At 43.5% G+C, this 71,420-nt stretch overlaps 2 protein-coding genes and 1 pseudogene across 10 annotated transcripts; all 3 read right to left on the bottom strand.

Moving 5' to 3' along the window:
* Window positions 1-10,930: 10,930 nt before the first annotated feature.
* GINS4 (GINS complex subunit 4) lies at window positions 10,931-30,924 on the bottom strand. Of its 6 annotated transcripts, none has more exons than XM_073018044.1 (8): window positions 30,728-30,912; window positions 29,826-29,940; window positions 23,635-23,721; window positions 22,783-22,896; window positions 20,289-20,386; window positions 20,060-20,148; window positions 18,131-18,221; window positions 10,931-11,259 (listed from the first exon to the last, which is right to left on the bottom strand). In XM_073018044.1, the coding sequence occupies exons 2-8, from the start codon at window positions 29,919-29,921 to the stop codon at window positions 11,211-11,213; spliced, it is 624 nt and encodes a 207-aa protein (XP_072874145.1). In that variant the 5' UTR covers window positions 29,922-29,940; window positions 30,728-30,912; the 3' UTR covers window positions 10,931-11,210. The 6 variants fall into 6 exon arrangements, with proteins under 6 accessions (XP_072874145.1, XP_072874146.1, XP_007960475.3 ...); XM_073018045.1 differs by lacking the exon at window positions 10,931-11,259 and adding an exon at window positions 14,813-15,088 and having other exon boundaries at window positions 30,728-30,909; XM_007962284.3 differs by lacking the exon at window positions 10,931-11,259 and adding an exon at window positions 17,622-18,039 and having other exon boundaries at window positions 30,728-30,924.
* A 17,299-nt stretch (window positions 30,925-48,223) lies between these two features.
* On the bottom strand, window positions 48,224-49,675 carry LOC103215674 (keratin, type I cytoskeletal 18 pseudogene; annotated as a pseudogene).
* Window positions 49,676-49,765: 90 nt separating this feature from the next.
* On the bottom strand, window positions 49,766-69,700 carry GOLGA7 (golgin A7). 4 transcript variants are annotated; one of them, XM_037983540.2, is made up of 6 exons: window positions 69,530-69,700; window positions 69,132-69,264; window positions 62,185-62,337; window positions 54,740-54,841; window positions 53,625-53,687; window positions 49,766-51,172 (listed from the first exon to the last, which is right to left on the bottom strand). In XM_037983540.2, the coding sequence occupies exons 2-5, from the start codon at window positions 69,240-69,242 to the stop codon at window positions 53,640-53,642; spliced, it is 414 nt and encodes a 137-aa protein (XP_037839468.1). In that variant the 5' UTR covers window positions 69,243-69,264; window positions 69,530-69,700; the 3' UTR covers window positions 49,766-51,172; window positions 53,625-53,639. The 4 variants fall into 4 exon arrangements, with proteins under 4 accessions (XP_037839468.1, XP_007960470.1, XP_007960469.1 ...); XM_007962279.3 differs by having other exon boundaries at window positions 53,625-53,692; window positions 69,479-69,605; XM_007962278.3 differs by having other exon boundaries at window positions 69,479-69,604.
* Window positions 69,701-71,420: the final 1,720 nt, after the last annotated feature.

The raw sequence follows: 71,420 nt of genomic DNA, 5'->3' as shown, positions 1-71,420 counted from the left end.
GCCGAGGTTCCTACCCGATAGAGGATGGAGTGACATCTTTCTTACAGTCTCTCAGGGGTGGGATGGATGTCTGTAAATCTCTTGACTGGGCTGTCCACTGTTTTATCTTCTTCAAAGTCAAGAGGCTTGCCTCAGCCAGGTGCAGTGGCTTATGCCTGTAACCCCAGCACTTTGCGAGGCTGGGGCAGGAGGATTGCTTGGGCCCAGGAGTTCAAGAACAGGCTGGGCAACATGACAAAACCCCAACTCTACAAAAAATACAAAAATATTAGCTGGGCGTGGTGGTGCGCACCTATAGTCCCAGCTACTTGAAAGGCTGAGATGGGAAGATTGACTGAGCCTGGGACGTTGAGGCTGCAATAAGCCATGATTATGCCACTGCACTCCAACCTAGGCAACAGAATGAGACCCTGTCTCAATAAAGGAAGGAAGGAAGGAAGGAAGGAAGGAAGGAAGGAAGGAAGGAAGGAAGGAAGGAAGGAAGGAAGGAAGGAAGGAAAAGAAAAAAGGAAGGAAGGGGCTTGCTTCATGTTCAGGGAACACTTCTTTTGAGATAAGTGGTTTTACTCTTCTTTGTGCTTTTTAAAAAATGAACAACTGTTTAGCATTGTTCTAAAAATTCTTCAAATTTAAAGAACAGGCCAGGCGCAGTGGCTCACACCAGTAGTCCCAGCACTTTGGGAGGCTGCTGAGGCGGGTGGATCACCTGAGGTCAGGAGTTCGAGACCAACCCGGCCAACATGGTTGTATTAGGGTTCTCTAGGGGGATAGAACTAATAGGATATATATATATATATATATATATATGAGTTTATTAAGTATTAATTTATACAATCACAAGGTCCCACAATAGGCCATCTGCAAGCTGAGGAGCAAGGAGAGTCAGTCTGAGTCCCCGAACTGAAGAACTTGGAGTCCAATGTTCGAGGGTAGGAAGCATCCAGCATGGGAGAAAGACGTAGGGTGGGAGGTTAGGCCGGTCTCTCCTTTTCACATTTTTCTGCCTGCTTATATTCACTGGCAGCTGATTAGATTGTGCCAACCAGATTAAGGGTGGATCTGCCTTTCCCAGCCCACTGACTCAAGTGTTCATCTCTTTTGGCAACACCCTCACAAATACACCCAGGATCAATACTTTGTATCCTTCAATCCAATCAAGTTGACACCCATTAACGGTCACAGTGGTGAAACCCCATATCTCTACTAAAAATACAAAAAAATTAGCCAGGTGTGGTAGCCTCTGCCTACTCAGGCGGCTGAGGCAGGAGAATTGCTTGGACTCAGAGGGTGGAGGTTGCAGTGGGCAGAGATTGGTGCCACTGCACTCCAGCCTGGGTGACAGTGAGACTACATCTCAAAAAAAAAAAAAAAAAAAAAAAAAAATTTAAAGAACATATTTACTTTTTTTTTTTTCTGTTCTCCACTACTTAGGCTAAAGAAGCCTTTTCTGCACTAGGCCCGTTTTTTTTTTTGTTTTTTTTTTTTTTTTTTATTATACTTTAAGTTCTAGGGTACACGTGCACAACGTGCAGGTTTGTTACATATATATACATGTGCCATGTTTGCGTGCTGCACCCGTTAACTCGTCATTTACTTTAGGTATATCTCCTAATGCCATCCCTCCCCCATCCCCTGACTCCATGACAGGCCCCAGTGCGTGATGTTCCCCACCCTGTGTCCAAGTGTTTTCATTGTTCAATTCCCACCTATGAGTGAGAACATGCGGTGTTTGGTTTTCTGTCCTTGCGGTAGTTTGCTCAGAATGATGGTTTCCAGCTTCATCCATGTCCCTACAAAGGACATGAACTCATCCTTTTTTATGGCTGCATAGTATTCCATGGTGTATATGTGCCACATTTTCTTAATCCAGTCTATCATGGATGGACATTTGGGTTGGTTCCAGGTCTTTGCTATTGTGAATAGTGCCACAATAAACATACATGTGCATATGTCTTTATAGCAGCATGATTTATAATCCTTTGGGTATATGCCCAGTAATGGGATCACTGGGTCAAATGGTATTTCTAGTTCTAGATCCTTGAGGAATTGCCACACCGTCTTCCACAATGGTTGAACTAGTTTACAGTCCCACCAACAGTGTAAAAGTGTTCCTATTTCTCCACGTCCTCTCCAGCACCTGTTGTTTCCTGACTTTTTAATTAATGATTGCCATTCTAACAACTGGTGTGAGATGGTATCTCATTGTGGTTTTGATTTGCATTTCTCTGAAGGCCAGTGATGATGAGCATTTTTTCATGTGTCTGTTGGCTGTATAAATGTCTTTTGAGAAGTGTCTGTTCATATCCTTTGCCCACTTTTTGATGGGATTGTTTGATTTTTTCTTATACATTTGCTTAAGTTCTTTGTAGATTCTGGATATTAGCCCTTTGTCAGATGGGTAAACCGTAAAAATTTTCTCCCATTCTGTAGGTTGCCTTGCCTGTTCACTTTGATGGTAGTTTCTTTTGCTGTGCAGAAGTTCTATAGTTTAATTAGATCTCATTTGTCAGTTTTGGCTTTTGTTGCCATTGCTTTTGGTGTTTTAGTCATGAAATCCTCGCCCATGCCTATGGCCTGAATGGTATTGCCTAGGTTTTCTTCTAGGGTTTTTATGGTTTTAGGTCTAACATTTAAGTCTTTAATCCATCTTGAATTAATTTTCGTATAAGGTGTAAGGAAGGGATCTAGTTTCAGCTTTCTACATACGGCTAGCCAGTTTTCCCAGCATAGGCCTGTTTTCTAGACATGTTATTGTTTTGCTCAGTCATTTAACTCCACCATCAAGAAGGAAGCACAAACACTAACATTTTATTGGTGGTTATTTTAGGATGGTGAAATGTTAGGTGATTTTTGTTTTCTTCTCTCAGTTTTTCTTTCTAAACTATTGACAATGGCATATGTATTTTAGTAATTTAAATAGTTATTTAAAGTTAAAACTAAAAGCTATAGAGCCGGGCATGGTGACTGACGCACATAATTCCAGCACTTTGGGAGGCCAAGGTGGGCAGATCACAAGGCCAGGAGTTCGAAACCAGCCTGGTCAATATGGTGAAATCCTGTCTCTACTAAAAATACAAAAGTTAGTCAGGCGTGGTGGCAGGCATCTGTAGTCCCAGCTACTTGGGAGGCTGAGGCAGGAGAATTGCTTGAACCTGGGAGGCGGAGGTTGCAGTGAGCTGAGATCGTGCTACTGCCCTCCAGCGGGGCGACAGCGTGAGACTCCATCTCAAAAAAAAAAAAGAAAAACTAAACTAAACTAAAATCTATAGCAAATACAGTGGTTTTAGATGTAAAGCAAATTAACAGACTAATAGAAATGAACAGCCAAACACACACACACACACACACACACACACACACACACACACACACACGATAGCATTAAAAGTCAGGACGAAAGAATGGGCTGTTCAATAAAACATACCTGAACAGGTCAGGCATGGTGGCTCATACCTACAAACCCACACTTTGGGAGGATAAGGCAGGAGGATGGGTTGAGCCCAGGAGTTTGAGACCTAGACAGACTCTCAGTGTGTTGAGAGTCATAGTGAGAGTCTGTCTCTACAAAAAATTTAAAAATTAGCTGGACATGGTGGTGCGTGCCTGTAGTCCTAGCTATTTAGGAGGTGGAGGTGAGAGAATTGCTCAAGCCAGGAGGACGGGGTTGCACTTCTGCCTGGGCAACAGAGCGAGACCCCTGCCTTTATACACAAATGTGTATATATACACACATATATGTGCGTGTGTGTGTGCGTATATATATACATTTTATATTTTATATTATATATTTATAAAATATATAATATAAATGTATATTATATATATTTAAAATACTAAAATATATATTTTAGTAATTTAATTTACATATATACACACACACACGCACATATTTGTGTGTATATATACACATTTTATTCCCATTTGATGTGTGTGTGTGTGTATATATACACACAGCGTGAGACTCCATCTCAAAAAATGTGTGTATATAAACACACACACACACATCAAATGGGAATAAAATGGGATGATTAGCTATCATATGGAGGAAAGTTCAATTCTTACATCACACCACATCCCCGAATTAATTTTAGGTGGATTAAATACCTAAATGTAAAAAGTAAAACTAAAGTTTTGGAAGAAAATATTGGAAACTCTATTTATGTCCTTGGGATAAGACTCCTTAAGTAATATATAATAACCAAAGACCATTAAGAAAATTGACTCCATTCAGTTGACTACTTCTGTGGGATAAAAGGCACAATAAGAAGAGATAGGCTGGACGTGGTGGCTCACGCCTGTAATCCCAGCAATTTGGGAGGCCAAGGCAGGCAGATCACTTGAGCCCAGAAGTTTGAGACCAGCCTGGGCAACATGGCAAAACTCTGTCTCTACAAAAAATACAAAACATTAGCTGGGTGTGGTGGTGTGTGTGTGTGTGTAGGTAGGGTGCGTCTATAGCCACTCAGGAGGCTGAGGTGGGAGAATCACGTGCCCCTGCAACTGAGTGAGACCCTGTTTCCAAAAAGGCTGAATGACACACCACAGAAAATATCTGCAATGCATGTGACCAACAACAAAGGATCAGTATACACAATATATAAAGTATATTACAATAATCCTACTTAATCCCTAATGAAGCAGTGGTTGTAGTAGCAAAAGTTTGGAAACAATCTAATCATTTCTAGGGAATTGTTTAAGTACATTATAGTGTCCAGATAACGAGATTGCATGTAGCTTGGCTGAGCATCATGCTTGTATCCCAGCACTCTGGGAGGCCAAGGTATGTGGATCATCTGAGGTCAGGAGTTCCAGACCAGCCTGGCCAACATAGGGAAACCCCATCTGTTAAAAATACAAAAAAAAAAAAAATTAGCCAGGTATAGTGGTACATGCCTGTAGTCCCAGCTACGTGGGAGGCTGAGGCAGGAGAACTGCTTGATCTCAGGACGTGAAGACTGCAGTGAGCTGAGATTGTGCCACTGCACTCCAGCCTGGGTGACAGAGCAAGACTCTGTCTGAAAAAAAAAAAAAAAAATTGCATGTAGCTGAAAGAGGAAGCTAGGACATCACTTTACTCCTCTTCCAACTAATAACATCTTTTTTAATATACCACTGCACTGATTAATGTAATTATTATTAAACTCAGATATTCTAGACTCTTCTGTCTTTAATTTCTCACCCACCTCCAATCTAAATGGTTGTCTTCTCCTCTCAGATGTGCCTATTGCTAACATTTTTTTCAAATCTGCAATGTTACTTTATATTGCTACTAGTTCCTTGCTGAAATTCTTTAGTTCATCTTTTATCTCCACAAGCACGGTTGTTTTCCAGACTGTCTGGAGTACCTGTTTGTATTATCTGTTGCTTCTGTTGGTTCTAATTCATATTTTTTCTCCATATGTGCCTAGACACTGTATTTGAAAAAATACTAATATAAGTCATTTGAGGACAGGCATCGTGGCTCACATCTGCAATCTCAGCACTTTGGCAGGCTAAGACGGGTGGATCACCTGAGGTCAGGAGTTCGAGAGCAGCCTGGCTAACACAGGTGAAACCTCGTCTCTACTAAAAATACAAAAATTAGTGGAGGTTGATGTGAGCCAATATCACGCCATTGCTCCAGCCTGGGCTATGAAGTGAGATGCTATCTGTCCTCAGAGATGATTTTAGTTTACTTCTTAAAGGCACCAGCAATCTGGATAGCTTTAATTCAGTTTACAATTTTGAGATTTTCAGGGCCATCTACATGATTCAAAGCTGGACTAACATCTGTGTGTATGAGGGGTGGTTGACTTCTAATTCACTTTTACTCCTAGTTTGTATTATACAATGTAATACTATATATTATTTATACACTTATACAATGTAATACTATGTATTACAATACATAGTAATTCTGCAGGGTGGTTGACCAGAACTCCCACCCTTCATAGGCACTAAACTCTAGCATTGTCCCTCTAGTCCCACTGGGTTGGAGGTGCTTCATGATTTTTCTTCCACAGACCCCTTTGGTAGTCTGATGAAGCTATGACTCCTTCTCAGAACTATGTACCTATACATATACATTTTATATATGTATGTTATATACTTTTTATATGTACATATGTATGTGGGTGTCAGAGTGTGTGTGTGTGTGTTTATTTGGAGACAGGGTCTCATTCTGTCACCCAGGCATGATCACGGCTCACTGCAGCCTTGACCTCCTGGCCTCAAGTGATCCTCCCAACTTAGCCTCCTGAGTAGCTGGGATTACAGGTGCATGCCATCATGCCCAGCTAACTTTTGCATTTTTTGTAGAGATGGGGGTCTATGTTGCCCAGGCTACTCTCAAACTCCTGGGCTCAAGTGATCCTCCCACTTTGACCTCCCAAAGTGAGAACGGTATTTTTAAATGCATAAATAAAATATGTAATGTCAAACGAAACCTATTATGTTGAAATACAGTGATCAAAACATTAAAAAACAAATTTGCAGTAACAGTAGTACATGTGCTTCATGTATATGCAGCAGGTGTAATGATGGCTGAAATTTTAAAATAGGAACGTAAATGACATTTTGAGATATCTGTAACAACTGTAAATGTGGTAGGAAAATATCTGATTTCTGTTGGTGACAAAGTCACAAGTACTGATAATATTACTGTGGCTTATCAGTACTTGTGACTTTGTTACCAACTGATAATATTAGTGTGGCTTGGCTAGGCGCAGTGGCTCACGCCTGTAACTCCATCACTTTGGGAGGCTGAGACAGGCAGATCACTGAGGCCAGGAGTTCGAGACCAGCCTGGCCAATGGTTGCATTGAGCTGAGATTGCGCCACTGCACTCCAGCCTGGGTGACAGAGCGAGACTCCGTCTCAAAAAAAAAAAAAAAAAAAAAAAAAATATATATATATATATACACACACACAAAATTACATATATAATTACATATACATATAATTACATATATGTAATTACATATATAATATATATAAAACTGTGGCTTGTTGCCTAGATTCATAATAGAAGGGAAGTCTAAGCTTCATTTAGAAGTTAGTGCAAAAAAAGAAAATGTAATTTTTTTCTTAGCCAAGTTCATGAATCTTCTCAATTGCACGGTCCATGAAACCCAGATTTAAAATCACTGCTTGAGGCTGTTGGAAGCACTGCTGTCTCTCAGCTACCACTTGGCCTGGGCAAATGCTGTATTCACCTCTCTTGACTGTGGTCTTCTAGATCTTGGTGCAACAATTCCTCACTAGCTTGTTAGTTCCTTGATGGCTTTAGAAAAATGCTTTTTATGTTTCACCCAGTGTTTGTCTTCACTGAGAATGATCCATATGGCCTAGTCTACCACTACAGCAGTAGAAAAGGCCCTGTTCACTGCCAGATTACCTCTGCGTACATGTACTACAAGGCCCTCTTTCCTCCTGGCTTGGATTTGCCCACACAGCCCTGGCTCCTAACCCTCCAGTGTGACCTCCATTTTCCACAGTAACCAGAGGGATTTCTCTGTGAATTGGATTTCTAAAAATGTAAAACTGGTCTGGGCCTGGTGGCTTACACTTGTAATCCCAGCACTTTGGGAAGCCAAGGCAGGTGGATCACTTGAGGTCAGGAATTCCAGACCAGCCTGGCCAACATAGAGAAACCCCATCTCTGCTAAAAATACAAAAATTAGCTGGGTGTGGTGGCACATGCCTGTAGTTCCACCTACTCCGGAGGCTGAGACATGAGAACTGCTCAAACCGAGGAGGTGGAGGTTGCAGTGAGTCAAGATTGTGCCATTTGCACTCCAGCCTGGGTGACAGAGCAAGACTGCCTCAAAAATAAATAAACAAACAAATAAAAATAAATAAATAAATATGAAAAAAAAAAAGTAAAATGGATCCTATCGGGTGGGCGCAATGGCTCATGCCTGTAATCCCAGCACTTTGGGAGGCTGAGGCAGGCAAATCACCTGAGGTCAGGAGTTCGAGACCAGCCTGACCAAAATGGTGAAACCCCATCTCTACTGAAAATACGAAACTTAGCCAGGCGTGGTGGCACATGCCTGTAATCCCAGCTACTTGGGAGGCTGAGGCAGGAGAATCACTTGAATCTGGGAGGCGGAGGTTGCAGTGAGCCGAGATTACGCCACTGCACTCCAGCCCGGGGAACAAGAGTGAAACTCTGTCCCCCCGGCCAAAAAAAAAAGAACTGATGGCCAGTGATGATGAGCATTTTTTCATGTGTCTGTTGGCTGTATGAATGTCTTCTTTTGAGAAATGTCTGTTCATATCCTTTGCCCACTTTTTGATGGGGTTGTTTTTTTCTTGTAAATTTGTTTGAGTTCTTTGTAGGTTCTGGATATTAGCCCTTTGTCAGATGAGTAGATTGCAAAAATTTTCTCCCATTCTGTAAGTTGCCTGTTCACTCTGATGGTAGTTTATTTTGCTGTGCAGAAGCTCTTTAGTTTAATTAGATCCCATTTGTCAATTTTGGCTTTTGCTGCCGTTGCTTTCGGTGTTTTAGACATGAAGTCTTTGCCCATGCCTATGTCCTGAATTGAGAAATGCAAATCAAAACCACAATGAGATACCATCTCACACCAGTTAGAATGGCGATCATTAAAAAGTCAGGAAACAACAGGTGCTGGAGAGGATGTGGAGAAATAGGAACACTTTTACACTGTTGGTGGGACTGTAAACTAGTTCAGCCATTATGGAAAACAGTATGGCAATTCCTCAAGGATCTAGAACTAGATGTACCATATGACCCAGCCATCCCATTACTGGGTATATACCCAAAGGATTATAAATTATGCTGCTATAAAGACACATGCACACGTATGTTTATTGCAGCACTATTCACAAGAGCAAAGACTTGGAATCAACCCAAATGTCTATCAGTGACAGACTGGATTAAGAAAATGTGGCACATATACACCATGGAATACTATGCAGCCATAAAAAAGGATGAGTTCATGTCCTTTGTAGGGCCATGGATGCAGCTGGAAACCATCATTCTTAGCAAACTATCACAAGAACAGAAAACCAAACACCACATGTTCTCACTCACAGGTGGGAACTGAACAATGAGATCACTTGGACTCGGGAAGGGGAACATCACACACGGGGGCCTATCATGGGGGTGGGGGGAGGGATTGCATTGGGAGTTATACCTGATGTAAATGACGAGTTGATGGGTGCTGACGAGTTGATGGGTGCAGCACACCAACATAGCACAAGTATACATATGTAACAAACCTGCACGTTATGCACATGTACCCTAGAACTTAAAGTATAAAAAAAAAAAAAAGAACTGATTATATCAAAGAGGCTTCCAAATGTTTTCATGCAAAATTCATATATTTTTAGCATGACAAATCAGACTCCTGAAGACTTTTGTCTGAAAACCTGTCTCCCATGACACCCTTGTAAGACTCCTCCAAGACAGGAAACTGCCTCTCCTCCCACCCCTGACTCTTGTCTGATGCACCTGCCATGCCCAACTCCTGGGAGTTTCCAGAGTACTGGATCCACCCTGTGGCTTCTGTGCCTTTGCACATGACCTTTCTGCCTCCAGCAGCCATCCTCTCTTCCTGCCTCAGCTCGGCTCAGCCCTCCAGTGTTTCAAGTCTTGGCTTGGGTACCCACCTCTTCCAGGAAGATTTCAGGACTCTTCCAGCCTTTTGAATTATTATGTGTTTTTTCATAATGCCCCGTGTTCATTCCTTTTTTTTTTTTTTTTTTAAGGCATGGTCTAGCTCTATTGCCCAGGCTGGAGTGCAATGGTGCCATCTTGGCTCACTGCAATGTTCTCCTCTTGGACTCAAACCATTCTCCCACCCCAGCCTCCTGAGTAGCTGGGACTACAGGCACATGCCACCACACCTAGCTTTTGTATTTTTGGTAGAGATGAGGTTTTGCTGTGTTGCCTAGGCTGGTCTAGAACTCCTGTCCTCAAATGATCTTTCTACCCTGGCTCCCCAAAATGCTGGGATTACAGAAATGTGCCACTGTGCCCCGCCCATTCCTACCTTTATTCAAGCACAGTATGCTGTGATTTGGTTTTTGTTGGTCTCCCTCACTAGATTGTAAGCTGCTTTAAGACAGGGGCTTTCTTCTCTTAATGTGCAGCACACATCAGTGTCTGACCCCATCTGTCTTTTTTTTTTTTTTTTTGAGATGCAGTCTCACTCTGTCATCCAGGCTGGAGTGCAGTGGCATGATCTCAGCTCACCTGCAACCTCCACCTCCTGGGTTCAAGCAATTCTCCTGCCTCAGCTTCCCAAGTAGCTGGAATTACAGACACCCGTCACCATGCCCGGTTAATTTTTTTTGTATTTTTAGTAGAGATGGGGTTTCACCATGTTGGCCAGGTTGGTCTCGAACTCCTGACCTCAAGTATCTGCCTGCCTCGGCCTCTCAAAATGCAGGGATTACAGGCGTGAGGCACCGCACCCAGCCAGCCTACTTGTTTGTTGACTGAAGTGAATGGAGTTATACCTGGCACCTTACTGGGTCACTTACCTGACCTGGTCACTCTTTTTAAACAAGTGCTGGAGTGAGAGGACACTATACCTCCTGCCTTCATTACCACTTTTGTTTATGAATTTTCCTACTTAGGAATAAATACACTGTCAAATGGTTTATTAATCATCATTCCCATATATGTTTTAAAAAGTGGGAACTTCAGGCTACTAATATATGTCCAAGTTACTAATATGTACTTATATAACTTTTACGTAATTCTTCCCCAAATTTGGGGTAGCTTTTAAAATTGATTGAAACTGTAGGTATTGTAAGGAGATCAGAAACTATTTAAGGAAAGACACAAGGAAGCTGGGAGGGAGGCAGGAGGCGCACAAAGTGGCTCTGAGTTCCTGGTAGGGAGGCTGGGAAGGGGAACAGATAGGACTCATTTGTCTGATAAAAATGAACCATAAAGTTTGAAGATACAAACTTTTACTTGCACTAAATTCTGAGAAAAATTTATTACAGGGATTCTTATATAGAAACAATGGATATGTAATTGATAGTACCTTCAGTTGTAATTTTCAGAAAACATGGAAATGTTATTCACATGGCTGTCTCTTTGCTAAAAGCAAAGAACTAATACATTTATCCAGAAATACTGACTTATGGGATCCAGTTTGATACAGAAGTGAAAGTTGGACGGCTGGGTGTGGTGGCTCACCCTTTAATCCTCGCACTTTGGGAGGCTGAGGTGGGTGGATTGCCTGAGCTCAGGAGTTCGAGACCAGCATGGGCATCATGGTGAGACTCCATCCATCTCTACAAGAAATACAAAAATTAGCTGGGCGTCGTGGTATGTGCCTGTAGTCCCAGTTACTCCAGAGGCTGAGTCAGGAGAATTGCTTGAACTCTGGGAGGTAGATGTTGCCGTGAGCCAAGATCACGCCACTGCACCCTAGCCTGGGCGACAGAGCGAGACTTTGTCTCCAAAAAAAAAAAAAAGTTGGAGAACCAAGAGAAATGGACTAACGAAACAGCCCTTAGGCTCTCTCTTGTGTTAGTTGTTAAACTGTTGACAAGAGTGTGGGCAGCAGCCTACTCATGACCTCACTAAAGAGGACCCAAAGGGTACATGTTACGTTGTTGACTGGAGATCAGAAAGCTTTAGATTCCAGAATATGGCAAAGTTGATGATCTTCTACACAAACAAAGGAGGCCTGCTACAGTCTCACCCAGATTGAGGGCCAAATCACTCGTCCGGAGGTTGAGGGCAGCCACATCTGCAAACAGAACTGGGAGTGGACGGCACACGCTTTAACACATGAAGCTGGGTGTGGGAGAGGCCATTTCTCACTGTTACTTTCATTACCTATTCTGGAAGTGAGATTTCAGGCCGACCAGAAAGCTGTGTGTGCCCAAATCACTCCAGTGTTTCTCATATGAAAACTTGTACACCTTAATTCCCCCCAAAATTTGGTGGGATTTAAACAAAGATAAAATAGTAAAACTGTAGGTATTAAAAAAGAGATTATAAAATATTTAGGGAAAGAGAAAGGACAATTTGACCAGGAAGCTGGGGTACTATGGTGAGCTGGCGCTTATCTCACAGGGTCATTATGAGGATTAACCGAGATAATTCGTGGAAAGCAATTTGCCTATTGTCCAGGACACAGATAAATATTAATCTCCTTTACTGTTTCCTTTTCTGTAGGCAACAGGTAACCACTGAAGCTTTTTTTTTTCAGATGGAGTTTCGCTCTTTTAGGCCAGGCTGGAGTGCAATGGCAAGATCTTGGCTCACTGCAACCTCCAGCTCTGGGTTCAAGTGATTCTCCTGCCTCAGCCTCCCAAGTAGCTGGGATTACAGTCACCTGCCACCATGCCCAGCTGATTTTTGTAGTTTTAGTAGAGATGGGGTTTTACCATGTTGGCCAGGTTGGTCTTGAACTTCTGACCTCAGGTGATCCGCCCACCTCTGCCTCCCAAGGTGCTGGGATTACAGTCATGAGCCACTGTGCCTGGCCCACTGAAGCTTTTTAAGAGGCAATGAAATGGTCAGAATTCTGTTTAAGGAAAATTATAGGTTCAGTGATAACAGAAGCAGCAATTTGAAGTTTAAAGACATTTACATTTGAGTTGGCAACAACTTTGGGTCCCAAGTTGTTTTAAGCCACTTAAGAGGCTTAAAACATTCATATGCAAATCTCTGAACCCAAGAAAATAAATTCCTCTTAACCCTAGGCCTGGCCGTTAGGAAAATCTTTTTCTGAGCCAAAGAATCTCATACTTTTAGGTTTACACTTTAAGACATTTTCTCAGGATTAATTGGAAGTTCCTTAGAGGCAAAAATAGTCATTTACTTTTATTATTTCCATAGAAACTAATAGAACTGGACAAGAAGCAAGACTTAGGTTTAATTGTGTGCGGACTTTATTTCAAGTGGTTTTCCTTGTCTTAACAAGCTAGGCAGAATTTGTCAGCATTGTGTTATGTAGAATAGGACCTGGTTAAAACAGAAAACTATGTTGAGAAAAATGCCACCTCCTCTAAAGCAATGTGAATGGTAGTGGTTATTCCCTCAAATGAGTCTTTTTGGAATATGAGAACTCATTCCAGTGAAGCTATCGTTGCTGAAAACATTTTTGGATCTTCTTTTCTTTTGTGGAAAGAAAGATTACAGTAAGATGAAAAGGATGTACTCAGGTGCCCTGGCCTCACTGGGGTTTGATCACATCTCCTCTACTTAGGAGTGATATGGCCTTCAGCAAAGGAGTCTGGTATCTCGACTCTAAAAGGGTGATCTCAGATGCCATGGCTCATGCCTGTAATCCCAGCACTTTGGGAAGCCAAGGCAGGTGGATCACTTCAGGCCAGGAATTTGAGACCAGCCTGGCTAACACGGTGAAACCCTGTCTCCACTAAAAATATAAAAATCAGCCAGGTGTGGTGGCACATGCCTGTAGTCCCAGCTATTCAGGAGGCTGAGGCAGGAGAATCACTTGAACCTGGGCTTGAACCCGGGAGGCGGAGGTTGCAGTAAGCCGAGATCATGCCACTGCACTCCAGCCTGGGTGACAGAGTGAGACTCCGTCTCAAAAAAAAAAAAGAATCTCATCTATATACACATCTATTTGAGACAGTCTTGCTCTGTCACTTAGACTGGATTGCAGTGGTGCAATCATAGCTCACTGCAGCCTCAACCTCTTGGGCTTAAGCAATCCTCCTATCTCAGCCTCTCGAATAGCTGGGACTACAGATGCACATCAGCAAGCCAGGTTAATTGTTTTATTCTTTGTAGAGACAGTCTCTCACTATGTTGCCCAGGCTGGTCTGGAACTCCTGGGCTCAAGTGATCCTCCCACCTTGGCCTCCCAAAATATCTGGGATTACAGGTGTAAGCCACCAAGCCTGGGCCAGTACATCTCTTTGTACACCAGTAGTTGTTTCTTAGCCATGGAATGAATAAGATTTTTCGGAAATAGCCAAGCTATTTGAAACCAAATCTGTTAAATAAGTACAGAATAGTGATTTTGCTTTTTTAAAAAACAAAGGTTTTTTGGACAATATAACGAGAGGGCTTTCATAGCTAGTTGATTAGATACATGAGAAAAATCAGTTCTTACAGAATTCTAAATGGGATATTTGGTTTCCCAAGATAAATTACTTAAAGGACACTATATGAAGAATTGACATATGATGTGTTTGCTTAAAAATGCACTCTGCGGCTGGGTGTGGTGGCTCATACCTGTAATCCCACCACTTGGGGAGGCCGAGGCACACAGATCATTTGAGGTCAGGAGTTCAAAACCAGGCTGGCCAACATGGTGAAACCCCATCTCTACTAAAAATGCAAAAATTAGCTGGGTGTCGTGGCATGCACCTGTAATCCCAGCTACTTGGGAGGCTGAGGCAGGAGAATCGCTTGAACTCAGGAGGCAGAGGTTGTAGTGAGCTGAGATTGTACCACTGCACTCCAGCCAGGGCGACATCTCAAAACCCCCCCCCCCCCCCCAAAAAAAACACCAAAGCACTCTGCAAGCTTACTGGCTAACTCTTGTACATTGCAGCTGGGAAAGTTTGATGCCTCTGAGGGCGATGCCAAAGCCAGGCGGGCTGCTGCGGCGTGAGCATGGAGTAAACACATCAAACTTCATCACAGATGACGGATGATGACTGCGGTGGGAAAACCCACACAGGGACCTGCAAGCACGTCTCAGGAAGAGCTGTCTTACTAGGGGCAAACTTATGGTAAAGGATGACGCCATCATTTGATAAAATGTTCTGTCATACTTTTAGCGGCGAGTTTTTAACAAGAAAGCAAAACACCCACCATGAACCAAATGTTAACATCAATGTCAACCAAGTCACATCATTTCCTGTTCCACTTGGTTTTGAAATTCAACTTCTCCTTTATTTAAAAATGACATATCAAAACCAGTCTTCTTGAAGAGGTAACTTAGGAAATGGAGCAATTTACTGTGGCTTTAGAGGATGTAAAGGGCTTCGTGCAGTCAGACACGTGCAGGGCAGCAGCTGGAGGCACGAAGACATAGGGCCATCACTCAATGTGGTCCCCGGGCCAGCGGCAACTGCACAACGTGGAGCTCCTTAGAAAGGCAGGATCCTGGACCTCACCCGGTTTCAGAACCTACATCATTTTTTTTTTCTTAATTTGCAAAAATTTATTCATATACAAATGTGCAATGTCAATAATATGACCAATTCGGTTTGTTCTTGAAACATTTTCAATTGAACAGGAATTAAGTGCTTTTGAAAAGTGACAAAATGATCATACAGTGAAGATGTCTCTTTATATAACAGGTATAAATCAGGTACTAACTCTTGATTTTACTCGGAATTAACCATGACATACTAAACGAACTTGGGCTTCCGGCAGAACCTACATCTTAAGGCGAGCTCCAGGGGATGGGTAAGCACATTAAGGCTTAGGAAGCACTGTTCTAGGTAACAGCTCAGGTCTCTGGGCTTAGCACTACAGGGAGAATGTGACTAGGAAACGGAGACTTGGGTTCTGATCTCAGGCTTACCACTAAATACTTGCTGTTTCCCATTAGCCCTGCCTGCTTCTCAGGACTGTGGAAGACCAAATGGGATCCTTATTAACAAGGTTCTGTAAGATCTGGGCCCAGCCTGTCTCAGCCTTATCGTGGACTACTTTCTATTTTGAGTTGGGCTTTGTAGCCAGGCTGACCTCAAGCAGAGCTTGTTTCTGCCTCAGGGCCTTTGCACAGGCTGTCTTCTCTGCCTGGAACACCCTCCCTTTTGACCTCTACACTGCAGTTGCCTCCTGTTAATCAGATCTCAGCCTAAATGTTGTCTCTTCAGTGAGACCCTCCCAGACCACCCAGTCCAGTGTCCCCGGTAAGTCTAACTCTTTAACTCTCTGCAAGGCACTTCTCACTCCATCCAAGCAGGGACTGAATGTCTTACTCCTGGTTCAAGGCACTGGTGCCTTGAACTATGCCTGGCACACTGTGTGCTCAACGCACATTTGTTTAATGAGTAGCTTAAGGCGGTAAAGACACTGGAAAAAACAAGGGACTGCACGAGTATCAAATACCTTTGTCAAGAAATAAAACCTCCCCAAGCCGTGTGCGGTGACTCAATTCCAGCACTTTGGGAGGCTGAGGTGGGTGGATCACCTGGGGTCAGGAGCTCGAGACCAGCCTGGCCAACATGGTGAAACCCCATCTCGACTAAAAATACAAAAAATTAGCCGGGTGTGGTGATGTGCATTAGCTACTCAGGAGGCTGGGGCAAGAGAATCTCTTGAACCTGGGAGGTGGAGGTTGCAGTGAGCCGAGATCATGCCACTGCCACTCCAGCCTGGGCAACAAGAGGGAAACTCTGTCTCAAAAAACAAAAAAGAAAAACAAACAAACAAACACCTCCCTTGCCTTCCCCTACTGATTTCTCTTGGAAATGACAGCAGTGTTACCCTGATTACTCTCGCAGCCCATATCCTGCAAATGGAAATCTGCCAACTTCATCCAGGAAGAAAAGATGGAATGCAGGTTGTTTTTTTATCGCATTTCAAGGAACGATCATTCATTCACTGCCTATACCTCCTTCCTTCCAGCATCACTGTGAAACTCTGCAGGCATATTAGGTTAATTTCATCCATTCCTCTTGAAAAAGTGAAGGACTTAAACCAGAAAAGCGGCCACAGAGGTCACAATACAGGATGGTTAACGTCACTCCGTTAACAGTGCCTTGGCCAAGGACAGCCAGATGGCCCGGAGGCTGGCCTGGCAAAGCCGCTGGAGAGTTGGGGAGGGCTGCGGGTTAACAGCAGGGAGCACATACTTCATTAGACTACAAGCCGGGAGCTGTCCAGAGGTGCCTTCTGCCACAGAATGGAAATTTAATAATGGTTTATTGGTTTAGTTGTGATTTTCAGTTAAGCATGACAGAAATTGGTTTTAAGTCCAATAATAGAGGTTCTAAAATGTTAGTTCACACAGTCTAATGATGTATGACGGGAGAAGGCCACAGCTGTTTTCTTTAATCTATTTACAATCTTCCCAGCAGAAAGGCTAAATGAACTCTCATACCATTATCAGGTCAGGGCTAAATGCAGCCCCGATCGCAGGCAGTGATGCCTTCTTATGAACTACCTCTGCCTGACTTTCCTTAGCTCAGAAAATACTACAAAGGGAAAAGGCATGCTGAGAGCCTCTGCTGCTCTGCCAAGTATACAGAATAAACAGAGCAATGGCCCCATCTACTGACACAGGCTAAGGCGGCACACAGGACGTGCGGCAACACAAGCAATCCTGCCTCAAGCTCCTCTTCACGCCTGTGACCCACGGCACTGCTGAGGAATGTCTGATGCCTAGTGAACTACTTTATTATTGTCCTCAGGCACAAGGTAATACGAGGGGTTTCTAGTATTTTCTCTAGGGTTCCAGGTCTTCATTCCTGTGTATGCCATTTTTTATTTGTTTATTTTTTTTGAGACGGAGTCTTGCTCTGTCGCCCAGGCTAGAATGCAATGGCACGATCTTGGCTCACTGCAAGCTCTGCTTCCCGGGTTCACGCCATTCTCCTGCCTCAGCCTCCCGAGTAGCTGGGACTACAGGGCCTGCCACCATGCCTGGCTAATTTTTTGTATTTTTAGTAGAGATGGGGTTTCACTGTGTTAGCCAGGATGGTCTTAATCCCCTGACCTCATGAGTTTATACCTAGTTTTTTTTTTTTTTTCGAGACAGTCTCGCTCTGTCACCCAGGCTAGAGTGCAATGGCACGATCTCGGCTCACTGTGACCTCCTGCTCCCAGGTTTAAGCGATCCTCCTGCCCCAGCCTCTCGAGAAGCTGGGATTACAGGTGCTAATTTTTTTATATTTTTAGTACAGATGGGGTTTCATCATGTTGGTCAGGTAGGTCTCGAACTCCTGACCTCATGATCCGCCTGCCTCGGACTCCCACAGTGCTGGGATTACAGGCGTGAGCCACCATGCCTGGCTGTTTATGCCTAGTTTTAAATTAGCTGGACAGCTCCAGATGCAACCAGAGGTGCAATGGTTTTGTATCGGATCAAGTGCTGTGAGCCCTTTTCCAGGTCAATCACGTAGTCCCTGAAAAAGAGGGAAACATATTCGCCTGTAGAGCTCGGCTGGCCCTCCATTGGGAGGAATGTGCCCACTGTGAAAGACGCATGCCACTCACCTCTGCTCATCTGTGTCTGGTTCTACCAGTATGTTTTCTTGTCGTTCTCTCACTCTCAGAAACACGTAAGAATCTAGATCTGGTTTGGGAACTGCCAGGAAAATAATAATGTGATCAGGAAATGCTCGGCCAACAAAGTCAACAAAGGAAACGTTGCTGGGAGGTATGGCACACTCAGGGTTTAGATAGGAGTCCAGCCCTTTCCTATTCTTCTAAGATGCAGACAGAGTGGCTGACCAGGGAGGGAACTGGACACGGATTGGGCCTTTTGTTTTCCTCAGGCAAAATGACCAATTCAGGGTTTCACAAGTCTGATATGGGTCTGACTTGTAGCTAGTGTTATGGGTTACACTGTGTCCCTGCAAAATTCATGTTGAAGCCCTAACCCCCAATACTTCAGCATGGGATTGTATTTGGAAACAGGGCTTTTAAAGAGGTAATTAAGTGAAAGTGTGGGCCCTAATCCAATCTGACTGGTGTCTTATAAGTAGAGAATAGGCCAGGCAGTGGCTCATGCCTGTGATCCCAGCATTTTGAGAGGCTGAGGCTGGAGGATCAATTGAGGCCAGGAGTTTGAGACCAATCTAGAAAACAATAGCAATACTGTCTCCACAAAAAATTTTTAAAAATAATAGCCAAGCATGGTGGCACATGCCTGTAGTTCCAGCTACTTGGGAGGCTGAGGTGGGAGGATCACTTGAGCCCAGCAGTTCAAGGCTGCAGTGAGCTATGACAGCATCAAAGTACTCCAGCCAGGGCAACAAAGCAAGACCTTGTCTCAAAAAATAAAAAAACAAAAAAAAAAGGGCGGCAGGAGGGAGGGGACTAGGACACAGAGACTGGGATTAGTGATCTTATGGAAGTAGCCTGAGAGTCTGCTTGCCCCTTGCCCTTTGCCCCTTCCCTTCTCTGTGACAACATATGGAAGGCGCCATCGATGAGGAACAGGCCCACGGCAGATACTGAACCTGTGGGGGCCTGGATCCTGGACTTCCCGGCCTCCAGAACTGTGAGTAGCCCAAAGGGACTAAGACCTTGTTCCACCACCACAGGGGTGGCCGTGTGGCCCCCAGCCCCAGCAGAGGCTGGGCAGAGACGAATTTCCAGGGCTCGGGTGCACTGGAGCTCGTGGCCTTGGAACACTAAGCTCAGCTTGTAGACAAGGCGGGCTCCAGACCCCTGGAGGGCATTTGATTTGGTGTGGCAATTTTGCCTGAGGCAGTCTTGCTTGGATCTGGCGCACTGTGAAATACTGAGGAACATGGGCTTAATCCTGTAAGCCAGGGGCCCCCGGTGGGTTGATCCACGGTTAAGGGCTCTACCTATACCTCCCTTTCCTTGCTCAGCAGCCCTCAGGAGCCGGTGCAAAGAGGCCCGTGGAGGGGCTCCGGCCAAGCTGCCCTTCTCCGGCTTCCCTCCCTCGTCTTTCCATACCCTCCAACCTGCTCCCTCTTCCAAGGCCACAGGGACTCAGTGGAGGTCTCCCTAGCCTCCTGTTAAAGCCCTCCCCTCCAGCTAGGCGGGCCCTGCGCATTCTGGGACCTGTGAGGAAGAGACCGCCAGCCCCTCAGAGCAGGGGCAATGTTGGCGTGGGCTCTGCAGCACTGGTACTCGGGGCTGCCAGCACCTCGCAGAGGCTCAGCAGATGGCTAGCTACTGAAGGCGAACATAGCTCCATGCCCGAGTCTACAAGCACCAGTGCAGTCACGGGGCTCAGCCCACCCCAGGGAACACGGAAGCAATGCTCAAATGACTACCATTGGATCTGCTTTCTGTTATTTTTTTGGATTTTAGCCAGAACCCTTCCTCTCCTTTCTGTTTATCTACATACTTATTTTCCCATATTTGGGTAAAAACAATGAAGAGAGGATCCTACCCTGGGACACCTGAGGATGGGTGGGCCACCTGCAGGGAGAATGTCCTGTTTACCTGCCCGAAAGAGGTCCACCTTCTGTAAGTTAGGGGGCATGTGCTTCAAGGCGACATTTTTCAGATAGGTCTCTGTGTTCACCATGAACCTGAAAGACATGGATTCAAATTGCTGAGGTGTGCACAGCTGATGGACATCCAAGCTTAGCAGGCAGCAGCGCACAGCCCTCGAGGACAGGCCTCATGCTGAACCAGCCAGATGCCCCATGCCGACAGCTCACTCACTCACTCTCTGGCAAAGGCCAACTCTTCCGGGGAGAGGCTGGAAGGCTCCCCCTCGGGCCGGGTTTTCTCCTTCTCAAGGACATGAGGGAAAAACTTCTCTATCTGTGAGGATAAAGCAAAATCTTCATGAAAACGTCGGTAAAAGTCAAAGACAAAGATGTGGTTAACATAAAGAGGGTTTACACAACTCTCCCGAGGAAGGACGTGTGGTCTGGAGGTGGGACAGTGTGGGTAGAGAGGCACACCATAAGACACGGGACAACATCTCTGAGACACCCTTGCAGGCAAGCTGTGGATGTGGGGCTGGGGAACAGCTTGGATTGGGAGACTCCTAAGTGGCTGAACAAAGAATGCTGACTCAATGGGTAGATGTCAAACTGTAAGGAAGTCTTTGGTGAGAGATCCTTAACACAGTCGAATTAATATTCACATAAGGTTTTTTTTTTTTTTTTTTTTTGAGATGGAATCTCATTGTGTTGCCTAGGCTGGAGTACAGTGGTGAGATCTTGGCTCACTGCAACCTCCACCTCTCGGGTTCAAGTGATTCTCCTGCCTCAGCCTCCTGAGTAGCTGGGATTACAGGCACCCACCACCACACCCAGCTGATTTTTGCATTTTTAGAGATGGGGTTTCACCATGTTGTCCAGGCTGGTCTTGAACTCCTAACCTCAGGTGATCCACCTGCCTTGGCCTCCCAAAGTGCTGGGATTACAGGCATGAGCCACTGCCCCCTGGCTGGTCATCACCAGCTTTTGGTCATCAAAAACCTTATGTGGGCCGGGCACAGTAGCTCATGCCTGTAATCCCAGCACTTTGGGAGGCTGAGGTGGGTGTGGATCACCTGAGCTCAGGAGTTCGAGATCAGCCTGGCCAACATGGTGAAACCCTGTCTCTTCTAAAAATCAGGCGGGCATGGTGGCAGGGGCATGTAATCCCAGCTACTTGGAAGGCTTAGGCAACAGAATCACTTGAACCCAGGAGGGGAAGGTTGCAGTGAGCTGAGATCGCACCACTGCACTCCAGCCTGAGCAACAGAGCGAGACTCTGTCAAAAAACAAAACAAAACAAAACCAAAACACACACAACCCAGCAAATAAAAAAACAAGGGGGCTGATGACATAAAGTATTAAGAGACAGCTAATACATTAGGTGACAGATCAGGATCCAGAGACAAGGGAAATGGCCCAGTTTAATAAGATAAAGTTTAAGAGGAATAAGTATCAAGCCCTACACTTAAGGAGCCAAAACCTAAGCCGTGCAAGTAGAGGACAATGACTGGATGGGATAATTATCATATTAAAAGGGGTTAGCGTCCATGTGAGTGAAGAATGAGCTCAGGCAGCGTACCTGTCAATATGCTAATGTGATAAATATGCTAATGTGATGTGGTTGGCATTACTACCAGCTTAATAATCAGAATAAGAGAAATGATCAGGCTGTTTTTCACAAACTTGGTCAAACTACAACTGGGATACTGTGTTTAGTTTTAGATAGTGTAACTTAAGAAGGATAAAGACAAACAAGAACCCTTTTAGAGACCAGGAGAGTGAATGGTTTGAATGGCTAAAATGTGTGCCTGAGAGAAGACTTCGAGGAGACTGTGGGCAGTCTTCAGATAGTTGAAGCATTCTCGTGTAGAAGAGATAATTTATTTTATTTGTAATAACTAAAGAGACACATAGAACCAAATGAAAAGTCAAGGAAGTAGGAATTTCTCAGGGTTATAAAATAGGAATGTTTTGCAATCTCTTTTCCTTTCTTTTTTTTTTTGAGGCAGAGTCTCGCTCTGTCACCCAGGCTGGAGTGCAGTGGCACGATCTCAGCTTACTGCAACCTCCACCTGCTGGGTTCAAGCAATTCTCCTGTCTCAGCCTCCTGAGTAGCTGGGACTACAGGTGCCCGCCACCGCGCCCGGCTAATTTTTTTATTTTTAGTAGAGATGGGGTTTCACCTTGTTGGTCAGGCTGGTCTCAAACTCTCCTGACCTCAGGTGATCCACCCTCCTCAGCCTCCCAGTGCTGGGATTACAGGCGTGAGCCACCATACCTAGCCTGCAATTTCATTTTTGTAAGTTAGATAGCCACCAAGCTGTAGGCGAATGTAAGTCATCCTGGTTCATTTGACACTGACGCTGGCCATCTGACAGGCAAAATAATTTTGGAAACAAGTTCTCCTCTAGTCAGCATTCCCTATTCACCAACGCCAACGACTCTCCCTTCAGCACCGCCATGCTGTAATGCAAGGGGGCACCATTCACTCAGCAGGTGAACAGACTAAAAATGTGTGCGGTGTTCCCGCAGGGGGCAACACATGCCTCTCTGTGCTTCTGCGGAGCAATCTCTCGCTCTCCTTACACTTTAGCTACACTGATATTGGGCTCTCAGCAGTGTCTTCAGGTCCTGCACCCTCCTGGGCCCCAGTCCAAGTTCTCCCCAGGACATTCAGTCTGCTTTACAGACTGCACTGTCTCAATGCCTCCAGGTATCTCCACGTCAAACCTTCATGAGGCGACACCGCAAGTAGCTGCTGAGGACGTAGCGGATCCTCTCCATCTCCATTTGGTGGATGCTGACCTTCAGGTCCTCCCTTTTGGCTCTCCTGAGATTTTCTTCCTATTAAATGAGAAACTAAGGTTTATAAAAAACATGTTCAACCATCATCATTGGCAACGTTGAGGACCCAGACTATGTTTCAGTCCAAGGAAAACAAAAATATCATGTGAGTTTTCATTTTATTTTATCATTGTATAAAGTGCAAACAATAGTCATTTACTTTTAGAAAATGACCATTTGAATAGAATATGTTCAGCCAGAGGGTTCCAGAAGAACTCCAGTCCGATTGTAAGGAGATAATACAGCACACAGAAGAAACTTCCATCGGGCCTAAAAAGCAGTATTAAAACACCAGCTGAGAAACTGTGAAATATTCACATTTCACAGCTTCTCTGAAGGTGACAACGATTTAGACTTAGATAATCTAGGCCAGGGACCACAAACTCAAATGTCTGCAGGGGCCAGGTTAGGAGGCTACAAGAGAAGGGTGGGTAGTCAGGGACTGTGGGGAGCAGGGAGTATATGGATGGGCAGCTCTCATAGGACTGCTCTGGTCAACTGTTCTCATGCACAAATGCAGGATTTTAGACTTTTCATGGGAAGCCAATATCCAGATATTTACAAGAACTCTCAAGCTTGATAAACATAGATAACTAATTCAATGTTTTTTTTAAAGAACTGGACTATGGGTTGGAGCCAAACAAAACAGATTCGCTATCAGACCGCAAGCTCTCAGTGTGCTGATCAAATGCTTTTACCTTTCTGCTCCTTTGTCAGCCCAAGACAAGCGACTCTTACCATGTGCTCCAGCTGTTCCATGACACATTCTACAATCTCAGGCTTGCTCTCCAGCAGCTCAGGGGCAAACTTTTCATTCATCCAGGCCTAAAAGACAAATGCCAGAAAAACCAAGCATCATCCACCACAGAGCTAAACAACCTTGTGAGTCAGCCCAAGTCCCACAAAAACCAGGGACGGTGCAGGCGAGAAAACTGTCTGCCCACCAACTGGAAACACCGAAGCTGTTTTGAAGACAAACTACGTTTAGCAATTGCTTTCTCATGTCTTGTTTTAGTTGGGAGGATATGTTCATAACCTTCTATCCAACTGACACTCACACAAACCCTTGCTTACTTCAGTTAGTATGACGCCTGGTGCTGAGAGTGACACCACCTGGTGTTCAAACCGTGGCTTTGCCAGGCAGCCCAGGCACACTGTTATTCCACCAGCTCCTTCCTCCCAGGGAGCACCACCCCATGTCTATTTAGAGAGAAAGCAACAACCCACCAATCCACACAGCTCTTCATTCCTGAAGCTCAGAGCACTTCACAAATGTTTTTAATTCATCATCATCATATCGCAGAGAAAATGGATATAGTTATCCTCATCTGATTGAAAAAATACAGATTGAGTAATTTACTAATGGCCCCAAAGTATACAGGATCATAATAGAAACAGGCGCTCATCTATTATGGAGTTTCGGAGTCAGAGGTTAAAGCTCTAATTTATGACTCAGGCCCAGCTGTTTGGTTCATTTTAGAGACTTCTAAAGCTTAGAGAACTGAAATATCCCTAAGTGACTGACGAAAGCTACACTTATCTTTCAATTACAGGAAATGTAGTTTTAGCATAGCTCAGAATTATATGCTGACCAGGCTCAACTTATTTTTTTCTGATGTCCTTGAGTGTCTGCTTCTCTCCATGATCACCATCAAGACACATTACCAAATGCTGGGCATGGCCACTGTCATAAGTGTTTGTGCAGAGCCTGAGCATCTGCAACAGTTCTGCAGACTGAAACAAACAAACAAAACCCTGCATAATGCATGGGAAAACATCGTATTTTCTGACGGGCTTATTAGGAGCAGTATTTCTTTTTGACTGATTTTTATTAAATATTGAATAATTTTTATTTATTTATTTTTGAGGGACAGTCTCACTCTATTGCCCAGGCTGGGGAGCAGAGGCATGATCCCAGCTCACTGCAACCTTTGCCTCTCGGGTTCAAGCGATTCTCCTGCCTCAGCCTTCCGAGTAGCTGGAATTACAGGCATGTGCCACCATGCCCAGCTAATTTTTGTGTTTTTATTAGAGACAGGGTTTCACCGTGTTGGCCAGGCTGGTCTTGAACTCCTGACCTCAAGTGACCCACCTGCCTTGGCCTCTCAAAGTGCTGGGGTTACAGGTGTAAGCCACTGAGCCCAGCCAAATATTGAATAATTTTTAAAACTAGAAGAACAAGCTGGGCGTGGTGGCTCATGCCTGCAATCCCAGCGCTTTGGGAGGCCGAGGCGGGCGGATCATGAGGTCAGGAGATCAAAACATCCTGGCTAACCTGGTGAAACCCCGTTTCTACTGAAAATACAAAAAATTAGCCGGGCTTAGCACGCCTGTAGTCCCAACTACTTGTGAGGCTGAGGCAGGAGAATTGCTTGAATCTGGGAGGCGGAGGTTGCAGTGAGCAGAGATCGCACCACTGCCCTCCAGCCAGGGCAACAGAGCAAGACTCCGTCTCAAAAACAAACAAACAAACAAACAAACTACGAGAACAATGACAAGTCCCTGTGTGTCCCTACCTCCTCAGAGGTAATCATTAGCTTGAATTTCGTGTTGAATTTCCTTTATGGTCTCACTACATTTGTTCATATCTCTATAGCATACCTCTCAACTGTTCATGACAGGATATTCAAAGAAAGTGTCAGTGCTTGTCTGGTACACTGGGGTACCATTGGGGACCACTTCATTTATATTATGAAATTATGATGATAAAGTATAAAACATTAGGTGGAAGTTTATATTAGTATAAAACTTTCATATAAATCTTTGCAAAATTTTTACTGAGAAACTTGTATCAAAATCCAACCTTTTTTTTTTTTTTTTTTAAAATCAGGTTTTATACTTGAAATGGCTACATCTGGTTTCTGGTCACACAGTGGCACGATAATGGCTCACTGCATCCTTGACCTCCCAGGCTTAAGTGATCCTCCTGCCTCAGCATCCAGAGTAGCTGGGACTACAGGCACGTACCACAAAGCCTGGCTAATTTTTAAATATTTTTAATAAAGATGGGGTTTTACCATGTTGCCTATGGTGGTCTTCGAACTCCTGGCCTCAAGACATCCCCCTGTATCAGCCTCCAGAAGTGTTGGGATCATAGGCTTGAACCACCGTGCCTAGCCCCTGATCAAAATTCTAAATACCAATCAGTTCATTATTGCTACAGGCTTAAGTGTGTCCCCCCTCAAAAATCTACCTAACTTCCAGGACCTCAGACCGTGACTATATTTGGAGATGGAGGCCTTTAAAGAAGTGATTAAGTTGCCATAATCCAGTAAGACTGGTGTCCTGATAAGAGGTAATTTTAACACAGACACACATGAGAGGGAAGACCACGCAAGGGCACAGGGAGAATATGGTCACCTACAAGCCTAAGGCAGAGTCCTGGGAAGAAGCCAACTATGCTGGCACTTTGACCTGAGCCTCTAGAATTAAGAAAATAAATTTCTATTTAAGGTACCCAGTCTTTGGGACTTTGCTCTGCGGCCATAGCAAACTAAAACAATCATTAAAATGAGCAAATCTGCACTACAGGTAATAACTTTTAAATCACTTTTTACAGGTATTAAAGGGTATCCTATATATGCTCCCAAAGCTGTTCTCATCAGTGGCCCTGTCAGGCTGTCCCTTTGGCTGTGTCACACAGCATAAGAGACAGGATCTGGCTGTGGCAGCCATGCAGGTGGTGGGTCACTTCCTTGGCTGCACTCAGGGCACTGCACTGGAACATCAGGCATGAGATGTTACTCTAGCTTAACCACCGGCAAGCCACAGTCATGCTGTCAGACCCCCCGCCGCCCATCCTCTAGCTGCCTTTCAAGGACCCCAATGATGCTCACTTGAAAAAGCAACCAGCCTGGGGCTCTGGCTGTCCTGGAAGGTGCAGGGGTCCACACTGAGGCATCTGTGGCACAGCAGTGTACCACATCACCCAAGGGTGGTGGCTCTGCCTTGAACAGTAATTTTGCAAGTTTGAACTTTACATAAAGTTTCTTTGGCAGCTCATATTTTATGGTTGTTATCGTTCTACATTATGTTCCTGTTATTCAGGCTGTTTCAGGAGTTATTTTACTCATTTTCACTGCTATTTCCACTGTACATGGTATATTTTCTCAATGCTATTTATTTATGGTTATCTAGGTTATTTTCATTTTTAACTATTGCAAGCAATGTGTGACAATATGGTAGATGTCTCCTAGAGTATATGCGGAAGTTTTCACTAGGTATGTACCTGGGGGTGGAATTACTGGACCACAGGTATGTGCACCTTCATCTTTACTAGACAATAACAAATTATTTTCCAAAGTGATTATACCTATTTACATCCCATGGCAGTATATAAGTGTGCAAATTGCTCTACCTTTTTTGTTTTTTTTTTTTTTTTGAGACGGAGTCTTGCTCTGTTGCCCAGGCTGCAGTGCAGTGGTGTGATCTCAGCTCACTGCAATCTCCACCTCCTGGGTTCAAGAGATTCTCCTGCCTCAACCTCCTGAGTAGCTGGGATTACAGGCGTGACAACACGCCTGGCTAATTTTTGTATTTTTAGTAGAGATGGGGTTTCGCCATGTTGGCCAGGATAGTCTTGAACTCCTGACTTCAGGTGATCTGCTCGCCTCGGCCTCCCAAGGCGCTGGGATTACAGGTGTGAGCCACCAAACCTGGCCTGCCCTATATTCTTAATTTTTTTCTTTTTGGGATAAGATCTTGCTATGATCCTCAGGTTGGTCTCAAACTCCTGGGCTCAAACGAACCTCCCACTTTGGCCTCCTGAGTTGTTAGAACTACAGGCATGAGCCACTGCGCTCAGCTGCTCTACATTCTTGCCATACTTTACATTGCTCACGTTTTTCAGTTCTTCCAATCTGATAGATATGAAATGATATCTCATGATTTTAATTTTCATTTTCCTGATCACTAAAAAGGTTGAACATCTTTTTCATACGCTTATTGGCCATATTGTTTTCTTCTTCTTCCAGGTATCAGTCTGTATTGGGCAGTCTGAAAGAGTTGTTTATGTACTGTGGATAATCATCTTGTGTCAGCTACATATTAACATTTTGCAAGTATCTTCTCCCAGCGTGGTGGCCTGTCTTTTCACTCTAATCCAGAAGTACAAACAGGCAGGGCACAGTGATTCACACTTGTAATCCCAGCACTTTGGGAGGCGAAGGCAGGCAGATCACAAGGTCAGGAATTTGAGACCAGCCTGGCCAACATAGCGAAACCCAATATGGTGAAACCCCATCTCTACTAAAAATACAAAAATTAGCCAGGCGTGGTGGCGCACGCCTATAGTCCCATCTACTCAGGAGGCTGAGGCAGGAGAATCACTTGAACCTGGGAGGCAGAGGTTGCACTGAACCAAGATCATGCCACTGCACTCCAGGAATGTATCCCTTTTTTCCTTTATGCTTTGTGCCTTTTGATTTTTGTTTAATGAACCCTTTCCTAATGAACAAGGAACTCTTATGCTGTTCCACAAACTAGGTCTGTGGGTGGATTTCAGGGGATCTGTGATGCCCTGGAAGTCATATGCAAAATTCTGCATGGATGCATGTGTGCATTATTCCGGGATGAAAGACCAGAGTTTTTACCAGTTTCTCAAAAAGGTCTGTGATATAAAAACAGATTAAGAATCAGTGCTAAATAGTAAGGATCATCATATAAGGTATAATTCAAAAATTATTTTAGTTCAGTTTTGGCATTCATGATATCATGTATGGCAGGGAAGAATGAAGAATACTAAAGTCGCAAACATGAGAGAGCTCTGGAAAGGGGCAGTTAGAGCAAGAGGGTAAGGATAATTACTATGAACAGCTCACGTCTAGTGAGTGCTTACCACGTATCAGACAGCATGCTGAGTACACAATTATAATTCCACATTTAGTCAACCCAAAACTCTAGGAAGGAGACACTATTATCATCTCAATTTTATTTTATTATTTTTTTGAGATGGAGTTTCACTCTTGTTGCCCAGGCTGCAGTGCAATGGTGGGATCTTTGCTCACTGCAACCTCTGCCTCCCGGGTTCAGGTGATTCTCTGTCCTCAGCCTCCTGAGTAGCTGGGATTACAGGCATGCGCCACCACGCCCGGCTAATTTTTGTTTTTTAGTAGAGACGGAGTTTTATCATGTTGGTTATGCTGGTCTCGAACTCCTGGAACTCAGGTGATCCATTCACCTCAGCCTCCCAAAGTGCTGGGATTACAGGCTTGAGTCATTGTGCCCGGCCCTACTATCTCCATTTTATAGTCAAGCAATGGCTTGAGACAAACTCCCCAACTTGCTTAACATCACATAACAGAGTCGTGTCAGAGACAGATTTAAATCCAGATAGTCTGAACTGTTACCAGAGCGTCATGAGATATAAGTATAAAGAACACAGTTACTGGCACATGGGAAATATGCAATAAGTCAGAGCTATTATAACTAAAAGGAGAAATATTTCAGAAAGGATTTTAGATAAGCAGTGGACACATGGAGAGCAGATGACTCAAGAAAAAAACATGTGAGAAAAAGGAAGAATATGACCAGTTTTCCCTTACGGGCATTTCAGCATTTTCTTGCTAAACAGGCATTCTCCAGGGAAACAGCAGATGTTCAAGGGACTAAGGTAAAGAAGTTAGCAGTCCCACCACACCTCTACAGTCCCTGAAAATATCACGTGGATCTTGCTCTGTGAACTGTTCACTGAATGTGCCCAAAGCTGTCTCTTACTGACCCCACTTGGGAATGCTGTGTTTGATACGATGAGGTCTCTAACAGAGGATGTCCTTCCTGCTTCCCGTTTCCATGTAGATGGTAAGATCCAGCCCCTGTTCTCCTGAAATAAGCCCTGAATTCCATTTCCTCATTTTGTGATCCCTGATATTCACAGATGAACTAAATAAAAAGGCTGACTGGAGCAAAGGGATTCGATCTGGGATGCTTACCTGCTCCAACCTTTCAATGAGCTCTGCAGGAGTTAGGACCACTTCCTCACTACCCCCATCAGAGTCCTGTCCCAGGAAATCCAGTTCTTCGGTCATCTTCTCTGAAACCAGGAACCTAATGAGAAGGAAAGAACCAATACTCTGCAATGCATTTTCTATTTATTTGCAAGAATAGACATCTATCTGGAGAAGGGAAAGGTTTATTGCGGTTTCCTGCGGTTGTAGAGGCCCATTAGCAAGTGGTGAGAGAACGCAGGGACTCTAGTTTTCCAGTATCTGCCTCTTCCTCCAAGGCTTAGGTCAGGTATCCGTTTCTCAAACAATCCTCCCCTTTATTACTGCCCACCAGGAACTGAGCACCTATCACATCATACAATCACTATTCATTTCTTTGACTTCCCAGCAGAGGTCCTGTTCCTCAGGGACGGGGTTCATTTCAGTTCAAATACGAATCGCGCCTCTGCTCAATGCCTGGCACTAAGCACTGGGGACGCAATGACTTGGGGAGCCCCTGCGCTCAGCACAGTGCTTGACTCCTAGCAGGCACTTAATATTGTTGGGAGCTGGCCGGGCTCACGCCTGTAATCCCAACACTTTGGGAAGCCGAGGCAGGAAGATACCTTGAGCCCAGGAGTTCGAGACCAGCCTGGGCAACATAGGGAGAGTCTGTCTCTATAAAAATAAAAATTGTTAGGAGGATTAATCAATGCTAATTTCCCAGAGCCACAAAGCCCGGCGACATTAGACCAGTCGGCGACTCCAAAGGCCTAAGGAAGTGGATGGCGGGGACGAGCAAAGTCCCTGGGGTCGCAGGGAAACTGCGAACAACCCCCTCCCCTTCTACCTCTCAGTGCCACCCACACAGGCCTTCCTTCGCCACAGAGGTCCCACTCGACGCTCACTCGGGGACCTGGGAGACAGCGAGGCACTCCACAGCAGCAAGCGGTAAAGACGGGGAGTTCGTGGGGACGCAGTCGGGGAACCGGGAAGCAGGAAGACAGCGGAACAAACTGCTCAAGGCCTTCCCCGGATGAAACCGAGCCTCCAACTTCTCAGCTCCCGCGCTACTCTCGGAAACTTTCCGCCTAGGCAGGACGTCATCGCGCACGGGCGAGATTGACCAGTCAAGGCGCGGCGGGGAAGAGCGGGGCGGTCTTCTTGGGCCCGCCCACCCGAGGGGTGGGGACTGTCTTCGCGGCTGCTCGCAGTCCCAGCAACCCGTGGACACTAAGCGGCTGGAGGCTGGTCCGGGTGGGCCCCGCCCACCTGCGTCGGCGGTTCGGGTCTGCGGTCCGGGTTGCACTACTCACGAGCGTCGGGAGGGGGCGCCCCGTACCGTGGCCAAGGGGAGCAGCGGTGTCCGCCCCGGGGGGTCCCACCCAGAAGTGTGCTGTTGAGAGCTGGCCGCAGCAGCCTCTTGGGTCGTCTCCACCCACAGCTCCCGTGGCTTTTTGGGTTCCTCCGTCTTTGCGGGGTTTCAGCTGTGGTCACTATGGTCAGTGCCTTCAGAATCTCCACTACATTCCTTTTTATCTTTCTTGAGACAGGGTCTTGCTCTGGTGCCCAGGCTGGAGTGCAGTGGCACCATCACAGCTCACAGCAACCTCTGCCTCCCGGGCTCAAGCGATCCTTCCACCTCAGCCTCTGGAGTAGCTGGGACCACAGGCCAGCGCCACCATGCCCAGTTACTTTTTAATTTTTTTTTTTTTTTTTTTTTTTTTTTTTTTTTTAATGTAACTATGAGGCCGGGCGCGGTGGCTCATGCCTGTAATCCCAGCACTTTGGGAGGCCGAGGCGGGTGGATCACGAGGTCAGGAGATCAAGACCATCCGCGCTAACTCGGTGAAACCCCGTCTCTACTAAAAATCCAAAAATAAAAAAAATTAGCCAGTAATCCCAGCTGCTCGGGAGAGTGAGGCAGGAGAATCGCTTGAACCCAGGAGGCGGAGCTTGCAGTGAGCCGAGATCGCGCCATTGCACTCCAGCCTGGGCGACAGAGCGAGACTCCGTCTCAAAATAAAAATAAAAATAAAAATAAATAAAATTAAAAAAAATAAAAAACTGTGGCGGGGCGGGGGAGGGGAGTTTTGTCTCCCTATGGTGGCCAGGCTAGTCTCGAACTCAAGGACCCAAGTGATCCTTCCACCTCTACCTCACAAAGTGGCTAGTGGTTTTTGAAGCCTGGGATCTGACGACCAGCAGCAGCATCGCGTGGGACTCTGCGACAATGCAGATTCTCAGGCCCCACCCAGGCCCACTGAATCAGAAACACTGAGGGTATTTCACTAGACCCAGGCCCTCCCGGTGACCCTGTCGCAGGTGAGGTTTGAGAATCACTGCTTTGGGGCAATGCTTTCAACTCAGCTTCTGGAGGGGAAAAGCAAAAAAACCCATGTCTGTATATTTATATATTTTTTCCATCTTTGTGTGATCCAGTTTTTCTTCTCTGAATTGCTGATTCTTTTCTCTTTGCTGTCCTGCATTTTCTATGCAAAGCGTTGCTTTTGGCTTCCCTAAAAGTGTCTCTTCTCCATCAGTCTGAGGGCTCTTTGTGAAGCTGCGCTGTGATGTCATATTGATTGACTAGTAAAATGATTGGCTAATATAGGATGATTGTACCTGCCTGATTACAATCCTGTTTTAAAAATGACAATAGAATAAGCTGAGTGAGAGAGTGGGCATCTTTACAAAGGGCGTGTAAGCTGGGGCGTATCAGCACGGGATTCCCAAAAGGAAGGGACATTTGAACTGGGTCTTAGAAAATGAATTTTGTGAGTGGCAAATAGGTGGTCATTTCAAGGTCTGTTTCAACGCTGTGTTTCAATGGTTTGGGCATCCCGTTGTTTTTGGTTTGGCAGAGTGTGTTTCCCAAACACAGCTGTTCTGACATGGATCTCACCCCACATACCCTTCTTACCATATGACACTGACATGCCTTCATCAAGAGGTGGGGTCTATGTTCTCATGTTTTATTTGTTCATTTAGAGACAGGGTCTCACTCTGTCACCCAGGCTGGAGTGCAGTGGGGCGGTCACAGCTCATTGCAGCCTTGACCTCCCTGGGCTCAGGTGATCCTCCCACCTCGACCCCCATGAGTAGCTGGGACTACAGGTGTGCACCACCATGCCTGGCTAATTTTTTTGTATTTTTAGTAGAGATGGGGTTTCATCATGTTGCTCAGGCTGGTCTTGAACTCAGGCTCAAGTGATCCGCTCACCTCAGCCTCCCAAAGTGCTGGGATTACAGGCATGAGCCACTTTGCCTGGCCCTGTTCTTGCCTTTTACATCAGGAAAGAGCTTTTTAACTGCTTTGACCAAGAGAATTTGGCAGAAGTGATGCTGCTTGGCTTCCAGGACTAGGTCATAAAAGGCAATGTGGCTCCCACTTGACTTTTTTTTCTGGAGCCCTGTCCCTTGAGAGCTGTGGGCTGATGTGGAAGAAGTCTGGCTAGCCTGCAGTTGCTGTGCAATAGAGTCCTTATGAAGATGCCAGGCAGAGATGGGGAGCCTTACTGGACGAACCCCAGAACCCCAGTTGTTCCATTCTCCAGATGTCTGGGTTGAATGAGCCTTCAGGTGATTCCAGCTCTGAGGCTTCAAACTGTCCCAGCTAAGATGAAGGGAGCAGAGATGAGCTTCTCTGCTGAGCCCTGCCCAAATGGCAGATTTGTGAGCAAAATAAGTATTGTTGTTGTTTTAGGCCCTATGTTTTGGAGTGGTTTGTTATGTAGCATTCGATGACTGAAACAGTGGTCTTTGAGCACAATCCTATTCTTCCATAATTCTCATTACCAAATAGCTTTTCAATGATGTTTATTAATATTCCTTAAGTGTTACAGATTTGAGTCCAAGCATAGATAACGTCTCTACACAAATGCCGATTATGTAGTTTATTGATTTAAACACTTCCCTTCTCTGGGTCCAATCACCTTCTCCAATCTCCCCTGCTCCTCCACTGGAGAGCTAGAGCCTGGCTTCTGCTTCGTTACTTAATAGAGGTGTGACCTTAAATGAGTCACTTTGGATTTCAGCCACACCACCTTTTTGTTGTTGTTGTTGTTGTTAGATGATGTTTTGCTTTTGTCCCTCAGGCTGAAGTCCAGTGGTGCGATCTTGGCTCACTACAACCTGTGCCTCCCGAGTTCAAGCAATTCTCCTGCCTCAGCCTCCTGAGTAGCTGGGATTACAGGCATGTGCCACCGCACTGGGCTAATTTTTGTATTTTTAGTAGAGATGGGGTTTCATCATGTTGGCCAGGCTGGTCTTGAACTCTTGACCTCAAGTGATCTGCCCACCTAGGCAGGATTACAGGAGTAGGATTACAGGAGTGAGCCACCACACCCAGCCATCAGTCATACCACCTTTTTTTTTTTCACTCTGTCACCCAGGCTGAAGTGCAATGGCGTGATCGCAGCTCACTGCAATCTCCACCTTCCAGGTTCTCCTGCCTCAGCCTCCCCAGTAGCTGGGGCTACAGATGCGTGCCCCCGCACCTGGCTAATTTTTGTATTTTTAGTAGAGATTGGGTTTTGCCGTGGTCGCCAGGCTGGTCTCGAACTCCTGACCTCAAGTGATCCACCTGTCTCAGCCTCCCAAAGTGCTGGGATTACTGGAGTGATCTACCACGCCTGGCTAGTCACACTACCCTTTACACAAGAATAATATGTGTCTGCCTGAAGACAGAGGGACAGACCAAAAAATTGAGGGACCCCTTTCACTTCTAAGATCTTTGATTACAACTAATATTCATTAGACAAAAACACTTCTAGAGGAAATGAGTTGGCAGTAAAATATTTCTACTATGTAGAGAAGGGTTATTAAAAGAAATGCCAAAGCAACACACAAACTTTCGGTGAAAGTGTTGATCGTTTGGCACTGTAAAGTTCAGGAAGGTGGTAGAAAAGAGGTCTTCAGTTACATTATGCAGAATGAAGAGAAAAATCAGGAACATCTGGTTGATGTGCACCCACTGTCAAGAAGTGTTTTAGAAATAATAAGATAGCCATATAAATGGAATGCGATTCATTAAAATGATCACAGATAAAAGAGGATTACATAGAATGTGATAGCAGGAGGATGAAGTTTGTGGACAGAATTTGCAGGCAAGCTTAGATGTTTTAAATTGCAAGATGAACATACTAACATGAATTCAGACAAGTAAAACATGAAGTTACATCGAAAGAGAAGGAAAAAGCTACTGCCCAAAGTGGAAGAGGAGGATACAGAAAATAGGATCCTATACAGCTGAAGAAAGTGACAAGCGACAGCAATTTCCAGATATTCTCAGTGAAGATGCTAATGGAAATTATAGACACAGCAAATAGAAACAGCCAAAATATTTGTGGGCAGCCATACATTATTATTATTATTGTTATTATTTATTATTTTTTTGGAGATGGAGTCTCGCTCTGTCTCCCAGGCTAGAGTACAGTGGCACAATCTCAGTTCACTGCCCGCTCTGCCTCCTAGGTTCACGTCATTCTCATGCCTCAGCCTTCCAAGTAGCTGGGACTACAGGCGCCTGCCACCATGCCCGACTAATCTTTTGTATTTTTAGTAGAGATGGGGTTTCACTGTGTTAGCCAGGATGGTCTCGATCTCCTGACCTCGTGATCTGCCCGTCTCGGCCTCCCAAAGTGCTAGGATTACAGGTGTGAGCCACCACGCCTGGCCCAGCCATACATTATTTTTATTTTTTGAGACAGAGTCTCGCTCTGTTGCCCAGGCTGGAGTGCAGTGGTGTAATCTTAGTTCACTGCAACCTCTGCCTCTCAGGTTCAAGCGATTCTCGTGCCTCAGCCTCCAGAGTAGCTGGGATTACAGGTGTGCACCTCTATGCCTGGCTAATTTTTGTGGTTTTAGTAGAGATGAGATTTCCCCATGTTGGACAGGCTGGTCTTGAACTCCTGACCTCAGGTGATCTGCCCACCTCAGCCTCCCAAAGTGCTGGGATTATAGGCATGAGCCACTGCTCCCGGCCAAAAAGATACATTATTAATGAGAACAAATTTAATTTTTTTAATCACAAAGGAAAAACGACAGTAAATACTATATATCTATACAGAATTGTGAACTTTCTGGAGAAAGATGCTTTCAGAATACAAGTGATGGCATTATTATTGTTCTCATATCACTGCCCTTGCTTGTTTGGTCAACAGCTGTTTCTCAGGGGTCCCTTTTCCTGAATTCCATCACATTCTTGGTCTCACTGCCCTGGGAACCAAAGCATTAAGATTTGGGAGTGTATTAGTTAAGTAGAGTTTAACTCCCAGTTTTTCTGAATGCATGAAGATTGGCACTACAGACAGCCATGTAAGAAGACAGCCTGCATTTTTTTTTGAGACAGAGTCTTGCTCTGTCACCAGGCTGGAGTGCAGTGGCATGATCTCGGCTCACTGCAACCTCTGCCTCCTGGGTTCAAGTGATTCTCGTGCCTCAGCCTCCCAAGTAGCTGGGATTACAGGCGCCTGCCACCACGCCTGGCTAATTTTTGTATTTTTAGTGGAAACAGGGTTTCACCATGTTGACCAGGATGGTCTCGATCTCCTGACATCGTGATCCACCTACCTTGGCCTCCCAAAGTGCTTTAAGAAAGGCAGAAAAGTGCGCTTAGGCTGTTTAATCTTAGCCTCATAAGGAAAGCTATTGGCTGGTGAACTTACACGTATTTTTCTGGCCAATGATAACACCCAATACCTGCTGTATGGCCAGGATACTGGAGAACTCAGGAAGCCGGTCAAGACTTGGGTCTCCCTTACAAACGTAAAATCTGGGCAATTCATGATATTCCTAATTCCTTTGCTGTCCTCAGACCCTAGGTCCTCTGAAACTCTGTAAGGAGATACAAAAACTATCTGCCCCTTTGCTTGTTGCAGAATATAAAATAATCATACAAAATTTTTAAAAATTAAATCTATCTTCTGAAACACTGTGGCCAACATAGCATTTAGCAGGTTGAGTAAGATTCTTTTCCTAATGATTTTCTGAATATGTCAAGCAAAGAGAAAGGTGACCTTTCTATAAAGAAATTCATGTGCCTTTATATCATGGGCATCTTTGATGAGAAGCTTATGTGCCTAAGTGCTGGGCAAGTCTATTTATTTATTTATTTATTTGCGATGGACCCTCACTCTGTCGCCCAGGCTGGACTGCAGTGGTGTGATCTCGGCTCACTGCAATGGCACAATCTTGGCTCATTGCAACCTCTGCCGCCCGGGTTCAAGCAATTCTCCTGCCTTAGCCTCCTGAGTAGCTGGGATTACAGGCGCCTGCCACTGCATCCAGCTAACTTTTGTATTTTTAGAGACGGGGTTTCTTGGTCAGGCTAGTCTTGAACTCCTGACCTTGTGATCCATCCGCCTCGGCCTCCCAAAGTGCTGGGATTACAGGCATGAGCCACCGTGCCCAGCCTAAGTCTTCATATTTATTAACATCTATATAGTTTACCTGAGAGATCTTGAGGGACTCATCCTAAGGTCTAAATGAAAGCCAGGCCAAACTCAATCTCTTTTTCTCTCTGGCTGGATCGCAATGGGACAATTATGACTCACTGCAGCCTCAAACTCCTGGGCTCAAGCAATCCTCCCACCTCAGCCTCCCAAGTAGCTGGGACCACAGGTGTGCGCCACCATGCCTGGCTAATTTTTCTTTTTATTATTTTTTGTGGAGATGGGGTTTCACTATGTTGCCCAGGCCGGTCTTGAAGTCCTGGCCTCAAGCGATCCTCCTGCCTCAGCCTCCTAAAGTGTTTGGGATTACAGGCATGAACCTCTGCACCCAGCCCAAACTCAGTATTTCTAAATGCTTGCACCTTAGGGCCATGCGTGCTCTCTCTCTCTCTTTTCCCATAGTGATAGGAAAAGGTCTGATTATAGTCAAAGTAAAGGGTAAAGGGTAACCTTGCTCAAGACTGTGCTCCGTATCAAAATTTCATTTATTGTCTTGAATTTTAATGTCTTTCTTTTCTTTGTGTTAATGAATCATAGACATGGGCACCATTTTGATAACTTTTATTTATTTATTTATTTATTTATTTATTTATTTATTTATTTGAGATAAGGTCTGTCTCTGTCACTCAGGCTGGAGTGCGGTGGTGTGATCTTGGCTCACTGCAGCCTCCACCTCTTGGGTTCAAGCGATTCTTGTGTCTCAGTCTCCCGAATAGCTGGGATTATAGGTGCGTGCCACCATGCCTGGGTAATTTTTGTATTTTTAGTAGAGACAGAGCTTCGCCATGTTGGCCAGGCTGGTCTTGAACTCCTGACATCAAGTGATCTGTCCCCCTCAGCCTCGGGAAGTGCTGGGATTACAGGCATGAGCCACTGTGCCCGACCCGTTTTGAGAACTTTAGACTAACAGTTATTGAAGTAATTGTTTTCTGTGGGAGAACTCTTAAATAGAATTTATTCATCTGTATACGTTGACCCTTGAACAACATGGATTTGAACCACGGAGATTCACTTACATGTGGGGTTTTTTTTTTTCAAGTAAGTTTCACCAGTGTGCCTGCCTCCCTTTCCACCTCCTCTGCCTCATCTGCCTCTGCCACCCATGAGACAGCAAGACCAACCCCTCTTTCCTTCTTTTTATAATTTTAATCTATTTATTATTATTTTTTATACAGATGAGGTCTCCCTAGGTTGCCCAGGTTGGTCTCAGACTACTGGGCTCAAGCAGTCCTCCTGCCCAGGCCCCGAAAAGTGCTGGGATTAGAGGCGTGAGCCACCGTGGCTGGCCGCCTCCTTCCTTCTTATGAAGACCTTTATGATGCTTCACTTCCACTTCATGAATAGTAAATATATTTTCTCTGCATTAGATTCTTAGTAACATATTCATTTCTCTAGCTTACTTTATTGTAAGAACATAGTATATAACACGTATAACATTAAAATGTGTTAATTGACTGTTTATGCTATGGGTTAGGGTTCCAGTCAACAGTAGGCTATTAGTAGAGCCCAGGCGCAGTGACTCACACTTGTAATTCCAACACATTGGGAGGCTGAGGCAGGCGGATTACTTGAGGTCAGGAGTTCAAGACCAGTCTGGCCAACATGGTGAAACCTTGTCTCTACTAAAAATACAAAAATTAGCTGTGGTAGCATTTACTTGTAGTCCCAGCTGCTTGAGAGGCTGAGATGGGAGGATCACTTGAACCCGGGAGGCGGAGGTCACAGTGAATTGTGCCACTGCACTAACCTGGGCGACAGAGTGAGACTCCACGCCCCCCCCCCCCCAAAAAAAAACGTTGTACGAAGCTGGGAATGAGAATGGTGGCTCACACCTGTAATCCTGGTGCTTTGGGAGGCCAACGTAGGAGGATTGCTTGAAACCAGGAGTTTGAGACTAGCCTGTGCAACACAGTAAGACCCTGTCTCTACAAAAAGGAGAAGATTGCTTGAGCCCAGGAGTCCGAGGCTGCAGTGAGCTATGATTGTGCCACTGCACACCAACTTGGGCAATAGAACGAGATCCTGTCTCTTAAAAAAAAAAAAAAATGCAGATTTTTGACGTGCAGGAATTTAGTGCCCCTAACACCTGAGTTGTTCAAGACTCAACTATATAGGTCATGGTTTTCTTGAGCTGACAAAATACAGTAAAATTCATTTAAAGTTATTCCTAAATTCTGGCCAGGCATGGTAGTTGATGCCTGTAATCCCAGCACTTTGGGAGGCCTAAGCAAGCAGATCACTTGAGGCCAGGAGTTCGAGACCAACCTGACCAACATGGTGAAACCCTATCTCTACTAAAAATACAAAAATTAGCTGAACGTGGTGGTGCACTCCTGTAGTCCCAGCTAGTCAGGAGACTGAGACATGAAAATTGCTTGAACTTGGGAGGTAGAGGTTGCAGCAAGCTGAGATCACACCATTGTACTCCAGCCTGGGCGACAAAGTGAGAACTTTGTCTCAAAAAAAATAAAAAAATAAAAAAATAAATTATTCCTAAGTTCCAAACTTTTAAATTAGAATTACAAAGATGGAATTACAATTACAATTGTTGTCATTATTTTCCTTTTACATGTAGTGTCTATGAATTATACATCTCTTAAGATGTCAATACTTGAAATCATAAGGAATACGAGGCCTAGGCTGGGTGCAGTGGCTCACGCCTGTAATCCCAGCACTTTGGGAGGCCGAGGTGGGCAGATCACCTGAGGTCAGGAGTTTGAGACCAGCCTGGCCAACATGGTGAAACCCTGTCTCTACTGAAAATACAAAAATTAGCCGGGTGTGGTGGCGGGTGCCTGAAGTCCCAGCTATTCGGGAGGCTGAGTCAGGAGAATTGCTTGAACCTTGGAGGTGGAGGTTGCAGTGAGCCGAGATGGCACCATTGCACTCCATATGGGTAACAAAGCAAGACTGTCTCCAAAAAAAAAGAGGCCTAACAGGAGAAGATTGTGAAATTTTAAATTTGTGACATCTTAAAAACTTCTGGGTTATGATAGGTTTCTTTACTGAAACACTTCCAGGTTTCTCACCGGTAAAAGTAAATATCTTAATTGAGTTCGACATTCACCCGCTATTTATCAGAAGGCTAGAGAACAGGATGATTATGTTCCATGCCACATACCGTTATCTGAGTATTTTACTACTAACTTAGCTCAGAACAGATAATGAAATAATTCCACCTTTAGAGTATCCCAAAGTGATAGAAATTATTAGATTTTTCAGTTTATTTCAGTTCAGTTATGAAAATACTGAAGTCTGGTCATGCAATTGTGTTAATTGTTGATATTTTTTGAAATAAGAACCAGAAGCCTTGAGTCATTTGGTCTATTATTGCTGATCTTGCTGTGAACAGCTGTGATGCTATGAGTTGCTAACTCATTGGAATCAGTAAGATTTGGATGTGACCCATGGAGCTGTAAGGGCTGCTGTTGCCTTTGACTTTTCTCTGTGAAGCAGGATCATGCTTTCCTAGTCATCCTCTCTTTGCTTTGTATTAGACATGTTTACTTTCGGTGAAAATTCAGCTTGACCCTGAACTTTACCCTTGGCTATAACCTGCTTCTAGGCTGGAATTTTAATTCATTTATTTTAGAGTTCTACTCATATACTTGTAAGCATGAAAAAGCCACTTTTTTTTCATATTTTCCACCTTTTTTAGGGGGTTATAATTAGAATGGCAGAGCTCAGAGGCTAGTCCCTGTTGACAATCAGTGGAACCAATGAGCTGAACAGGCTTGGAGACTTTGAGGAAATTGAAGGGAATCCCAGGGGGTGGTGGTTATTGTATCCAAGTTATCAAAGCCATTCATAATACTGAAGATGTTAACTGTTGTGCATGGTATTTAGGATATGGTAATCCATATTGACAAGTACAAGTCGTTGGTTCTTTTTAGGCATTTGAAAAAGTACGAATGATAAGAAGCCATATAACATGACAAACTCAACCTAAGTCTGTTATGCTCCTGTTTCTGACCTCATTCCTGTTCCTTACACTCTAGATGTAACCTGTATCTTCAACTTGGTGCTTATTGTTCCTATGAATAATGTTTTTGTTTTGTTTTTAATAGAGACAGGGTCTCGTTCTGTCACCAGGCCAGAGTACAGCCCACTGTAGCTTTGACCTCCTGGGCTTAAGTGATCCTCCTGCTTCACTGTCCTGAGTAGCTGGGACTACAGGCATGCGTCACCACGCATGGCTCATTTGTTGTTGTTTTTTTTTTTTTGTATTTTTGGGTTTTTTTTTTTTTGAGATGGAGTCTTGCCCTGTCGCCCAGGCTGGAGTGCAATGGTATGATCTTGGCTCACTGCAACCTCCACCTCCCGGGTTCAAACAATTCTCCTGCCTCCGCCTCTCAACTGGCTGGGACTACAGGCGCCCACCACCACGCTCAGCTAATTTTTGTATTTTTAGTAGAGATGGGGTTTCACCATGTTGGCCAGGATGGTCTCGAACTCCTGACCTCAAGTGATCTGCCCGCCTCGGCCTCCCAAAGTGGTGGGATTACAGGCGTGAGCCACTGTGCCTGGCTGCTAATTTGTTTTTTGTCTCACTATGTTGCCTAGGTTGGTCTCAAACTCCTGGCCTCACCAATCCTCCTACCTTGGCCTCCCAAGGTGCTGGGATTCCAGGTGTGAGCCACTGTGCCTGGCCTGTTCCCAGAAATGTTTTTAAATTTGGCTGTGTACCCCAAAATAATATGGTAATATAAGCTGTGTGTGTGTGTAGTCATGGCATCAATTAGCATAACTCAGGAAATGTGCTCATAAAACAAGTTGATTTTTTCTCTACATTTATTTGTTGGGGATAGTTCTTCCCCTGCCACTGGACAAAAACTGATTACTCTTGTCACTCTGCTTAAAAAAAAAAAAAAAAGGGTTCCATGATCTCCTTAAGTACCATTCAGTAATTAAAATATATAATCAAAACTTCCTCCCTCCCTCCTGGGAAACGGTGCCACACTGTGGGCTTAGCATGAGTCTCCATTGGCCAATTGGGCTGCCGGCAGTAGCAGTGGCCAGGTCAGCCATGATGGAGGAGGCCCATTTTGTGGAGCCTTTTGCACACTTCATCCTTGCCGTGTCCACCTTTTCACATGGTCCCACTGAGCCAGCACCAGGAAGGCTGGGAAAGAGGTTGACTGTTATCAGAGGACTTTCCACTTCCTTTCCTGCAGTGAGAACCTCCCTGCAGGGATGCTGTGCGGTGGGCATATGCAACATATGAATTTCTTCACCTTCTATGCCCACTCCTAGAGTGCGTCCATATAGAGTTTCTCTCCTCTTCCTCACCAGCCTCCAGTTGTATCTTTCCAGATCCCTAAGCAGCTGTCTAAATAGTTAGCCACTCCTGTGACGCAGTGTCCCACGCTCAGGTACCCTGCTGATGCCTCCCTTGCCTGAACCCTACCAGAAGTGACAGGGCAAGGAAGCCAGGTTGATGCAGCCTGCTCAGATTAGTCTTCTAGAACATAAGGAGCACAGGGAAGGAAAAAAGGTATGAGAGACAAAAGGATCCAGGACACCATGCATGCTGAGGTCTGTGTGCAGGTCTCTCTTCTGTTCCATCATCCGTGAGCCTATTCTTGCACCAATGAGACACATCTCAGCTACTACAACTTCATGTCTTGCTAGACACAGGGCATATCTCTTCACCTTTTCTAAAACCAGCATGTCAAGTTCCATTGAAAACCTTGTTGGGACCTGGATTGCCAGGCAAATATTTTTCTCAATTTTTACTAAGCTTATCTGTTTGCTTTTTTTTTTTTTTTTTTTTTTTTTTTTTTTAAAGACGGCGTCTCACTCTGTCACCCAGGCTGGAGTGCAGTGGCATGATCTCGGCTCACTGCAACCTCCGCCTTCCCGGGTTCAAGCGATTCTCCTGCCTCAGCCCAACTGGGATTACAGGTGTCCACCACCACACCCAGCTAAATTTTTTTTTTTTTTTTTGTATTTTTAGTACAGACAGAGTTTCACCATGTTGGCCAGGCTGGTCTCAAACTCCTGACCTCATGATCCACCCGCCTCAGCCTCCCAAAGTGCTGGGATTACAGGCATGAGCCACCGCACCTGGCCAAGGTTATCTGTTAAATGAAATGATCAGATCGAATTTTACCCTCTGAGCCTAAATGCTGGCTTTGGTCTCAGAGGCATTTTTACTTGCTGTCTTAACTGCTGCATGGAGTTAATACACAGCTGTGTATTACTCTGGCAGCACGTTTCCTTAATGGAAAACTTGTGGTCACTTCAAAATCTACACAGTACTTGGGAATAGAAAACAACTATTCCCTTTCTATTCCTTGGGAATAGAAAACAACTTGTCACAAGCAAATTTCCTCAGGGAGCCCCTGTCAGGGATCTGATAGTTTTACATTTATAGCTCTTGCTGGCAGGGGCTAGTTAAGTTTCTATATTCAAGATGGCTGCTCTGGGGTTTCTGGTTACTTAAAAGGTGATTTTTCCTATCCTGAAATAGTCCCTCCATGTCATTAAACATTAAGTGAAGATCTTTTCTGCAATATTAAAAATCCCCCAAAACATGCTTTCCTAATTGTGTGCGTGTGTGTGTGTGGTGTGTGTTGTTGTTGTTGTTTTTGAGACAGGATCTCATTCTGTCACCCAGGCTGGAGTGCAGTGGCATGATCTCAGCTCACTGCAGCCTTGACCTCTCAGGCTCAAGCGATCCTCCCACCTCAGCCCTGCAAGTAGCTGGGACCACAGGCGTGGGCCACCATGCCCGACTAATTTTTGTGTATTTTGTAGAGACAAGGTTTCGCTGTTGCCCAGGCTGGTCTCAACTTCCGGGCTCAAGTAATCCGCCCACCTTGGCCCCTCAGAGTGCTGGGATGATAGGCGTGAGCCCAGCCCCTACGTTTTTGTTTTTGTTTTTGTTTTGAGATGGAGTCTTGCTCTGTTGCCCAGGCTGGAGTGCAGTGGCGCGATCTTGGCTCACTGCAGCCTCTGCCTCCCAGGTTCAAGCTATTCTCCTGCCTCAGTCTCCTGGGTAGCTGGGATTACAGGTGCTTGCCACCACGCCTGGCTAATTTTTGTATTTTCAGTAGAGATGGGGTTTCACCATGTTGGCCAGGCTGGCCTCAAATTCCTGACCTCAAGTGATCCACCCACTTCGGCCTCCCAAAGTGTTGGGATTATAGGCGTGAGCCACCGTGCCTGGCCTGGCCCCTAATTGTTAACTGAAGCACTCCTCATTTTAAAATTAGAAACGAGAATCACAGATGTTGGTTTTCAAACACATAATCCTTCAAACATCTAAGAAAATAGAAACTGGACTAAGTAAAACATTTGTAGATTTTATGAGATAAACAAAGATATGCAAGTTGTGCACATGAATCCTTTCGTTGGGAGGAAAAGATCACGTCTCTTTCTCGGCCCTTGCACATCCCAGAATCTGAGCTTCTAGTTATGTTGTTTGACACTCGGCTGCTCCGTGAAGAGTAATTACCAAAACATTTTGAATACAAATTATTATCATTTCCTGGCAGTAAACAGGTCTGTTAAAACATGAAGCGAGAGAATATATACATGAACAGAAACAGAAAGATCAAGAACAACAGATACAGCAGCTAATAGGTGGATTTTTAGGTCTCTTTCTGCCTTTTTTTTTTTTTTTTTTTTTTAAAGAACTCTTTGTAGGTAAAACAAAGAATTTCTTCAAAGGTAGTTTATGAATCTGAAGATTAAAGATTTCACTAGCAAAGTAAAATGTGACAGCACAAAGTTAGATCTAAGTTACTGGGTCAATAAATCCTTTTATTGCTCAGATACTATTTTTTTAAAAACCCACAACATCCTACTAGCATAAACTTGTTTTCACTTGACAATAACCCTTAACCAAAGATCTTTGGTAGTACCTAACTTGTAAAAACTATTTTGTTTTTTCAACAAAACAAATAGTTTTTTCAAAATGGAGGCTTAAAAGTGTGAAGAGTAGGCATTAAGTTCCCACGGGGCTTCCTGGTTCCAGGCAGAATTTCACAGAACTTCGTATCTGCAGCATTTGAGGTATATATACAGGAAGAACTTAGGATATAATTCAGAAGAGCCAAGATCTTTCTTTTGGTTCTGTAATTCTGTGCCTACTCATTTTGGAGCAAAATACATGTATTGCTGTACCCCTAACAATCCTAGCATGTAGGTGGTTCACAATCCGCATTTTAGCATTCCCAACAATCCACAGCAATGGGATGTTATTCAGATGTTTGCCGTTCTCTACACATTTCCAAGTTTTGAGTACAGTACTGGAGAGTACCATCATAAAGCCATTTATTCCAGCTCTTGAGGGTGGGGTAGAATAAAATCGTTCACACTGACACCCTTGTACATTAAAGGTGGTCACCGTGTAATGGTTATAGTCATCGATGTTTATCCTTCCAGCAAGTACACATGAGGACGGGGATCACTTTGGCCTGTTTCAGTTGGTGTTTGCACTACAGAGTAGTCTCTGGTGATGTTACACTACAAGCCTTCTTGATTCATTTTATCTAATGAGTGAGAAGCACCTTTTTTCATATTTTACATAACTTTGTAAAATATTTTACATAACTTTGATTTTACATAGAGAAATTCAGTAGCAAGAACTCAAATGAGTACCAAGTATGGTTTGTGCATTATTAGGTCCTTAGAGAATTTTGAAAAGTGGAAATTATCTGAAAATAAACTTTTATCAGAAGACTAAGTTAAAAGAATTAGGAGAAATAGACTTCTAAGTTTTCCAGTTTCAATGATAGCTAGATTTAACGTTACACAGAGAACAATACAGGCCAAAGTATGAGCAGAAGACTTATTTATTATTTACACTACCCAACTCAGAGGTTTCGATGCAATTCCTTTCCTTTCCCTGGGAATTCCTAATCTAGAATTAAAGGGCATTGGGATCCTCAAGGGTACTTATCTCCAGGCAACAGTCCACTCTATTGGAGGTTAAACCACAGATATCTCCTCCCAGTTTTAGAAGACTTTACCAAGGGAGCACACAAATCACTGCCTATCAAAAGCCAGACAAACACTGCACTAATCCAGGTGTAGCATCGTAATTCTATTCTGATGTTAATGACCTGATGGGTCAACTTACCTCTTATTCATTTATTCATTTCACAAATATGTGAGAGCTAAGTATCTGTAGCACTGTGTATGAGGATGCATGGAGTGTGGGGTGGACGCAAGGTTAAGTAGGAAACCACCTCTGCCCTCATGGAATGTACAGTCTCCTTTGTTGGGAGGGGGAAGGAAGCTGGTGCAGGGGAGAGGAGGTAAGTATAAATCACACATGGCACTAATACTCTGATTTCCTTTGACATTAAAACAAATAACAAAAAACAAAGCATGTTACTCCTGGGAAACTGTAGCTTTAACTTATGCTAGGGGCCAGGGCTAAGTGGAATACGGAAGACATTTAATTGAGGTGTTATGACCTCTTTTTTGACTCCTGGCTATATACATATTATTTACTATGAGTTTCACTAGATAAGGAGAGACACTGAACATTTTAAAATAGGAAAATAAGCTTACAAAAGAAAGTTGGAATATGGACTGTAACTTCTGAGTTGTTAATTTTCTACAAATCTACCTTATTTAAAAGAAATGGAGTCTGGGCCGGGTGCAGTGGCTCACACCTGTAATCCCAGCACTTTGGGAGGCTGAGGCCGGCGGATCATCTGAGGTCAGGAATTCTAGACCATCCTGGCCAATATGTCGAAACCCTGTCTCTACTAAAAATTGCACCACTGCACTCCAGCCTGGATGATAAGAGCAAAACTCCGTCTCGAAAACAAAAAACTAAACAACGGAGTCTGTATTTGGATTGTTTGTAACGCAATGCTTGAGGGGATGAGTAGCCCATTTGACATAATGTAACTATTACGCATTGCATGCCTGTATCAAAACATCTCATGTACACCATGAATGTAGACACCTATGTACCTAGAAAAATAAAAATGTAAAAAAAACCCCACACTAGACGGGCGGATCACGAGGTCAGGAGATCAAGACCATCCTGGCTAACACGGTGAAACCCCGTCTCTACTAAAAAATACAAAAATCTAGCCGGGCGAGGTGGCGGGCGCCTGTAGTCCCAGCTACTCGGGAGGCTGAGGCAGGAGAATGGCGTGAACCCGGGAGGCGGAGCTTGCAGTGAGCTGAGATCCGGCCACTGCACTCCAGCCTGGGCGACAGAGCGAAACTCCGCCTCAAAAAAAAAAAAAAACAAAACAAAAAAACCCCACACTGAGTCATCAGGTGATCCAAGATAGTAACAATAACTGTGATGCCTTTTTCCTAATGAAACATGTCAATGTCTTATTTCTTTAAATACTTTTTTTTTTTTTTTTTTTTTTTTTTGAGACGGAGTCTTGCTCTGTAGCCCGGACTGGAGTGCAGTGGCCGGATCTCAGCTCACTGCAAGCTCCGCCTCCCGGGTTCTCGCCATTCTCCTGCCTCTACAGGCGCCCGCCACCTCGCCCGGCTAGTTTTTTGTATTTTTAGTAGAGACGGGGTTTCACCGTGTTAGCCAGGATGGTCTTAAATACGTTTTTTAGGCCAGGCATGGTGGCTCGGACCTGTAATTCCAGCACTTTGGGAGGCCGAGGCAGGCAGATCACCTCAGATCAGGAGTTTGAGACCAGCCTGGCCAACATGGTGAAACCCCATCTCTACTAAAAATAAATTAGCTGGGCATGGTGGTGGGCGCCTGTAATCCAGCTACTCGGGAGGCTGAGGCAGGAGAATCACTTGAATCCGGGAGGTGGAGTTTGCAATGAGCCGAGATGGTGCCATTGCACTCCAGCCTGGGCAAAAAGCAAAAGTCCATCTTAAAAAAGTAAGTACATTTGTTAATTATCATGGACTATTCCTTGATTTTTTTTTTTTTTTTTTTTTTTGACCTCTGAACTTTTTATTGGCCTCTTGCTCCCCAAAGGGTACCCTGCTTCTGCTGGCTTAATGTCCCAGAACTTTGGTGTCGCTGGTCTCAGACACCACTTTGCTATCCACTATCCCTGGTCTTTTGGATTGTTTGCATGGAGTGGCTGCCGTCCAGGGCATCACCAAGATTGAGGCCCTCGCTGTCTTCCAGCAGGCGGCAATAGGTGGCGATCTCAGCCTCCAGCTTGACTTTGATGTTCAGCAGGTTCTCGTACTCCTGGACCTTGCGCTGGCCCTCTGCCCAGGTCTGTGCCAGCTTCGACTCCAGGTGCAGCAGGATTCCATTGAGCTGCTCCATCTGCAGGGCATAGCGGGCCTCCACCTACCTCAGGCTGTTTTCCAAGCTGGTCTACAGATCTCTCATTGAGTCCAGGTCGATCTCCAAGCACTGGACTGTATGTCTCAGGTCCATGAGTGTCACCTCCGACCTTAGCAGACTGAGTGGTGACCACTGTGGTCCTCTCCTCAATCTGCTGAGACCAGTACTTGTCTAGCTTGTCTGGGTTCCTCCGAGACAGCTCGTCCTATTGGGCCCTGATGTCTGCCATGATCTTGGGGAGGACTTGAGATTTGGGGGCATCTACCTCCACGGCCAACCCAGAGTTGGCAATTTGGACTTGCAGGTCTTTTACTTCCTCTTCGTGGTTCTTCTTCATGAGAAGCAGTTCCTCAAGAGCCCCATCTCTGTCTCCAGCTGCAGCGGAGTGACATTGGTGTCATTAGTGACCTTGCGGAGCCCATGGACGTTGCTCTCCACAGACTGGTGCATGGACAGCTCTGTCTCATACTTGACTCTAATGTCATCAACAGCTAGACGGGCATTGTCAATCTGCAGAATGATGTGGACATTGTCCACAGTATTTGCAAAGATCTGAGCCCTCAGGTCCTTGATGGTCTTGAAGTAATGGCCCCAGTCTCTGACATGGGGTCCCTTCTCCAGATACTCCTGGATTTTGCTCTCCAGCCTCCAGTTCTCGGTCTCCAGGCTCCTCACTCTGTCCAGGTAGGCCAGGTGGTCGTTCAGGCTTTGCATGGTCTCCTTTTTGTTCTGGATGCCCCCCATTCCTGCCAAACCCCCAGCCATCCCTGTGGCCAGGCCCCCAGACCCCAAGCTGCACCAGAAACTGGTGGAACAGGACATGGAGATCCGGGAGCCTAAGCCCCTAGTGCCTGCATAGATGCTGGCCGTGCTGCTGACCGGCCGGGTGCCACAGCTGGGTGGCTGGACAGAGCCCAGGGACTGGTAGTTGGTGGAGAAGGTGGAGTGGGTGGTGAAGCTCATGCTGTCCAGGGAAGAGAGCAGGAGGACAGGACTCATGCTTTGTCAACGACTACTCCTTAATTTTTACTTGTAATATACCTGCTCTTGTAAGATAAAGCAGGTAAGAAATTGAGAGGTGTGACATAGAAATGTTAAGATGTTTATTTTAAAACGCTAAGCTACACTGTATGGTACACTACTACAATTCTAGTATTATCTGCCAAATTTAGTGTCCTATCACTTACCACTTTACCATCATTTACCACCAAATCCCACCAAATATGACACAGAGACAATTTGTTTAAGAAAAGTTTTATTAATGTGTTAATATTTCAGCAAAGTTATTGCAACGGGTCGAAAAGGCAGACACACTATTACAGGCTGTAAAGTAACAAATGAGTTTTACACAATTAAAATATTAAACATACTTACGGGATTTGCTGAATGACTAACAGACCCATAAAAGAAATTAAATCTGAAAGACGAAATCCAGTATTAGCACCTACAATAATCTCTGACAGTGAAACTTTTAATGGTTTCCCTCTTCTAATGTATTTTTAAACTCTCTCCCAAATACAGCGCTCTCAAACCCCAAGGATAAACGAAAGGCATAAGCAGCCCCGATCCTAGGAATGTACAGCCAAAAGCAGAGCTACAGATAGGACTCAGACTTGAGAGTTCTACTGAGAAGTAACTTACTGTACTTGAGCCAATCATAAGATTTCTGTGCACTGAATACTGTATATGAGAAAATTCTGTGAGTCATAAGGTTTGCCGTAGGGATAGTTAAAAATTAGTAATATACAGTATTATTCCTATCAAATTTTTTTCTCATAAGTTATATTTATAACAAAACTATAATTAAAATATTTTTTATACCTGCTTATTCCATATCCAGGGACACAGCGGGAACACCTATGTGTTTGATGGTTTGGCATCCACTTTATTGTGCTTACTGATTTTTGTGATGAACAAGCAACACGCACCACATCTTTCCAACATTCAAGGTAATGCAACAATGACATCAAATTCTCCAAAGAAATAACTGGAAATTGCATTAAATACTGCTTTAATTAGGAATAATTGCTATAATAAAACAAATAACATTATACATAATTTTTTTCAAGGAGCTTCGGTTTGAGGAATTGAATAGTAGAAACAGATCTTAAGATTTGAGTCATGGTAAAACTGGTAATTCTTTGAAATCTGGGAGATGCATTAGCAAAACGACAGCCACAGCCAACCCTCACCAAAATCCTGGAGAAAAGCATTTTATTAATTTAGGGCAACAAGATAGAACACTGGCGAAGATACGGCTTGTTGAGGTCTAAAGCCACCTGAGAAGCTGGCCCAAGGAATGAAGAGAACTAATGGTACGTACTGGTGGCAGATAATAAGCTTTGCACTGGGCTAACCAACTGTGTTTTATTAAATGGCTTTGAATAAAAAAAAGTGAAATGCTTCATTGTGTTTTCTCAGAAACTAATCAGAAGATTACAGAGTCCTACACAATTTGGAGACACAAAGTGGATGCTGAGCGACTAGAGGTCACCTCAGGTGTGGAATTTTAGAAAGTTGAGTCCTTGGAGTAAATGGCACCGTGGCTCTGGCAGCAGATAGAAAGGAATGATGCTCTAGAGAGGAGGTAGGGACACTCTGCGGTCGGCCAGTGGATACATGAGGGGCCCGGCTGGAAGTGGGATCTGTAATTAGAGGGAGAAGTAAAGGTTTGAGGGAGATGCTGAAAATAACTTGTAAAATCATTTTTCTTCCATCAACTGATATGAGCATATAACATGTGGTCTATGTTCTACTAACCCAGGATTTTATCTACTAAAATATCTTGGTACCATTTGTCTAAATGAGTCTACAGCTCAATAGTCTACAAATCTAAGACCTAGATATTCAGATCTCTGACCAAGCACATCACCACGAAGCCAGGCTGCCTTGACTGCTGTCTACTAGCTGTTCGTCCTTGGGCCAGCAACTTAAGTTCTCTCTGCCTCGGCTTCCTCATCTGAAAAACAGGGATAACAATATCTACCTCACAGGGTCGTTGTGATGATTGAAATTAAGCATTCAGAATAGTGCTGGTACAGATGTGCCAACAAACATTAGCTGTTTTTATTATCACTAGTTGTGATGGAATAATCATATATGCCATTTTATATAAAGATGGCAATTTTAATCCAGAGAGAAAACACCAGTGTATGTAACAATAAGAATGTGATAATAAAGATACATGCAAAATATTATAAAAATTAAGCTTAAAGAAAAGTATTTTTGTTTAAAGCTCCTTATAAAAATAAAGGCCATCCTCATGTTTGTGTAGTCTTTTGTTAAGTCACTAATTCCCACATATTACTTCAAATTGCAGACTGAAGAAAAATGGAAGAATTGAATAAATTATGCTTAGAGTTTCCTCCCCTTCCCCAAGATCTCAGCCCACATTGCATCCTGGACCTTGGGAACACCTAACTCCAAAAATGAAATTGTGTTGAACAAAAATATCTGCATTCATGAAAAATGGTATCCAGAAGTTATTAATATAAATCTTTCCCATTTCAAAATTCTAGTTATTTGAATATTGATAGATTAGCCTCTGGTGTGTAATTGCTCAAACCCCATACATCAGAAAAACACATGATTACACAATAGCTGCAAAATGAGTCATGACAAATGGGCTGTGCCAAGTCATCGCAGCTGCAACTGATATACAAACCATGGCATGGAACAAAAGCCACACAGAAGGTCACTGGTTGTTTGAGAAGTATCAGTTTGAAAATTGTCCATGAGAAAGTGTATGGACAAGTAACACTAAGTGTTCCAAAACAAAGCCTTTTTAAGGAAACACAGCATACGGCAGAGGATGTCATGATTTAGATCTTTGGCTTTCAGGAATTCAGGTGACACATTCACTAGTGCTAAAGAAGGCAGCTCTGGAATGTTGCATGGCTTGCAGGATTGACTAAATCATACAGGAACAGACAAACTGTATATTTTTCTTTTTTTAAGCATTGAAAAAGAAGAGAAGGGGATAAACCTCTAGAATTATCTGATGAACTCTTCCCTTTCTCCATGTTCCTGCTGCTGCAAGTACTGAGAGGAAGTATGGTATAAAAGACAGGGGTTTTATGGTCAATCAGACTTGGGTTCATATCCCAATACTCGTTAACCGTGTGATTGTGAGAACATCATTTAATCTATTTGTATCCGAGTCTGCTCATCTGTAAAATGGGGAAATACTTTGTAGGGTTCTTATGAGGTTCAGAAGTACCATTTATGCAATAGCAGGCACACAGTAGGTGCCCTCAAAATGGTAGCTGTTATTAATGTTGCCCTAGGAAGATGTATGTTGGCTTTGGTACATTCTGTATCTGTGCTGTCTATTACTTAGTGACAGATACCCGTAAGCACAGTCAACTAGAAAAGTGCAGCAGCAGAACAGTTTCTGTAGGAAGACCACGTAACTGAAATTGGCAGAAATAGTGAAGTGCTACTTCCTGTCACTTAGAAGGCTATGCTAAAGTACTTAGGGATTCAACGTGACTCTGCCTACAGATTCTTATTCGTATTAATTTGTTTCTTACTCATTAAAGGGCAGTATCTGGATATTTAAGGACATTAACACTTTAAACAAAGGAATGAAATTTATGTTTCTACTCAGTAGGTAAGGTTTCTTCCACAGGGGTCTGAAGCCACTTAAATATAATAAATGAAATATTCAGAATCTCCCTACTCCCCTCTGAAATGTTCTCTTTGCTTATTAAAGCCATTTGTCATACAGGTAGACATCTCTGAGCTCATTCTTATATGCAAAAACCACGTATTTATATGCCTATGATAGTTCTGAAATATTAAAACAAGCCAAGTAACTGCCATCCCCTATTCCCCTACCAAAGTAACAACAAAACCAGTCTGAACACAATACAGCAGGAAAAAAATCAGAATTAAATTCTCTATCACCAAACAGAACTTGGGCCGAATATACATTTTAAGTATCAAGCTAATACGGTGACTAGCTTAAGCTAACACAGCAAATATACCGCTCTTTAACTGCGTGATTTAATGATTTATTTACTATGCAGGGAAGAATATTTATGCATCCTCTAAACTTGCAAAAATTGCATACAAGCCATATCATTTCATATTTACCTTTAATTCTACAGTTTATCTTCCACTGCTCATGCCTCTGTCTTCATAAATGGTAATTTCAATCTAAACAGCATGGCTGTTAAGAAAACACACTACAGGACACAACACATAAAGGGGACTTGGCAAGGTGAAGGGTGTGATCCGCAGACTTTGCTTTCAGTTTGCTTTGCTTATTTTTCAATTATTAAACTTTTTTCCTACTTAAGTTTGCTTTCTCCAATTTGCTGAATATTTTAAGAAATGTAATTACTTATAGTCCACCTATAGTTCCTTCCCAAACACTGATGATTTATGTTTTGAAAACAAAACAAATAAATTCTGAAAAGGATGCTTTATTTGTAGAACTAGGGAGTTCTTAACTGAGAATCCATGGAGGTAATGAATTCAGGGATTTAAAAATACCCTGAAATTATATGAAAACTTTTTTCTTGGGAAAGGGTTCATGACCCCTGAAAGTTTAAGAACTATTGTTGCAGAGTATAATAAAACTGCTGAAATTATTATCAGCTGGAAGGCCTGGGCTTATGTGACCTAGGTTTTTAAAAAAATTTATTTACCCATTACTCCAGTTATCAAGCTAAATTAGTTTTTTGCAATTGTATTTACCAAATTCACTTAGTGATTTTCAAAGCTTATTGCCTCTAAAAATATGCACAGTATGTCAAAGGTAATGAAATTATACATCTGGCAGCTGTAACTGATTTCAACTAGTCAGATGAACCCATGAAACTGCAATTCATTTGGATGACAAGTCTCACCACACATTATGAGTTTATCCATTTCAAAGGGGCTTCAGGTTCAGGGTTTCTGCAGCTGAAATGCATTACTCAAACCACCCCCGTTATTACTACAAGATGCCCTCAGAACCACCAGGAAAGATGGTGACCAGAATAGTAAACAAACCACAGAGACCTGCACCATGCAATGGAAGGAGGGACATGCTTTAAAATAAAAAATGTTGGAGACAGGGGATTTACAGTAGGTATGCAATTCACACAGAAACTACCTAGGGCAAATACAGGATGGGAGTTAAATTCTCTCTAGCCGATGCCAAACAATATCAACATTTTCTTGTTATAAATATTTAGACTTTCTGATCCGAACCAAAAAGATACAACTCGCAGTCCTCGCTCAATGGGGTCTGTCAGGAGGAGGCCTTGTGGAGCATAGATCTTCTCATTCTGCTCTTGAATGTATTTGGAGACTTTCTTCAAAACCTGACAAAAAGAAACACCACAGCTTTTTACAAACTTTATCAGATTTCCCTTTAAGTGTTAGTGAGATCTCAAAATATTCAGGCAGTGGGAATTCGTTTTCAAGGCAAGTCACACAGATATTCACATGGTGGAATACAGCTGTGATTACTTGGCTCACAGGAGTTGCATATGACATATAGCAAAGTGTGAGGGACTCTTCCAGTCAAAAATATCTTCAACGCAATGCAAATAAATGCAAAAGCATACAATGGCACGGTGAGAACCAACCCCCTCCTTCCTACTTCCCAGTCACCTCAATCCTGCATGTGGAGAAACACACAGATGGCTATATACACAATGGCTGCTCATGCTTCTCTTTTCCTATTCATAAAATGCTGTTAATGTGACATCTTCTAAAATCAAGGACAGTTCTTGGCCTTGACTTTTACAAAACTTAAAGGACTGCTTCTCTCCTTTGTACATGTTCATCAATTTAAAGTAATGACAAAAGGCTGGCTTATAACAAAAGGAAGACCCATTATTTCAAAACTAAAAAGTTTATTTCCTTTGTAGAGCATGTGGGCATTAGCTGCCAGGGAGTTTCTGATAAATACAAGTGTCTTATGTCATTTCCATGACTGCATGTAGTACTATTCTGCAGTTTGCTCATTTCCTAGACAGGAACCTCAATTTATAAGTTTAGTATTAAGCTTGTAAAAGTCAAAGCAAATGTAGACAAAAACCAGATAGGATACAAAGGAACTTCTGGAAATTGCCAAATCTCCAGCTTTAATAAGGGCAATTCTGAGACAGATAAGCTAGAAGAAAATAAATCTTAATAGCTACATCCAAAATCAAAGAGTTACATGTTTTATTTCAGGCTCGAAGTCATCATAACTTTTTTCTGGCTCTAATGTTCAAAGAGGCTTTGATCCAGTTCTTCAAATTACTATGTATTTCCTTAAATTCACACTATTAGCAAATGATAAAGTCACAAATGTGATCACAACTTAAAGGGAAAAAAGAACTGTATGAAAATAAAGTTGGAAATTAAGCAATGATTTAAGTGTGCCTTATATAACGTACAGACCAAACTAACAAATTAGGATGTCACAATTTAGATGCTTTGGTATACACTGATTTAGAATTTAAAACTCTACCTGTTTAATATAAAGAATTTTCTAATTGAAGAAAACTAAACAGTTTATTCAAGTTTTTTGGGGGGATAAAAAAATCTCATCTCATGTTTTATGCTTCTTTAAAAGAGCGTTAAGATTATTAAAAGAGCAATCTGCATGGTTCTTATGTAATAAATTAGGAGTACTACTTCTAAAGAAAAGATTTGTTTTTTTTCATCTAATTACCTGAAGCAATGCATGTATCATTCTCCTATTTTCAGCACTCAAAGATTTTGAGCTGTGCTTGGTCTTTATGAGCAAAAAAATCCCTTAGGCACTATCTTCACATCAGAGTTTGTCAATCATCCTAAAATAATGAATAGAAGGAAGTAGCCCATAAAGGTGCCCAACTAAGGCCTCTCAATCTTCTCTCCAATTTCCTTCTCAGCTCACCTGCCAGAATTGGAAACTGGAGACTCAGTCTCCCTTCACACCAGTCCATTAATACTAAGGAAGACGCTCAGGAAAATGCCTGCATGGCTGGTTTCAAAGAAAGGATTCCTTCAGAACAGCTTTCCGTCTCCTTTCTCTGAGTACAGGTTACGAGCAAAGAAACAGCAACAGCATTCTTTTATTTGGTTCAAGTATCACTTTGTTGGGCAAGTTTTGTTTTGTTTTGTTTTTTTTAATAAACTTTAGTAACATTGATATGCACTTGGGTATCAGTTCAGAAAGAAAACAATCAGTTTTCCTTTTTGTATAAGCTCTAAATCTTCTTACACTATTGTGGTGAAGGCAACACTCTCCTAAACAAGATGCTTTAAAACTCTTAGTCTCAAAATAAAAATAAAATAAAAATTAAAACAAACAAACGATAAAAATCTTAGTCTCTTTAATAGCGGAAAAGCATTAATATGTGTAAACTCATACCACAATCTCAGAAAGGACAAAGCGCCATTCTCACCCCCAAGAAATCATATGTTGACATTTTATTCACACTTTATTATTTTTGGTAAATCAATGTCAAAGTAAACCATAATATTTAACAAAGTTATCTGTCACTCTCAAATCCTCAACAAAACTTCAATTTGTATAATATTTACAAAGTGAAACACAATCAAATCTTGGAAAAAACTACTGTCCTCCCTGAGGATATTCAACTGGAGAAAGCCTTCCAGCCCTTCAAGAAAAATAGCCTGATTGAGGCTAAGTAACACCACATCTTACTGTTTTCAGAACATATCCAAGTTCTCTCCTGTGTTCCTTCTAGACATTCTGCACATGGGCAGAAGGGATGTTTTCTAGTTCATGAACAAGGCAGAGAGATACTGAGAGGAGAACGTTCCACGAGCCCATTTGTTCCCTAATTATCATGGGTAGCAACAATAGAGAAATAACACTGAAGTCTTTATCTTCATTTTAAATCAATAAATAGCACATTATAGGGAAAAATGCATGATTGTTCTAGTAAGTTTTAAAAGGCCTATTTACAATTTCAAAACATTTAACACACATGACAAAGTATAAGCACTGTTATATTTGGCTTACTGTTTGTAGACTAGGAATTTTGGTGTTTAAAACAATAGAGACTAAATGACTCAACCCCGTCCTTTCGTAAGTAGAAAATAACAGCACAAAAATTCCTGAGAGACAAACTGGGAAAGGGAGAGGGCAACTGTGCTTACATTTTAATCATTTTATCGAAACACAAATACACACTTCTATTAAAAGTATAGGTATATCATATCTTAACTATGATCATTCCAGTTATTAATTTTGCACAATCTAGTTATCCATGTTCACTTTCTACAAAATATCACCTATTTTTAAAATGTGGCCATGCCTTAAATTTGGTTTCTGGATTAATTTTACTTGGTCTTTACTTGCTTTATAATATTTGCCTTATAAAAAGAAAAGGGCCTTGCTTAGACCTATAAAATAGGACCTTACACAATGTCTACAAATCCAAGCTAAAACACATATTGGGATCAACCAATTTCCATTGAATTTCTGGTATCAAGGACCATCTTCCAAGATTTCATAATTGGAAGGATTTTAATTGAAAGCTAAGTATTTTCAGCACCCAAATAAACTAGCAGCTGACTAAAAGATCACTTATACTTGAAAATAAAAAATCATATGTGAGTTCACAAATATCTGATTAAAACTTACATAGGTAACTTCATTAAAATCTATCTTGGCTGGGCACAGTGGCTCATGCCTGTAGCCCTAGCACTTTGGGAGGCTGAGATGGGAGGATCACTTGAGGCCAGGAGTGCAAAACCAGCCTAGCCAACATAGTGAGACCCCATCTCTAGTTTTTTTTTTTTTTTTTTTTTTTTTTAAAGTAATAAAGGCTGGGTGCTGGGTGCAGTGGCTCACGCCTGCAATCTTAGAACTTTGGGGGGCCAACGCAGGTGGATTACTTGAGGCCAGGAGTTCGAGACCAGCCTGGTCAACGTGGTGAAACTTCATCTCTACTGGCACAAGAATCACTTGAACCCAGAAGGTGGAGGAGTGGGATCGCACCACTGCATTCCAGCCTGGGCGACAGAGCGAGACTCTGTCTCAATAATAAAAAAAAAAGAAAAAAGAAAAAAAATCGACCTCAAGAAAACACTGTTTATTAAGCACTAACCACATGTGAAGAAAATTATGAATTCTAATATCCATTTTACAGTTGAGAGAATTCAGAGAGATTAATTTGTCCAAGATCTCGTAATTCGTATAAACTAGCACCCAATTACCAATTTCTTTTTACAAATGACATCAGTACTTCTATTTCAGCAAATATACTTTGACAAATACAATTAAAATTTTATCAACAAATATAATGACAACTCAAGCCTTTTAATATTTCACTAAGCATGAAAAAAATAGTCAAGAGATGTGCTTCTACCTTAAATTAGCAATATTATGGACTTCTGTAAATAGCCATTCCGGATGACAAAGTTTCTACCCATATGAATTCAGCTTTACCCAACCCTCCTACAGTCATGCCGACTATCAGCATATCCCTTGGAGCTGGTCACCTCTTTGCACCTCCCCTGCTCCCTTCCTAGTCCAGGCTATCTCACTCTTGCCTGGACTTCTGTGGAGCTTCCTCCCTTGTTTCCCTACTTCTATTCTTATGCCTTTTTTCCACAAAGCAAAGAGATCTCTTTAAAATGAAAATCTTGCTGGGCACAGCAGCTCATCCCTTTAATCCCAATACTCTGAGAGGCTGAGGTGGGAGGATCGCTTGAGCCCAGGAGTTCGAGACCAGCGTGGACAACACAGTGAGACCCTGTCTCTATTACAAAAATAAATAAAATGAAAATCTGATCACATCACTCTCTTAATACTTTGAGTAGCTTCCCACTTGCACTAAAAATAAAATCTATACTTTGTTCCATGGACTAGGCACTCCAAGCTACAGCTCCTGCTTACCTCTCCAAATCCACCTCCCATCATTCTCTGCCCCTCCTCTCCTGTGCATCACCTTCTCTCAGTTCTCAGGGTCCATCAAGCTCTCTGGGCCTTTGTGTATGTTCATCTTTCTGCCTTAATGCCCCAGGCTTTTCATCCTTCATGCAACAGCTTAAATGTCACCACCTCAGAGGCCTCTTTTGACCATACACCCTAGATTAGGTCCTGCCTATTATTTTCTACCACAGGCCAGTTTGTTTCCTTTAAGGCACTTATCATAATGTGTAATTTTGTTGTCTTTGTTTCCTTGTTATTATCAGCTGTCACCACTTAATTATGAACTCCACAAGGTCAGCAACCATGTTTGTCCTGTTCCGTTATGTGCCGGCACTTTACTTAGCACATAGTAGGCTTTCCAAGAGTTACTGAGTAAACAAATCCCCTAAGCCTTCACTCACTGAAAGTATTAGAGAGGAGATACACTGAAACAGACTCAAAGCTGACACTGAGCCTTGATAATTTCTGATTTTGAAAGTTAAACAGGAATGAAAGCTTCTCTCTGTGGTATTGATATGGAAGGGAAGAGCATGGTCCCTTTAAAGGATACAGAAGCAGGCAGGTAGGGAAGTGCTGGGTGGAGAAGGGCGTGGTCCCTGGCTAGCACTCCACCTCCAGGCCTGTGCCCAGTAGGTGAAGACAGGCATTTTTGTTTTCCTGCCCAAAAGCTGCAAGTCCACCCTGGCCTGCCACGCCCCCATCCTGTTCCTATAAAAGCCCTGAGACCCTAGTGGGCAGGCAAACAGGCGGCTGGATGTCGAGAGGTGAACATTAGTGGAGGAACACACAGGTGGCTGGATGTCGAGAGGAACACACTGGCGTAGGAGCACACTGGCACACCGGTAGGCCATCAATCGGCAGAATCACGCAGAGTTTGGCCAGGATGGTTGGAGAAGAGTTCGGTCGTTGAGCAGCCTGACTCCAGGGGAAAACCATCTCCCTTCTGGCTCCCCCATCTGCTGAGAGCTACTTCCACTCAACAAAACCTTGCACTCATTCTCCAAGCCCACATGTGATCCGACTCTTCTGGTACACCAAGGCAAGAACTCTGGGATACAGAAAGCCCTCTGCCCTTGCGATAAGGCAGGGGTCTAACTGAGTTAACACAAGCCGCCTATGGACAGCTAAACTAAAAGAGCACCCTGTAACATATGCTCACTGGGGCTTCAGGAGCTGTAAAACATTCACCCCTAGACACTGCCGTGGGGTTGGAGCCCCACAGCCTGCCCATCTGTATGCACCCCTAGAGGTTTGAGCAGCAGGGTACTGAAGAAGCAAGTCACACCCCATCGCACACCCTGCGAGGGGGACAAGAGAACTTTTCCTGTTTCAACATGGGGAAGGATATAAATAACTATACTTAAATAGACCTGTTTATATGAGATGGAATTATAGTAACAGGATGGTAATGAAGAATACAACAGCATTTTCAGCCAACAGCTCCAAAAACTTTAGCTGCAACTATATGCACTCTCCACTACATGGAGTGTAAGACATTTCTATCAGATGGGGTATGATATATTCTTATAGCATTTCATTTTCTGAGCACTGTCAGAATTTAGTGATATACCAGGGCTTACCGTGATTAATTTACAGTCATTTATTTAACATACATTCAATGAGTGCCTGATATACCCAAGGCATGGTGTCAGGCATAAAGAGGGATACAAAATGGTTAAGGCATTGTCCTCAAGAAAAATACATACTTGAAAGGCAAATAAGACAAGAACATAAACTGCTACATTCCAAAGAAGAGTGAGGCAAGTGCCAGAAAACAGATACAAATAAAACGTAGGGACACAAGAGAAGAGAAAGAATTCTGACTAAAATAGAGAAAAAGTTAGATGAAAGTGACACCTAAGGGACTGGTGGTATTTGAACCTGGGAAGATAGCATTCCAGGTGGAGGAGAACCACAGTGGGTATGTTTGCTGACCAGTGAGGGATGAAGTTTGGCTGAGGGAGAAAGTGAAGGAAGGAATGGGAGGCAGTGCTGGAAAGGTAAGCTGCGGTCAGCTTGAGCAGGGCCTTGAACTTTACTCAGTGGTAAAACATGGGAAGCCAGGGAAGGTCTCTGACTTGGCAGAAGTAGTAAGGGAAGTAAATCTGTGTTTTATAAAAACAGCAGCAGATAATTTAGAAAAGCAAAAGGAGGGAAGAAATGAGACAAGTCACACTATTTCAATAGTCTAGGAGAGACAGAATAAGGGCATAACCTAGGATAGTGGCAGAGGAAATCACAAAAAATGAATGACTGTGAAAATGAAAGATATTTCAGTCTTTGAAAACAGATTAATTTTTCCCTCTTCTTCATCCCTCATGCCCAAAGATGGTATTGAAAAGACAGGGGTGCTACTGACAAAATGGGGAGGTGGGAGGTTTGACTTCTGGTCAACTTAAGTTGGGAAATAAGCAATTCAGGAGCTAGCAGCCAACTGGAAAGAGAAGGTAAGAACTCAGGTGGGAGAAGAGAGTGACATTTAGGGAAATAAAGTAAAAACATTCCCAGAAAGCTGAGTAGGAAGAGAACATCAAGATTTTCTATATTCTTCTTAAGTGTAGGCCAGTCTGAACATTGACACGTCAACTGCAAGTGGACATACCAACTGTAACCTGTTTTGAAAGACTCAGGACTATGTGCCTCTGTACATCGGAACACAATTTGAATGATAAATGCCCCTAAATATTTTACGGCAACTATCACCGTGTAAGCATCAATGTGTAATAAGCTTGCCTTCTTCATGATTTTAAGAGATTTTTGTGAAAACAAAAGTAGCGTTACCTTCTCATAATGAGTTTCCATGCATAGGAAGATGGTATATGCTGTTAAACAAGCCAAACAACCTTCGAGATATGACTGGCCGCCAAGCTTCTCTGCTTCTGCATAAAGGTTATTTAGAGTTCGAACTGTTTCTTCAAACTGCTGCCTATCAATCTGTAGAGAAGAAAAGAATTTAAAAATAAGTTTTGGAAAAAAAAAATCAACTTACTAATGCATGCTATCAATAATGTATCTTGTTTTGTCACCATTCTTAGCCACTAGTTGACAATTTTTTTGGTGATTAAATCTGGGCCTAAGTTACCAAAACTGCTTAGTTTGTCTAATTTTATCCCTTTATAAATACTGGATAGCTTCAAGGCTCAATAAGGTACTTCTTCATTCTTTCTACTAAATTTCAAGTAACTCTAGACTTTGTTCCTCTTTCCATTCATTTAGATTCACATTTACTGAGCACCTACTATCAGATACTATGAAAAACCTCAAGATAAAGCACTGTCTCAATCCTCAAGAGTTTCATTATGCAAGCAGAGCAGGTATGTAAACATAAAAATGCAAAAAGCTGGCGGGGCGCAGTGGCTCACACCTGTAATCCCAGCACTTTGGGAGGCTGAGGCAGGCAGATCACGAGGTCAGGAGATCGAGACCATCCTGGCTAACACGGTGAAACCCTGTCTCTACTAAAAATACAAAAAAAATTAGTCGGCCGTGGTGGCGGGTGCCTGTAGTCCCAGCTACTGGGGAGGCTGAGGCAGAAGAATGGCGTGAACCTGGGAGGCGGAGCTTGCAGTGAGCTGAGATTGCGCCATTGCACTCCAGCCTGGGTGACAGAGCGGGACTCCGTCTCAAAGAAAAAAAAAAATGCAGTAAGCTGACAGGGTACTATCATATAGGCAAATATAAAGTCTAGTGGGGCACAAAAGCAAGGAGATATTCCCTTTATCTGGGAAGGCAGGTAATCTTAAATTGAGTAAGTAAACACTGGAATTTACTAGGCAAGAAAAAAGTGACATTTTAGCAGAAGGATCAAAAGGCGTAGGTTCTATATTCTGTTTACTCAGTCTATCTCTTTTGAAGCAATTCTCTTGTTACTAAATAAGGTAAAATTTGTTAAGGTAAAATCTCAAGCTAATACACAATTTTTCACATCAAGTCATTCATTATTACCTCTCTCTATTTGGTGACACCATTATCTTAAATTTACACTAATACTACTACAGGTTGAGCATCCCTGATTTAAATTCTGAAGTCAGAAAGACTCCAAAATCTGAAACTTTTGAGCACTGACATGACACCACAAGTGGAAAATTCCACACCTAACCTCATGTGAGGGGTCACAGTCAAAATGCAGGTGCACAACACATAGTTTATTCAGTGTCCCCAAGGGAAAAAGACCCTTCCAGCCCCCGTCAGCTGCCATGTACCTTTTCCACACACAGCCAGATTCTCCCATGCAAGCATGCTCACAAAAGGTGGTAAGATGGTTCAGGGTACACACACTTTGTCTCATAAAGTCATTTAAAATATTGTATAAAATTACCTTCAGGTTATATGTATAAGGTGGATATAAAACATAATGAATTTCATGTTCACACTTGGATCCCAACCCCAAGATATCTCATTAATATAAACAAATATTTCAAAATCTAAAAAAACCCCAAAATCTGAAATACTTCTGGTTCTACATATTTCACATAAGAAAGAACCTGTACTGTCATCCATCGTTTCACTCCATCATCTGCTTTTACTTTATTCTCCCAATATTACTTTACTGTCTTCTAATAGTACTTTGTATAACAGATTTCAAATTTTGCTACTTCATCCCAGGATTTTCAAGGCCCATTAGGAGAGCATTCATCCAATACTGCCATTATCTGTCTGTACTCTAGGCCTTCTCTCACATAAGGATTCCCTTATTTCTAAAATTAGTAAATACTTACATATGAATTCTCTCTTTTATGAAGTCTTTATTTAAAGACTTTTTTTGTTTGGCTTTTTTTTTTTTCCTTTCCTGGTCTCTGCGAACCTATTAAGTCTTGCTTTATAATAGAAATAGACTCAGAAAAAAAAAATTAGGCTAGAGATGAAACCTTGTCTCTACTAAAAATACAAAAATTAGTAGGGAATGGTGGTGCACGCCTGTAATCCCAGCTACTCGGGAGGCTGAGGCACGAGAATCACTTGATCCTGGCACCAGAGGTTACAGTAAGCCAAGACTGCGCCACTGTACTCCAGCCTGCGTGACAGAGTGAAACTCTGTCTCCAAAAAAAAAAAAAAAAAAAAAAAAAAAAAAAAAAAAGATTGGCTAGGGTACACAGTCTAGTACCCTAGACTGAGCTAGTGGCATGATGGCTCATGCCTGTAATCCCAGCATTTGGGAGGCTGAGGTGGGTGGATCACTTGAGCTCAGGAGTTTGAGACCAGCATGGGCAACATGGTGAAACTCTGTTTCTACTAAAAATGCAAAAATTAGCCAGGTGTGGTGGCGCATGCCCATAGTCCCAGCTACTCAGGAGGCTGAGGTGGGAGGATTGCTGGAGCCTGGGAAGTGGAGGTTGCAGTGAACCGAGATCTCACCACTGCACTCCAGTCTGGGTGACAGAGTGAGACTTTGTCTCAAAAAGAGAAAAAAAAAAATCCTCAACATACAGTATGAGCCCTACTATTCCCAAGAACATAATTTTTTTTTTTTTTTTTTGAGACAGAGTCTCACTGTGTCACCCAGGCTGGAGTACAGTGGCACAATTTTGGCTCACTGTAACCTCTGGTGCCAGGATCAAGTTTTTCTCGTGCCTCAGCCTCCCGAGTAGCTGGGATTATAGGCGTGCACCACCATTCCCTACTAATTTTTGTATTTTTAGTAGAGACGAGGTTTCACCATGTTGGCCAGGCTGGTCTCAGACTCCTGGCCTCATGTGATCCACCCCCCTGTCCTCCCAAAGTGCTGGGATTACAGGCATGAGCCACCTGCACCTGGCCCCAAGAACATCATCTTTCAAAGTGTAAAAAATTCATGACCATCCTTAAGCTATGACAATTCTTTAAGTTAGAAGCAGTTGTTGTCATTGTTTTGTCCATTGTGTGGAAAATGTGAGGAGTTAATGACCTAGTGGCATGCATGAATTTAATGTAACCTTTAAAGTGGTGTTGGCTCAACCCATTTTTCAAAAGGAGTTAAATTTCCAGGAATATTAGAGATTTGGACAAAGGCTAGGTGGGTCAAGACGGCCTTTAAGCGCAGGGGCAGTGTTTCTTCACTGAGCTACCCCTTGAAGATGTGGTGTCAAGGCTGGTCATCTGGGAAACTGTCAGAGTTCTCATTCACGAAAACAGACTGAGAAGAGCTCAGCAAACAAAAATGGTAAGCTGTTATGTTCACCTAATTATGCCTTCGGTTTGTCCACCGATAAGTCCACAAAAGTCTAAATAATTCCAATCACATTTGATGTGTTTATAAGTCATTGAATTATTTATGTTTCTTTACAATACAATTCAAAACCATGGGATTCAACCCAGAAACATCTTATCTCTTTCATATTAGAATTACTATTTATCCAGGAAACCCTAATTATTATTATTTTTTAAGTTTAGAGACAGAGTATCGCTATGTTGCCCAGACTGGTCTTGAACTCCTGGCTCCAAGTGATCCTCCTACCTCAACCTCCAGAGCAACTGGGATTACTTGGGTGCAAACCACCATGCCCAGCCAGAAACACTAATTCTTATGCGTTATTCTGAGACTACAATGCCTTATAGGATAGAGGTAAATCATACGTCAGTTAAACAAATAAAAAAAAAAAGGTTAATAAAAAAAGAAAAAAAAGGATAAACAGTTAAAGTAAATGCCAACACATTTTTGAAAGGTTATTTTAAAAAAGGGAAATAAAGGGTAAAAATCACAGAAGGCATCAGTAAAGGCAAACAACAAACTTCACAAGAAATGGCTCAAGAGAACAAATGTTGGCATTTGTATCTCACTACCTTTAGGTTATGAAAAACAGTGGCCAGTGTTCTCCCTTAGGTTCCTGGACACTGATACAGGAGCTCTATCAAAATTTAGATATATGAGAATTAAGAGCCAAATAAAATTTGGACCCACAAACATCAAAAGTCAGAATGGAAAGATAAACCAGGCTCATTTTCTCAGAATTTTTGTTTTGTGTTGAACTACATAGTAGAAAGCATGGTGAAGCCTGCAGTGATCACGTATCAAGGGTGGCAGGTCAAAGGTAATTACTAACCAGAAGGGGAGACATATTTTTAAAGGGAAATAAGGGAACAAATGCCTCAATTACAGTTCACTCATTCTTCTACCCAGACCAAGGGTAACTAAGGTATCTGTATTTTGGCTAATGAGAATAAAGCTTCCTTTAAGGAACTCTTCTGGCAACAAATCGCTTAAGCATCAAAGTAGTACATTCTAAAAGCCAGCAGAGAAAATGAACTTGTTAACAGACAGAACCTATCCTACTCCCAAATTAGAGGGCACAAATGTGTGTGTATTTTTTAAAAAATGCTTTAAAATAACACAGAACACTTGCGTATTAGTCTCTTTCTCTATTACGTTGCCAAGTGTGATGTTCTCACAAAAAGAAAATCAGCTCCAACGGCAGAGTAATCAGTAAAATTTCTAGGGTAAGTAGTAGAGAAACAGAAACCTTCCAATTTTTCATCAAAGCAAGGAAAGTTTAAACCTGTAATTTAAATTTAATCAACACACACACACACACACCCCCCCCATACACACACAATCAAAGCTTTTCTAGTGGTTTAAAGCATAAGCTAGTGTTTTAACCCAAACATTTAAAAAGAAAAAAGAAATTCACAGGCACAATTGAATAGTGCCATGTAACATTCCATATAGTACTCAGTACCACAGGCAGTTCTGGGCTATACAGAGTCAAAGAGGTAAAAGGACTCCAGAATTTAGAAACATCAATTTCCTGAGAAGAATCAGCGGAGCACTGTAACTACATTGTGCTTTTGTACTTAGGTTACAAAATAAAGGCTCTGCCACACACAGAGTGGAAGGCTAATGTCTGATTCTGCGTACACACATTTAGCTCAAATATGAGGTGTAAGTGTTGCTTTAAAACCTTAAAGCAAAGGAATCTTTAATGTCCAAATAATGGCGGTAAAAAAAGAATACTTTATATTCTGATTTTGAAGTACATAAAATTGTATGTCATAATCTCCATGAGAGGCTTAAAAATAAAACATTTGATTGATTCCATGTAAATCTTTTTATTTTATTCATTTTTTGAGACAGAGTCTTGCTCTGTCGCCCAGGCTGGAGTACAATGGCATGATCTCGGCTCACTACAACCTCCACCTCCCAGGTTCCAGAAATTCTTCGACTTCAGCCTCCTGAGTAGCTGGGATTACAGGTGCCCGCCACCACACCTGACTAATTTTTGTATTTTTAGTAGAGATGGGGTTTCACCATGTTGGCCAAGCTGGTCTTGAATTCCCCACCTCAAGTGATGCACCCGCCACGGCCTCCCAGAGTGCTGGGATTACAGGCGTGAGCCACCGCGCCCAGCCTGATTCCACGTAAATCTTAACATGTAAAACACATCAGCTGTGATGTTAAATTATTTTAAAACAACATTCAGTAGCTCTAACCAACTGGCCACTTGCTGAATTTCTACCTCTTCAAACCACTGTGGATAGTTCCACCTACTGTCACGCTGAGTTAACTCAAAACATAGTTGACAAGATACTGCAGCATTTAAATGGCATTTCAGAAACAAGTCACTTCACCATCTTTTAAAGGCCTATTTGATCAATTTGCAATTCAAGAAACATATTTGGGCCACTAACCTGCCCATGGTTATGTCAAACTGAAGGAAACTATAATGGATCACTGTTGATTTCCCAACCATGGCAATCAGGCAGTGCAACCCACCTCACTGTAAACTGTCTGTAAATAACTGCTACACATTTCTCTACACAGACTCATCCACACCTACTTATCCCATGACCAGCATCCCTCAGTCCCACACCCAACGAATGCCTAACACCTCTCAGGCCCTCGCCCTCCCTGTCACAGAGGAGGGAGCCACAAAACCTGCTTCCAGCTAACCAGAAATTGATCCCTGAACAGGAAACACAATCTACATGACATGACTCAAGACCAAAAGAATCTTTGGTTGAGTGTACATATGTGGGCACACAAAAACACAGGCAGGCACGCACATATTCCATTACCTCTACAAGATACAATGATTTTTTAAAAAAACGTTTTGCTAAGTCTGAAGGAGAAGCAAATTCCATTCTTACATTTTTGCATGCAATGTTACCCAAAGGACCTACATCCTGATGGCCATTTTGATATGCAAGACAAAACAAGTGGCTCCCAGTGAATGTGATAAGTTTAAGGCCTTGTTCTGAGATATTTTCCAGTCCAGGCCTATCTAACGCTCTACGTCTTTAAGGTTCCAAGAAAGCCTAAATGCACCGCCTGGCAATGCACCTAATAAACCCTTTCAGTCAAACAGTGCGGCCAGCACAGAGGCAGCAAACACCAGTTATGAGAATGATGATGATTTATCTTGCGCGGAGAGGTAGGAAGATATAGCTTAAAACCTGGTGGCTGAGGTGGCCTGGAGCCTCAGGAATTGGCTCCTCAACGCTGCCGACAATAACCCGGGGCGGGGATTTGAGGGAGTGCAGCAGGGGAAGACTGCTGGATCCAGATTCCCAGCACCGGGCAACAAAGTTCCATAAGGTCGTCAACCCCGGCGATCGGCGTATATTATTCTTCCTCCTCCAAACACCTGTCTTGCTTAGTGGTTCTCTTCTTACACCTTTGGCCAAGGACCCTTCTGTGCCTGGCCCTCCCCAGAACTGCTGGATCCTCAACGGCCCGGTTGTCGCCCACACCCCTCCCGTTCCCGGTGAGTCTCTCCCCCTCGCCAGAGCAGGCGTGGGGAGCCAGGTTGCGTACCCGGTTCTCCAGCTCCGCAGGGAACTTGGTCTGGAACTGGCAGCGTGTGCCACTGCTGTAGTCTCGCTGAATGAATACCTTTCCGGACACCGGCGCCTGCTGCGGCCTCATGGCGAGGACTGGACACCCCGCGCTGCGGGGTCGGGGGAACACCAACCGCGGGTCAGAGCCCCGGCCTGGACCCGGGACTCCGACCCGCCAGTCCCTCGCCCCCACTCGCCGCCCAAAACAGCCCAAGGCCTCCTCTGCCCCGCTCCCCTTCACCCATGCTGTCACCGCGGGCCTTAGCTGCCGCCTGGCCCAGGCCCCGCGCCCCCCAACAACCCGGTTCGGCCCGGGAAACAAACCCGCCTCCTCTGCCCTCCAGCTGCTGTCGCGCCGCCTTCGCCGTCACTTACGTCCTGCCGCAAAAAGCCTCTTCCCCGCCCCTCGGCTCGGCCTCCTACCTCAAGTCTGGGACCCACCCTCTCCTCCGGCCGTAAAGCCACCCTGCCGAGGCTGCGCGCTGCGGGGCTGGGCCGAGGAAGGGAAACGCTGTGGGCGGGGCCAGGGCCGACCCCGCCTTCCGCCCTCGGAGATTGTTTCCGGAAGGAGAGAGGCGGGGCGCACTGTGGGGCTGCGGCAGGCGCGAGCGCGCGGGGGTGTGAGGGACGAAGTTTCCCGGCTGTGTGACTTGTGGCAGCTGGTTCCCGATCGCTGATTGTGAGGGGTTATTTTCGTTCTTGATTGGACGTCGCAACTTACGTCTGGGTTGTGCCACCCAACTCACATAAAACGAAAAAAAAAAACATAAAGAAAAAACAACACCCCATCCCCAAACCCTCAAACACAAACTTCTCATCGTGTTCAGAAGTAGAAAGGCTCTGGGGATGGATCCGTTTGGTCCCTAGACTCGTGAGAAAGGGTCAGAGGAAGAACCTGCGTGGGCCCCAGCGTTGGCCGTCCCCGCCCCTGCCGCGGCTCTTCTTTGGGGGCGGCTTTCCTCTCACCCCACGTTTCCACCCAGCTCCTATCCACACCCCTAGACGGCGGCTTTCCTCTCACCCCCATTTCCACCCAGCCGCCACCCATGCCCCTCAGGTGACCCAAGGGGACAGACAAGCAGTTCTGCCCTCGTTGCCCACTGGCCCCTACTTTACTCTGCATCTCTTTGCAAGGCAGCCAAAGAAACCCCACCTTACCTTGTCTCCTGCTAATACAACCTTTCAGTACCATGTCTTATATATTTAATACAGTTTAAATATCCTGCCTTTTAAATATGAAAAATTCTCCTATTGTGTTTTAAAAACAGCTTTTTCGAGATATAAATGGCATACAATAAACCACACATATTAAAAGCAGTGGATTTGATAACTTTGGACATATGAATACACCCATAAACCATTGTCACAATCAAGATAGTAAAGCTCCATTGCCCTGAAAAGGTTCCTCCAGCTCCTGTGTAATCCCTCCCTCCTGCCTCTCCCCAGGCCCCATTTGCCAGACACTGATCCACCTTCTGTCACTATACATTAGTTTCATTTCCTTGAATTTTATATAAATTGAATCATATAGTGTGTACCCCCTTTTTTGCCTGGCTTCTTTCACATAGACTATTTCGAAGTCCATCTGTTGTTGTGTTATCAATAATTCATTTCTTTTTGATGCTGGATAGCTATTCCATTCTATGGCCATCCCACAGTTTGTTTATCCATTCTTCTGTTGATGGACATTTGGGTTGCTTCCAGTTTTGGTATGTTACAAATAAAGCTGCTATGGACATTTATTTACAAGTGTTTGTATAGATGTGTAGACCTTAATGCTTTCATTTCTCTTGGGTACGTACCTAGGATTAGAATGGCTAGATTGTACAGTGAAAACACGTTTAACTTTTTGGCAAACTGACAAACTGTTTTCCAAAGTGGTGTCACCATTTTATATTCCCACCAGAGTTCCAGTTGCTCCACATCTTTGCCAACACTTGTGTAGTGGTATCTCCTGCAGTCATAATTTTCGTTTTTCCATGACTAATGATTTTGAGCATATTTTCCCGTACTTATTTGCCATTCATGTATCTTCTCTGGTGAAGTGTCTATTCAAAACTTTTGCCCATTATTTTTGGTTGTATTTTATTTTCCTGTTGTTGAGGGTTTTTTTGTTTTTTGTTTGTTTTGATTTATATCTTTATTGGCTGGACTAAAGGTCAGTTTTACATTTTTAAGGCACTTTAATTCTTGGGTTTTTGTATGTTTAAAGATTTTTTCCTGAGGCCTTTATACTTGTGTGAGAAATTGGCCGGGCTGTTTTTGA

Source organism: Chlorocebus sabaeus, chromosome 8 (assembly GCF_047675955.1).
Source record: "Chlorocebus sabaeus isolate Y175 chromosome 8, mChlSab1.0.hap1, whole genome shotgun sequence".
Taxonomy (NCBI): Eukaryota; Metazoa; Chordata; class Mammalia; order Primates; family Cercopithecidae; genus Chlorocebus; species Chlorocebus sabaeus.
Note: the sequence above shows the minus strand (reverse complement) of the source record. Positions and strands in the feature narration are given on the sequence as shown.

Excerpts from the sequence above, each read along its gene's own strand:
- GINS4 (XM_007962284.3), bottom strand. The coding sequence starts at position 29,921 with ATGACCGAAGAACTGGATTTCCTGGGACAGGACTCTGATGGGGGTAGT. Across the intron at positions 23,722-29,825 it reads TCATTGAAAGGTTGGAGCAG|GCCTGGATGAATGAAAAGTT; the intron begins GTAAGCATCCCA and ends TTTGTCTTTTAG. Across the intron at positions 20,149-20,288 it reads GAGTTGGCCTTTGCCAGAGA|GTTCATGGTGAACACAGAGA; the intron begins GTGAGTGAGTGA and ends CATGTCTTTCAG.
- GOLGA7 (XM_037983540.2), bottom strand. The coding sequence starts at position 69,242 with ATGAGGCCGCAGCAGGCGCCGGTGTCCGGAAAGGTATTCATTCAGCGA. Across the intron at positions 62,338-69,131 it reads CTGCGGAGCTGGAGAACCGG|ATTGATAGGCAGCAGTTTGA; the intron begins GTACGCAACCTG and ends TCTTCTCTACAG. Across the intron at positions 53,688-54,739 it reads TTGAGCGAGGACTGCGAGTT|ATTGAAATTACCATTTATGA; the intron begins GTATCTTTTTGG and ends CATGCTGTTTAG.